Source organism: Zeugodacus cucurbitae, chromosome 5, assembly GCF_028554725.1.
Source record: "Zeugodacus cucurbitae isolate PBARC_wt_2022May chromosome 5, idZeuCucr1.2, whole genome shotgun sequence".
Lineage (NCBI taxonomy): Eukaryota > Metazoa > Arthropoda > Insecta > Diptera > Tephritidae > Zeugodacus > Zeugodacus cucurbitae.
Window position 1 is genome coordinate 61,770,764 of NC_071670.1, and position 72,089 is coordinate 61,842,852.

At 34.2% G+C, this 72,089-nt stretch overlaps 5 protein-coding genes across 5 annotated transcripts; 2 read left to right on the plus strand and 3 right to left on the minus strand.

Moving 5' to 3' along the window:
• Positions 1 to 2,590: 2,590 nt before the first annotated feature.
• LOC105208922 (succinate--CoA ligase [GDP-forming] subunit beta, mitochondrial) lies at positions 2,591 to 4,581 on the minus strand. Its single transcript, XM_011179021.3, has 4 exons — positions 4,332 to 4,581; positions 4,110 to 4,251; positions 3,940 to 4,039; positions 2,591 to 3,879 (listed from the first exon to the last, which is right to left on the minus strand). Exons 1-4 carry the CDS (start codon positions 4,389 to 4,391, stop codon positions 2,910 to 2,912), a joined length of 1,272 nt encoding a protein of 423 aa, XP_011177323.1. The 5' UTR covers positions 4,392 to 4,581; the 3' UTR covers positions 2,591 to 2,909.
• A 239-nt stretch (positions 4,582 to 4,820) lies between these two features.
• Positions 4,821 to 6,048, plus strand: LOC105208921 (CAAX prenyl protease 2). Its single transcript, XM_011179020.3, has 3 exons — positions 4,821 to 5,382; positions 5,451 to 5,687; positions 5,753 to 6,048. Exons 1-3 carry the CDS (start codon positions 4,983 to 4,985, stop codon positions 6,016 to 6,018), a joined length of 903 nt encoding a protein of 300 aa, XP_011177322.1. The 5' UTR covers positions 4,821 to 4,982; the 3' UTR covers positions 6,019 to 6,048.
• A 240-nt stretch (positions 6,049 to 6,288) lies between these two features.
• LOC105208920 (glutaredoxin 3) lies at positions 6,289 to 7,328 on the minus strand. Its single transcript, XM_011179019.3, has 4 exons — positions 7,126 to 7,328; positions 6,910 to 7,069; positions 6,595 to 6,842; positions 6,289 to 6,539 (listed from the first exon to the last, which is right to left on the minus strand). The coding sequence occupies exons 1-4, from the start codon at positions 7,185 to 7,187 to the stop codon at positions 6,362 to 6,364; spliced, it is 648 nt and encodes a 215-aa protein (XP_011177321.1). The 5' UTR covers positions 7,188 to 7,328; the 3' UTR covers positions 6,289 to 6,361.
• Positions 7,329 to 7,446: 118 nt separating this feature from the next.
• Positions 7,447 to 9,073, plus strand: LOC105208918 (glycosyltransferase-like domain-containing protein 1-like). The gene is made up of 5 exons (XM_011179018.3): positions 7,447 to 7,587; positions 7,674 to 7,761; positions 7,847 to 8,129; positions 8,199 to 8,714; positions 8,771 to 9,073. Exons 2-5 carry the CDS (start codon positions 7,683 to 7,685, stop codon positions 9,009 to 9,011), a joined length of 1,119 nt encoding a protein of 372 aa, XP_011177320.1. The 5' UTR covers positions 7,447 to 7,587; positions 7,674 to 7,682; the 3' UTR covers positions 9,012 to 9,073.
• Positions 9,074 to 9,548: 475 nt separating this feature from the next.
• Zfyve19_0 (abscission/NoCut checkpoint regulator) lies at positions 9,549 to 11,119 on the minus strand. The gene is made up of 4 exons (XM_011179016.3): positions 10,950 to 11,119; positions 10,642 to 10,880; positions 10,068 to 10,575; positions 9,549 to 10,003 (listed from the first exon to the last, which is right to left on the minus strand). The coding sequence occupies exons 1-4, from the start codon at positions 10,995 to 10,997 to the stop codon at positions 9,731 to 9,733; spliced, it is 1,068 nt and encodes a 355-aa protein (XP_011177318.1). The 5' UTR covers positions 10,998 to 11,119; the 3' UTR covers positions 9,549 to 9,730.
• Positions 11,120 to 72,089: the final 60,970 nt, after the last annotated feature.

The window sequence follows — 72,089 nt, forward strand, 5'->3', positions numbered from 1 at the left end:
GAATATTTGAAGGATTGAAGAATTTAAAGAGATGTACAACATTATATCCGGTATCTGCTCCATATGGAAACGTTTGCAGATCCGTCCTTGTTCTTGGACACCTTGATTCTTGCAACAAAGAAATATTTTACATTTTCTACTCACTTTGTGACTTTCAAAAAAATTGACCTCGATACTTGCGATAAGACCTTGTTGCTTCTGGTAATGGTTCCTTAGATTGAATGAATATCGCAGAAGTCCCATTTTTTATGGTGATTGTTGTGGGTCTTACGCACGTGCATTTTGGGTAGGGATGCAAACATCGATGATTCGATATCGATATGTCTGTTAAAGTTTTTTTTCTCAATAAATAACGGAAAGTTTTTTCACTGTCAACCCAAACTCTTTTGGCTTCTGATTGGTAGGGGTAACAGCCGAGGTACTCTTTCTCTTCAACCTTCCGTCCCTGTAATTGTAGATAAATTTGACAGTTTTCATCTCACCTTTTGGTGGACCAAATGTTTATTCTGGTTCTAAATATCAAACGAGTATTCTGTTTCTCACTCATCCGAAAATGCCGGTGTATCAGCGCGATTCTTTGAATTTTTTATGAAACAAAAAAGTATTTCTTTTAGCCATAGCATCTTTAAAATGCAGTAATTTGGACCTCTGATCTTACGCAGTAGCCTACGTCGACTTAAATTGTATAAATAAATCATAAAAGAAACCACAGTATTGTCCAAGCGCACATTCCCTTAACGAATTCTCCGCATTTTACAAAAATCGAATTCCAATGTAATAAAGCGTATCCTCCAATACCTTAACCAAAAGTAAGAAGCCACCATAAAGAAGTTGTCGCATGTTGAATCAGATCAAGAAAAAAGAAAACGTTTTAACCTTCAGAACTTTCAAAAATCCAAAGAGCATTGATGGAATGGTTTGCCCATCACGCCTGATATGTTCAAGGTAAAGGCCAAGCATTTCCATGCTTGGAATCACATACTGCCATGCTAACAATATAAGACTCATTTAGTTAACCGTTAATCTATATATTTAAATTAAAATCAAACAAAATAATTTAAGTATAAATGTAAGTTTTTTATTTTATATTTTGGTACTTGTGACATCCTAACTATTTGCACCGAGTTTGAGTTGTATATAATTCATGGTACAGAGGATTGTAAAAGCTATTACTTTTACTAATGATCCAAAGAAGCGTGCTTAGAGTTATGACCTATAAGGCCTTATGGATTGTTTGGGCTTCTTATAAATTAAGTTTGGTATACAATGGCGTCTCGTTGTTGGCGAGATCGAGACCATTCAATAAGTGTTCGTAATGTTGAGATTCCTACTCGAATCGGTCTTCCTCCTCTTCCTGTTCCAAATCTTGCCGCTTCCGTAGATTTTTTTGCTGCCAACTGAGCATGTTTTGTTACACTCTTATCTTTTCTATTCGGTTTGCAATTGCTTCTTGCTGCAGTATTAGTTCTCTTTCTTGCCACCTAAACGCTTCTTGTTTTTGCTCCACGATTGAAAGTTGTAGGCTTGTCGTCAACGGTGTTGATTCCTGATTCAAGTCAACTTCACCGGGTGTTTTTTTGGCCTGACCCTAAATCCTAAATCCTCTTCAGCTTTTTTGTAAAACTTTGCTGAATGCTTAAACATTTTTCAAGTTTTTGTATTTTTTGTGTAGCTTTTGATAGTGGATCGTTTACTTTTTCTGATGTTTTGAACTATTTATTTGCAAGAAATTGGTGGATAGCTATTTTTAGTGTTTGTAATTGTCTTTCAGTAGAATGTGTTGCGCCGAAAGTAGAAGTGATTCTGTAGTTACGAAAGGATTTTCGTACCTTTTATAGGTGATTCTCAGTCATTAGACTTACCTGGCAGGTAGCTAAAGTTTACGTAGGTGATTTCACTACGTTCGGCTTGATCGCTCGGTTCACCGCATTTGTTTTATTTTATTTCAAAATTTCCACGTGTATTTTCAACATTTTTTGTTTTTGATTTGTATTTTCAGTGTGGATTTTAGATAAAACTTGCATAAAGTATACTTTTACTGTATTTTATACTGTAAGATGATTTTAATTAAATAATTACTAAATAATTTTAATTTTAATTAATTTCAAAATTGGATGGCTGATTATGCCCTGATTCTGTTAAGTCGAAGTTAAGAAATATATAAATTTAAAATTGGAAATATACAAAAGCTCAGGACATTATGAGCTTTTCAATATGAAAAGTTTACCATAAACTTTCATTTGGGGAAATATAAAAACCAATTATTATAATCAAAGACATACGGACATGTGCCACAAACAATAAAAAATTACCCCTACTAAAAACTCTCCATTTGAGAAAAGTCCTTATAACGCAGGGAATTTTTAACAGACAGTTGTGTTAACAGTTGAAAAAATAACGCTAGATGTCGGGCAAAGCAAAAATTTCGCTATAATGCAAAAAACGGAGAAAAGGATTTTTACGAGCGTGAGCGCTTTCAGCTTTCCGAAAACCAAAGCTCCAAAAAGCTTTGTGGGATATTTCTTTAGATAAATTCAAGTTGTACTGAATAATTTTTCTCATAGATTGCACCAATAAAATAACAACAAAATTCTATTTCAGATTTTATTTGTCAGATTTCTTGTAACTACTTTTACAACAACTAAACATTTACTTTTATGTCACTTTCTATTAACAATTTGCTAAGAACATTTAATTTGAAAACTGCTATAAACATTTTATAATGTTTTGTACACCAAATCAATAAAACACTAAAATGATTTAACCATTCGACTTTGTTGTTGTTGTTGGAGAAATGCCTGCCTGTGAACTTAATTTGATTATTTTATAAATGTTATATAAAAATGCACTTTTGTGTTTGCGAATCAGTTTCCGTCCAACTAAAGCTATGGGAGCTGCTGCAGAGCGCTTTAATGCAATGCCGCCACAGCTTTGTGCGCGGCGTCATCCAAATCCACCGCTGTTTGTATAGCCAAACCAGAATCCTTTAGTATTTTTCGGGCCGCATCTACATTTGTGCCCTCCAAGCGCACAATAAGCGGTACTTTCAGATTGAGCGTTTTCGAGGCAGCAACAACACCGTTAGCAATGGTAGCACAATTGACAATACCACCAAATACATTCACCAGTATAGCTTTAACTTTCGGATCTGAAGTGACTATTTGGAAGGCTTTCAGCACTTGTTGCTCTTTAACGCCACCGCCAACATCGAGGAAATTCGCTGGCTCACCACCATTCAATTTGATGATATCCATGGTGGCCATGGCGAGCCCAGCACCATTCACCAGACAACCAATATTGCCATCCATCGCTACATAATTGAGATTATTTTTGGCTGCTTCCACTTCACGTGGATCTGTGTCCTCCTCGGCAGTGTGCAAAGCGAAAATTTCTTTTTGCCGATACTCAGCGTTATCGTCAAAGTTTAACTTGGCATCAACGGAGATAACTTCGTTGGTATCTGTTTCTGCTAGTGGATTAATCTCGATTTGTGTGGCATCGACAGCTTTGAAGAGATCGAAGAGCTTTTGTATCTCACCAGCGGCACGTTCTACGCAAGGTCCTTTAAACTCCAGGAATTTAGCTATTTCGATGAGTGTGTTCTGCGGTATTGGTTTATCCAGATCTAAAGGTACAGTCTTAATTTTCTCTGGTGTTTGTTCGGCGACCGCTTCAATGTCCATACCACCAGCAGGCGAGGCAATAAGCACTGGTCCATTGTGTTCACGATCCAATACAATTGAAAGATATGTTTCACGTGTGATATTTACGCTGCGAGCTACCATTACCTTCTTAACCAAAATACCTGATTTAGGTGTTTGTTTGGTGATTAGACGATTGCCAATCATTTGTTTGGTAAGCGAGAGCACTTCATCCTTCCTGAAGGAGTGAAACATATTATTATTTATATAACATATTGCACTAAAATAAAATACTAACTTCTTTGTCAAATGTACGCCTCCCTTGAAACCATTGTCAAAAGTACCTTTGCCGCGACCCCCCGCCAGTATTTGTGCCTTCACCACATATTCTGGGCAGTCTATAAATATACATAACAAATATGTCACGTAATGTTTTCAACAAAATTATGTAAACAATAATATGCTTACCAAACTGGTTTATTAACTGCGCATCGTCAGCGGAATTTTCCAATACTTTGAACTCCTGTATGGCGACACCATATTTCTGCAATAGCTCCTTGCTATTGCACTCCAGTAAATTCAAATGACGCACTTGCTGCAGACGTGTCGTCTAAAATATGCAATATAATGGTTCAGTTGATAAATATAAGCTTTGTCATTGATTATATGTGGCTATCAGCGCAACTTAACCTTTTGGAACACCCGCATGGCGGGAGTAAAGCCGGCAGCAGCGCGTAGAAGAGGCAGCATTTTGTTATATGAATATGTTTAGTTAAAGCAATTAAAATAGTTCAGTGAAAATGCACTGAATAACAATGTCAATAATTAAGTTTAATAGTTTTGTAAAAAGTTAGAGCAACTGCAGCACTTTGAACTTCTATTTTCAATTAATGCTTGTTTTCAAGATAGAGTGCGTATTTCTTATCAAATGTTTGTATTTTTAGTAAAATTGAGAGAAGAGAGACTCAAATCCAAACAGCTGCTGTAGAGTAGTATTTTAATGGTATTAGTTGTCAATTTTTGTCTAAATAAACTTCGTACACAATATACATTTTCTAATATAAAAATATTTAAAACTTTACGAAACATATGTTTACTACAAACAATTAATAAACAAACAGTGTTTTTTAATCTAATTGATGAAACTTAAATTTTTTTTTATCACTTAAAACTTTCTAAGAATATGGCAACTGCCAGAAGAATGTAATGCACAGCTGTTAGTTGTTTTTTTTGCAAACTTTGGACATCTATAAAAGTGATTATTTAAGTTTTATATATAATATACTGCACGTAAGACAGCTCAGGAAATATCACGGCCAATATTAAATATAAGTGTATGTCATGAATGATAGCAGCGAAAGTAATAGCAGCCAAGGGACTGCAGACACACCACTTCCCTTGCCTCATATACCGATAGTGACATCAGTCAGTTGCTGCTTCATACTTTCTATCATATATATAGCCAGTTTATATGTTTGGAATACCAAGCATAATCGGGATCACCCGTCGACGGTGAAGAGACGTTTCATCAGCGTTATCATTGTTATGCTTATAGCACCGCTTTTCGTATATAAATTTTCTTCACGCGAACTACTGGAGCGCGCTACATTTGCGGAAATTTTAGGTTTGAGATGGCAGGGACTCTTTCTGGCCATTACAATACCTTATTTGCTGACCATACTATTATTTTTGGGTCCACTGTGCGTGCAGATGCAAAATGAGTCTTTAAAAATGTTTTTGGGTAAGAATTTTGTTGTTTTTAATATTGCTGCTTCATTTAAAAAAAAATTTGTTTTTTGCTTCCAATAGATACTGATTTTTGGATTGGTTCATTCAAAAATATACTTTGGATACGCAACCATGTGATGGCGCCAATCAGTGAGGAATTCGTTTTTCGCGCCTGCATGATGCCATTGATAATGCAGAGTTTTTCACCCGTGACAGCTGTGTTCATAACACCATTATTCTTTGGCACCGCACATATACACCATATAGGCGAACGTCTTAGCTTAGGCATGGAATTGAAAACTGCCTTAGTGATATCATGTAAGTTGCATCAACATATTTATATATCTTTCATTTTTACTATAAACCACTATTGTTTTTGCCAGGCTTTCAGTTAACATACACTACAATCTTTGGTTTCTACTCGGCATTTCTCTTTGCGCGCACTGGTCATTTCGTCGCACCATTCCTTGTGCATGCATTCTGTAATCATATGGGCTTACCAGATGTCCAAGATTTGTGGCAGCAACATTTAGTGCGTCGTATTCTACTTATTATATGCTACATTGTTGGTTTAGTTGGTTGGATCATATTACTGCCAATCGCCACACAGCCTTCACTATATTCTAACAATTTATATTGGAACGTATAAAATATGGCACAAACTACCATAAATTGAAATTATATTAGTACACAAATATTGAAAGTGATCAATATTAATTATAAGCATAATGTTTTGTATGTATAACTACGAAATTAGAATGTGTACCATATACATATATACAAACCTGAATTTTATTATTAACTTTTTATTATGTATATAAAATACGTAAAGTTTTCTATGGCAGCATTTTCATAGATAAACTAGCTATTATATTTGTAAAGATATAACAATTTTTTTCTTTTCTTTTTTTTTTCAACCAAAACCGGTTGCCAATTTTATTTCATTTATAAATAAAATTTTGCATGCATATTACTGAGTCATAACATTTTCTTTAACCCTTCAATGCAGTTTCTAATTCATTATTTGCTTTCAGCTCCTTAATAATGTCCAAGCCACCGATCAGTTCACCTTTAACATATACTTGTGGATACGTAGGCCAATCTGAATATGTCTTCAGACCTTGACGCACTTCTTCGTCATTCAAAATATCGAATGTCTCATAGGGAATACTAACAAGAAACATAATTAGTATTCTAAACTTTTAAATGCAATCTTTTTACAAACCTTGTTGCATTCACGATTTCAATTATCTGTCGGGAGAAACCACAACGTGGCGCATTGCGATCGCCCTTCATGAATATCATGAGATCAGCTTTGTTGATAAGCGCCTTCAAACGATCTTCCAAAGATTCACCGGCAACAGAGCCACCAAGTTTTTTACACTTCGCTGTAATTTCTGCCACATTCACACCATCCACACGATCCACAGCCGTGCCTTTGGTGAAGAAAATGATGGTGGGAACTGCTTCAATCTAAGTTGTGCGTAAATTTAATATAAAGGATGTTTCTTATAGCAAATATTATAATACAAAAAATTACCTGGTGCTTCATGGAAATCTCGGGAAAGTTTTCGGCTACAACACTAACGAATTGCAATTTATTACTCAGAATTTTAGCGAGCTCCTCCAGCGCTTCCAGGACATGTTTACACTGTTCAGCCCAATCGGCTGTGAATAACACTACTGTAGTCTTCTCGGCACTTGAGTTGAAAGCAATTGTTAGAAGATTGCACTTGTATTGACAGACATTACTTACTTGATCAGTGTGTTGTACTCTTCCGCATCTTTCACAGAAATAACTGCGGCGCTGCTGGACATGTTTGTAGTTTTGTTAAATATGTTTGTTTATTAGATTTGTACGGTAAAACTTTTTGTGAAATTCTCGCCAGGAAGACACAAAGTTTAGCAGCGAGCGAGGTTTTTTGGTTATGGTCAAGCAAATGTCAGTATTGTCAAATCGATTTGGAGTACCTAGTGGTATTGTTGCCGTATTTTTTGTTAAATTTCACCCGAAATGTAGTTTTTTAATGTTATATTAAAATATTTTATTTATCGCAAGTTTTCGGAAACATTTTAAGCTATATTTACAATTAAAATTTTTTTTTGGAAATTTCTTTCAATTAAAATATCAATGAAAACCAGCGGTACCTATTTATGCAACCCTCCATGCCACACATACCAGCACAAGTGATTTTGTGTGCCACCGCAAACAGATGAGGTACACACAAATTTTATATCTCATCAAAATAAAACATATTTTATGTTAATGTAGGGAAAGTTTAATTAAAATCTCAACCTTTTCAGCACGCTGCCATGTCAAAGCCATCAATATTAATCATAGAACCGTTTTTTGGAGGTAGCCACAAGCAGCTGATCGATACAATCATCGAGTGTGAGTAGTGAATAGCACAGTGCCGGTTGCACTATTTCCACTTCCGCTGCACATTTTTTACATATTCATCGCAATATTTTTATAGGCTTAAACATCTGTGACTATGAAATATTTAGTCTTCCAGCGAAGAAATGGCATTGGCGTGCGCGTACCGGCGCTTTATATTTCTCACAAATCATACCGGTGGATCATGATTACAAAGTGCTTTTCACCAGCTCAGTGCTGAACTTGGCTGAGCTGTTAGGCGTACGTCCAGATTTGGTTAGCTGTAAGAAAATTGTTTATTTTCATGAAAACCAATTGGTGTATCCGGTGCGTGAGGTTAAGGAGCGTGACTGTCAATATGGTTTGAACCAGATACTAACATGGTAACTATTTATTTTATTTATTTTTGCAATTATCACACATATTTTTAATATTTTTATTACTCTGCATAGCCTTTCAGCCGACAATATTATCTTCAATTCGAATTTCAATCGCACCTCCTTTCTGGACAGCATTACACCATTTCTCAACATACAGCCCGATTTTAAATTGAAGCACATACGCGATAAAATTGAGAAAAAGTGTGAAGTGTTATACTTTCCTATCAAATTCCACGCTTTCCCAAATAAACGACTGATGATTGGTGGTGCGGAGCCATCTCTCACCTCATTAATGAGTGACAAAGACTGTTTGCATCTGATTTGGCCACATCGCTGGGAGCACGATAAGAATCCAAAGCTGTTGGTTGAGGTGCTATTGGAACTTAACAAGCGACAAGTGGACTTTAAAGTGTCAATATGTGGTGAAAATTATCAGGCAGCACCGGAGTCCTTCGATGGCTTACAAGATAAATTGGGTGCAAAATTAATAAATTTTGGTTTCTTGCCGCGTGATAAGTACATAAAAACTCTGTTGTCTGGTGATGTTGTCATCTCGACGGCGGGCCATGAGTTCTATGGTGTAGCGATGTGAGTGCAAACAATTTTTTTTAATATAAATCATTTATTTATTTTATTCATTGCAGGCTTGAAGCCACATACTGCGGCTGTATGCCGATAGCGCCTAATAAACTCGTCTACCCGGAAATCTATCCAAAAGAGAACCTCTACAATACTTCCAATCAGCTGATTAAAATGCTTTACAATTGGTGTCGCAACCCGGAATTGTTTCGGCGTCAACGGGACACATTTTTCGAATATTTTACATTCGATCGCTACTCAGCGCAACATTTAGTGCCTAAATTCCTAGAGAAATTGCGCATTTAATGACGCACCTCCTACATTATGCCAGCTTATAGGTTTTGTGCAATATCTGGCGAAGCAAGAATTATCATATACATGCAAGTTGTATAACAATGTTCGAATGAAGCGCATTCTAATATTATGTGTTGCCATGCAAACTTATCAACTAAAGAGATTGCATCTTCGTCACAGGTGACGAAAAATATAGATCAACTACACTATGTTAATAAATGTATATTAGCAGCCTGGAAAATTTACAAATTAATAGTGAAAATTAGCATACAAATTGACATACATACATACATACATATATATTTGTATCCTATTACAGGGTAGCTCATACTCGAACAATATTGAAATTTGTTACACTACTTCGATTTTGTTTTGTTGCAAATTAAAACGACTATTAATAATTTTACAGTTAAATATGAATATATGTAATTGTTTGTTGTTGTTTTTTAAGCATATACAACTGTTCACAGCATATCCTTAAAATATACATATATCTTCAATATTCTAAGCTATTATAAAGTTATGATTAGCAAAAATCATTCACTAAAGTTAAAGTTTTATACGTGGTCTTTATTTTTTCATTCCCCATTAAATTTAATACCAGCTTAATGCATAATACAAATAATTATGTGTTATATTTCTGTATCAATAAAGTGTATGAACATACAAATACAAACATAAAATGATAATTTGGTTGAGTTTTTTTTGATCTTCCATTGCACTGTTTGTTGCTAAAAGTGATTTTCTTTGAATTTTGGTGGCGCTGCAAAGGGCACCTTCTCATGCGCGCGATACTCTTCGTCATCGTCATGACACTCACGATAGCATTGCGCACAAAAGAGTTCACCATCACAACCTTTGCAGCGGAATACCGCATCCTCGTTGCAGATATTGCACCAGGGCAGCTCTTCCAAATCGGCGGGACGCGTGCCAGCCGGTGGCGGTGGCACACCAGCCGCCAACTCAGTTTCGAGTGCTGTGGGTAGGCGTGATTCAGCCAAATACTATGGCAAACAGTTCAATTAGTATAATTTAAATTAAATAATTTTTTAAATCACTTATTTATACCTTTTCCATAACGGCCTTCAAGACCGTTTCATCATCTTCATTATCACTAGGTGTGTTATTGTCTGGTGAATGTTCCTTTTGTATTGCACCGACACCATCTAGTGGCTGTTCTCTTAACGCACGCAAGCGTCTTTCAATATCCGAAATGGCATCATTGCGTTCATTGCCTACTTGACGATCGATTTGCGCTTCACCCATAAATTGTTCCAGAAGATCTTGCATTTTCTGCTGATCTGTGCGCTCATCTGTGGCGAGCAGTAAATCTTTCTTGGAGTAATCCTTTTGTGGCATGCCATTTAGCAAAGCGAGTCGTGCGCGTATCTCCTCGTCGGTAGAGGGATTATCAATCGTTTTCAGATCTTTTAGACGTTTAGAAATCACAGAGTCTAAATTTTCTTCAATTTCCGAATTTTCTACATTGGAATGTGCAGCATCTGTATCAGCAGTAGTAGCGGCAGTAGTTGAAATTGGTGCCAGCACGTCACCCAAATCAGGTGGCGGATCATCTCTGCAATAGTTACAACACACATTAGTATTAAGTATACATATATGTATATATATGTAGTTTATTTACTCCAACAACGCTGCAGCTGCTGCTACCAGCGGGTCATTGCTTCTGTTGCCCTTTGACTTTGTCACCAAAACACCAGGCAATGCATCTATGTCAATGACCTTTTCAGTCGTTTCCAACTTTGAAAGTTTATCATAACAGATTAAGCATACATCCATTACTTTACCACCGTGTCGTGGTACGGGCATGGGACGTTTGAGGCATTTAATACAATAGGAATAGCCACAACTGGGACAGCCGTGCTAGAATCGATAGTATTTAAAAACTATAGCACCAAAATTTTATTTAATTACATTATAATTCCTAAATACCTCTTTTGTGAAAAGTCCATACTTCTTACCGCAGCCAAAGCAGGACATTTTTAATGTTACAAACACATATAAAATATATTTAAATTATATTTTAATATTTTCTAAGTCGATTTAACAAATCTTTATCTCTGCGAAAATGGATTATTCATCTCCAATTAGACAACAATAGAAGTCAGCTGTTGTTTGCTAAATACAACAACTGCGACATCTGCCAGTCAGTTTGTATCTCTGCCATTTACCGGTTACGCTAAACAGCTGATCGGCGTCAGTTAGCGCGGAAATGTAATTTGCAATAGTTTCTCGTAAAAGTGACGCTTTGTGGAAAAATTCTTTAAAAAGTCTTAAGTGCGTTGTTTTCGTGAAAATTACTTAATATTTGTAATCCTTCTTGGTTCGTGCTTGCGGTAAAATGTTGTGAGATATGAGTTTCGTGCGTAAATAGTTGTGTTGCAGTGAAAATGCCAGTTGTGCCATAGCCGCTGTGTAAAATAGTGTTTTCTGCGTTTTTTGTTAAAAAGCTGAGGTTTTTGTGGCGTAAAAGTCTGCCTAAGTGCAATTAAGTGTGTTTTTGTTTGTATTATAAAGAAATTATTATGTGACGTGTTTTTAAGCATCCGGCGGATGCAAGCGCCGGCAATTTGGGGGTGCTTCCGCGAACAATTCGCCCTAACCTCACAACGGTTTGCTAATGGGTAAGTGCTTCTATGTTTTTCGTTGTATTTGTGTGTGAAATCTTTCATAGCATAGAAATGTAAGTACATATGTATGTGTGAATTAATGAATATATGTATGCAGAGTTTGTATATACATATTTGTTATTGTGACGAGCTGTTTGTATATTCTACTTATATACATATTTACTTGTTAATGCAAGTGTAAATAATATCATTGAGAAATAAGCAATATTAGTTCATTAAAATAAAACTTTATTAAAATTATTAAAGAAATTATAAAGTAAAAAAAAATGTTTACATAATATATATATTTTTTAAAATTAAATAAAAGTAAAAAATTATAATTTTCTATAAAAAAAAAATTAAATAAAAAAGTAATAATAAAAATAAAAAAAAAAAATAATTCTCAAATAAATATAATAAAATATAAAATAAATAGTTTTTCATTTTATCATATATCAAAAAGGTGTCTAAATTTGCCAAATGACTACGGATAATGATAAAAAAGTATTATTTTTTATAAAAATAAATTAATTAAATAAAATAATAATAAAATCAAAACAAAAAAATATTTAAAAAATTAATTCAATAAATAAAAGGTATATTTTTTCAAATAAATAAAAATAAAAAAATTATAATTTTCTATAAAAAAATTAAATAAAAAAATAATAATAAAAATAAATAAAATTAATTCATAAATAAATATACTAATAAAATATAAAATAAATAGTTTTTCATTTTATGATAAATCAAAAAGGTGTCTAAGTTTGCCAAATGACTACGGATAATGATAAAAAAGTATTATTTTCTATAAAAATAAATTAATTGAATAAAATAATAATAAATTAAAAACAAAAAAAAATATTTAAAAAATTAATTCAATAAATAAAAAATATATTTTTTTTTAATAAATAAAAATAAAAAAATATAATTTTCTATAAAAAAATTAAATAAAAATATAATAATAAAAAATTAATTTATAAATAAATATAATAATAAAATATAAAATAAATAATTATTCATGCCAAATGGTTATGGATAAAGATAAAAAAGTATTATTTTCTATAAAAATAAATAAATTAAATAAAAAATAATAAAATAAAAACAAAAGACTATTTATTTTTTAAAGCTATTGATATGTGTATGTTATAATTTTTTGCAAAAATATTAAATGAATTAATAATAATAAAAAAAATATTAACTTATATTATAAATAAATATATAATAATAATAAAATAAAAAAAAAAAATATTATACTAAAAATGAAAAATATTTTATTTTATAAATAAATATAACAAAATAAAAAAAAATAAGTTTTAATTTTTTCATAAATCAAAAATGTTTTTTTTTTTTTTAAATATTACAGTTTCGATTAAATATAAAATTATAAAGATTAAATTAAATTATAAATTTTAAAGATATACATTCAAGTGCACAGTTAACCTTAGAACTGAAACCTTAAAACTTCGAGATCTTTAATATTTGAAAAAAAATATATATATATATATAAATTTAATAACAATAAAATTAAATCACAAAAGCGCTTGAATACTTAACAAATTTATTTAAGTGCCACAAAAACGCTTGCAACTCAACAAGCTAAAGCAAAGATCAATTGATTAATAAAAAGATTATATCTGTGAAAAATTTGCTGAACCCAAACGTGACTACTTTCAATAATAATGCTGAATGAAAGAAGAAAAAAATTTAGCATAAGAAAATTAAAAAATATTGAATTAAATTTTAACCTTTTCACGAGCAATTTTTCGCACATTGCAAATTCAAATGGTATTTCGCTTGACCGATTCAAACCAATTCAAATCAAAAATATATATATATAAATTGTGTGCTTGTGTGTACATCAATAAATGCCGGCGCATTCTTCAATCGGCATGTGGCGCCCTCTCCTTGGCACAAATACATATTTTTAATTTTTAATAACCCAACGAGTGGGGTAGCATTTCTCATGAATAAACAAGCACGTGACCGCAATTTCAAATTTACAACAACAACAACAGTGTATGTGTATGTGTGTGAGTAGTGCGTAGGCTGTCGCTGTTGCCAAGTGATAAGTATAAATGGTTGGAGCCACTAAAAAGTGCCGTAACTGGAAAACAGTAAAATGTGTGAAAATTGCTTGCATAAATAACTGTATTTGCATATGTCTGTATGTATGTTTGGGGTTCATAAATATCATTTTTTTAGTATTTCATATAAAATTTTTGCAGTAAATTTGAAAGTGTGAAATTTCGTTTAACAAAAATACATATAATGGTACACACTTAGCATGTTCGTTAGCCCTGTGCGCTTTTGACTGCATTTGTCAGGTGTTAAAAAAGTATAATTTTTTGTTTTTTTTTCGGTTTTTTGCGCCAACTGCCTGTGGCTTTTGTTTTCCTGTGAAAATTTTCCACACTAAAATCAATTTTTCGGTTTCTCTCTCTCTATCTTTTTGTTTTTTGCGGCCGAATAAAATTTCAACAGTAACGTCTCCATGTGCCTGCCTGCCTGCCGCATGTTAGTTGCCGCTGCGGTTTGCCTTTGGGCGTAAATTTTCAGCTTGTTGCCCACTGGGCTAGTGATGAGCAAGTTAAGCTGCTCTATGTGCCCTGCTACGTGTTTTGGGAATTCTACACATACACATGCACTGGAACAGCCGTCGGTGTTTGCCGTTACATGCATACATTAAATGCCTGCCGTTTGTTGTAGAAATTTACGATTTGGCGCAGATTTCAACTACACACACACACACACACTCCTACATTTTTTATTGGTCTGCCTGCAAGCAGTCGTTTTTGTATTGCTGCCCATCCTGTGGGAATATTTAGTTTGTGGCTTTTGGGTGTTGAATTAGCATTTGCTGTTATTCTTGTAAATTTAAATCCGGTTGCTGTGATTAAAGCAATTAAATTAAGTGGCATTGATTCTTTTTGCTACAATCAATTGGTTCTCACTTCTGAGTTTAGGTGAGTTTTTAGTTAGTTAAACTAGGTTTAGTTAAATTGGTTAGAGTTTCAATGATTATTTTAAATGTTTTAACGAATTTCGAAGTGGAAAGTCAATAAAATTCTCTCTATCTCTAACTTGTTCAACGATTTGAGGTTTCAGTCGACTCTTTGTGGTAATTTGGTTTTTTGTCGATATATATTGTACTTTTAATTGGTTGTTTGATTGTTCTTCTGTTCTAGAGATGATTCGGGGTGAGAATTTTTTACTATGTTAAATTTTTCAGGATAATAGCTCCCTCTTATACGGATAGCCATACTTCGGATTCATTCTGAAAGGAGTATATATCACTCTATTCTAGAAGGAATTCCTAAACTTTGGTAAAGGAAAAGACCTATCCACCTAAGATTGGAGATTCCAGATAGGCTTCCTCTAGTCCTTCCCAGTGTAGACATCATCAGACAAAATAATTCCATCAAACAATATACTACCTTATGCGGTATTAATGAGTGGATTAGAGTTGCTACTCAATAAATGCTCCTTGCCTTGGTATACCTTCGACACAAAGACGTCTGAAGACATTGGTGTAGGTATAGTTGGCCCGCGCAGTAGATCGGTATCAGCGGCACTTAAAGCTATCTCTTTGTATGAGATAAAGTCCAGCTTTGCTTAAAGAATGCATTCACAGACTCAAGATTCTATCAGACAATAACAGCGCAGACCTAATTTGAATGGTACGACTCAAAAGCTTGTTAGGGTATAAATTAGCCGATGAATTACCCCGATCGGCAGCAGAAACACGCCTACTGGCTCCTGAACCGTTCTTACAGTTGGATCACATATCATCAATGAGATGTTCCGGGTGGTGGAGAGGTCAGGACGAGACAAACATTGGCAGGGGGTAGCCAGTTTGCAGCAGGCAAAAACTGAGAGGATGCAATATCAAAAGGCCTGGGAATCTATTAAACTTCCCAACGAGTAAACTCAGGTTATTGGTGCGACATCTCATCGGATAACTGCCGCTACTGCGACATGGATACGGGAATTCTTCTACCTCTGTAGCACTAATACATCCAATTGAGGAGCGCATTCACTTGCTTACTCCTAGCACTATACCTGATTTTGTCAGGATCCTAATGGATTCGATGTAGATTTCATGGGAGGTCACAATAGATAAAAGGTTGGTCCTAACTTATATGGTATATGTATTTTTTAATAAGCAGCGTCCGACAGTAGGCTCAAGCCACGCCAATGACAATATGTTGTAGAGAGGGCTTAACATCCCTACTCGTAAAGCTATCTCAATTTTAAAGGATGTTCTGTAGAAGGTAAATCGCATATCTTTCGAATATCTTTTCTTAAATCTATCAGTTTTTTGAACGTCCTGTCCCAGTCTATACTGAAAGTTCTGTTTAATCTAAGATCTGTTCACACCAAATCATGACCAAACTGCAGTTCGGTTTCGGTTTCGGTTTTTGGTATTCGGTGAATTTAGGAATATTTTTAGTTCTACTATCAAGGCGTTTGACATTTCTGTTTAAAACACTGATACACCTATTTTCGTTTTAGAGTATCGGTGTTGATATGTATTTCCGTGTATATTGTATCATTTTGATTTTTCAAGTATTTAAGCAATTCCTCGTAATAGTGATAAAAGGAAACATTTTCTGCTTCTTCTCTCAACTTAAGAGATCTGTAATAGACAGACAAAGCGAAGAAATCAAATGCATAACGGTTCAATAGGCAGATGAACGTTGGCTGTCGTCCATTGAAAATGCCACACACAACACTCAAAGGTTCTAAGAAATATGACAACACTTAAATACTAAACGAATTGTCAAAAAAACGAAATTATGGCGCCTGTGCATCCTTTACAACTACAACTATAGTAGCTGGACATATGTGTGTGTGTCCAAAATGCCTTTTGCTGTCCGACGCGTCCGGTGGAAGTGTGTGATTCGTGTGCAGCATTGCGTGTATTCAATTGGAAGAGTAAGAGGTGTAGCAGATAACAATAGATGCGGTAGGTTGCCACTTCATTCGCAAAGCGCTCTGTTGTTTTGCATAAAAAGTGTATTTTGCTTTGCGAAAAAGTGTACTTTGTGGACTGTTTTTGCAGTCTGAAATTTTTAGCACTGACGTTAGTGAAGCGAGAATTTTGCATGCCAATGCACATAAACTTGCCATATGATTAGTGCTCTTAAAGCCTCTTTTGGGTTTTGACTACTGACTTCGTTTTTTTCTGTCTATAAAAAAGAAAAATTCACCTGATTTTTATTTTATTTCTTTTTTTATCAAAAAGCTTTTTTTCATATCATACATAAGTCATATTTATTTATGCACGGACAGTAGCAGACAAATAGCGCAGTGGAAATTTAATTATGCTTTGTGCTCATACATAACGAGTATAGAAGTGATTGAGTTGGAAATGAGATTGCAGCTGCTCATAAGAAGCCATTTTCGCATGCAATATTATAAAGCGTTCATTAAATACAGTGGTGGCTGAAAGAATTACGACAGTTATATTATAATTATAGGTTTCATATAGTGAGAATTACATTTTATATTATTTATTTAAAGAAAAAATATATTTAGAAATAATGACCAAGGTTTTGCATTAATTCTTTTACGTAATAGTTCGGTATCGAAAAAATACTAAATAGTTTGTTGAATTCTTTTTTATAAAGGAGAACTGGAAACTTGAATTTGACTTTGAATTTCACATTTTTCGAATAGTCCTTACCTTTCAGGTTATAAAGTATGACTCACTTAAATACAAAATTTGCTAATTTGCCCAGCTTTCGAGTAGTCTTCCTGCCTTAGAATATAGAAAACCATTGATTTAAGTATATTTATGTCTTAAAGTCATAAGCGATAGCCCTAAGAACTGATTCTAGACCCTAAACTATTTCTCATCCTTTTGGATATACTTTTCACGTTGTGTTCCACAAGTTCAGTAAGTAAATTAGACTTTATTCGCGCTTAGAACTGATAATAAGACATTTTTTATAAAGAGGCGGTTAATTTAGCATGTTTTATAACAAGTACTATCATATACCGCTCTAAGAATACCTAACTCAATATTATGCCCACCACTGTGCATACCGAAGAACCTGTTTCTCACCACTTGCAGTTGCATACATTCCAACACGTTTTGCATACTCGACGCATTAGACGGCATTCACGTAACACAGGTGCGCAAATACATTTAATGGCATTTAATTTCCTTTTCACACGGTTAATTTATTAGCCAAGACGTCCTTGAAACAAAGAGCTGACAATAATTAGCACATAATAATAGTAGCTTTGCTGTGTCTGTCTCACGCATACCATAACAAAGTACACGTAGGCATATGTGTACACAGACGAGCACATATTAATAAAGCGTAGCATACTTACCGGCGCTGACGCTGGCAGGAGTGTCCTTTGTTCACTACGTGCACCAAGCCATGTGGCAGCTTTAACATATGGGCAGTCAAGCAAGAGTGAGTATACATATTTTTCACGGTGAAACGCACACACTGAGCCCCACAAAAAGGATGCGACAGCACTTATTGCAAGTGTCGCACACAAGCGTGTCTACAACTACACACCAACTAAAGTGTTGATTGAGTGACACTTTTATAACTTCATTCAAAGCGTTTACTCTGCATACGAAACAAGTTCGTAATAAGTATTGGCGAAAAACAAAATTCAATGTCAGCTCGTTTGGCAGCGACCCGATACTCCATCTACCATCCACCAAAGTTACCGAAGGTAAATTGTTTAGAAAAAGTGTGTTTTGGAAGGTGTGTGCGTGTCTGTTGGTATTTTTTGCTAATGGCCAGGTGTTTTGTTGTTGGCAGGCTTGTGATAAAATTCACCAGGTGCGTTGAAGACTTAAGCAGACACATGAAATCCACCAATAAAATGACCCATCACATACGGATATCTACAAACGGTTAAAGTGTTTTCCAACTCTCTAAACGGCTACAACAGAAAAGAGACCCAAGCGCATAACTAATGCATATACTTGCCACTTAGATATATATGTATATTGATATATTTACATATATTTATAGAGGCGCTTAGTTGGTGTCGGTGCCGGGCTTTTTTTTCATGATTAGCTTTTTAGGCTTCATGATTATCATTTGCAGCACGCACGCAGGCAAATGGCACGGATTAGGTTTTTAATATAGTATAGATCCAACGACTTTATGCCATCGGACAGTCGTCTTCTCTCCACGCACCCTTGCCCATTTACTCTAATCGCAATCCTCTATGCGCTGCCTACCCGAGCTGTCCGAAGGGAGTGATCAGGTTATCAGGTGTTTCTTTTCTGGTTTTGGTTTAGTGATTTTATGTTTTCATCATGTGACCATGTGTTGACACAGCGCTGTTGACAATTGGCACTGCAGATGGCATGGCGTTTATTTATTTACTTAACAAGTTGTATTTTGTTGTTTGTGGTAAGCTTGTTAGCGTAGAAAATTGTCCTTTTTTATTGGCTTTCACGTGAAATTTTCATTTTGCACGCAAGCAATGACGTGTTCAACAGACCGAAAGCACACTTTAGTTTCTTTTCACTTATTAACAGCACTTTGTTTTCACGTGAGAGGTCACAGGACGTGCAAATAATTCGGATCCACGGAGTCGCAGTAATAATTTAATAATCAGTAATTTATAGACAATTGTTGATGGTTCAACCTATTGTTCAGTTGACCCATAAACCGTTTTCTGTAGCCTCTCGAGGCTGTCTACCGGATCATTACGGCATCTTACGAAATAATTTCTGACTATACGGAAGATTTGAGATCTTGTTTCTTCCAAAATAATTTTATAAAAGTTAATAACGCCAAGGTTGCCTTAAAGCTTCTATTAATTGGATAATCTTCACTTCGACCCATGTATACTTGTGTTAAAGCCTGTTAGGACAGATATTAATTGATCAATTAGCCAGCTTTTGCTCGATTAAAGCGCTGTTTTGTGTCTATTTAGCATACAAAAGTACAAAAGAAAAACCTCAATTCACTACATTAATTTTTAATCGAATACAAATAGAGTCAAATCTAGTATGAAACTCTGTGGGTTCTTGTCCACACTGTAAAATTGCATGAGTTTATTGATAAAATAGCAGTAATGCAACCCTGCGAGTATTTGGCCCGAATGGAAATTTGGTTGCGGTTATTGATAAAATATAATCTTAACAATTTCTTATGAACAGCAAAAAAAGCTAGAACAGCTGATCGCTAATTGAGTAGCCGACTGTGCGAAAGGCAAAAACTGGTTTCTGAATTATAATCGTAATGGGTTTAATTAATTTGGGTGTGTGAAAAGGCATAAATATATCTGTAGAACTGACTATTTGGATCAAAACAATTTCCTAAGTGAACTGGCATTTATATGTTCGAATAAATCAAAAACTGAATTATTGAGTGAGGAGAAATACATACCTTTCTATCTATCTACCTTTTCTGAATTAAAAAAAAAAAACTATTGATTTTAATGATTTGTGCATTGAACTGATTCAGTTAATTGATTTTAGAACTCTTCAGATCCATTGATCGTGAAAAATTTCATACTTTATTGTATTATGAGGTTAATCTTATTTATGTTCCTCTCTTTCACTTATTAGAGTCTGATTAATTAATCGGCGTCAGCATCGGCATCGGTAATTTTTGGCCAATTCTTAGCCGATTCTTTATACTACTTTCGCATGCCACTTAAATCAAGTTTTTTTATTCTTTTAAACCTAAAATGGTTTTTTTAACTGGACCAATCACCTCTCGCGATAGTAATATAATGTCCAGTAAAAAGAAATCCATCGCATTAAAGTTTTATTTAGCACAGATAAAATAATTCAATTTAGGTTAATTATGCACCGTTTTATTCGACAACTTTTTCATATTTTGAGTATAATTTCATAGTACATTTTTAAATGCTTCACTTGGAGCGAATTTTTTACAAACAACTTTATTTGCCATAGACAGGAGGATATAGTAATCATTTGGTGTCAGGTCCAGACTATTAGGTGGATCAGATCCACTATCCATATGTAGGGGCAGGTGTTGTCCTTACGGAACGCATGTCTCCTAATCTTCTCATATTATCCACTCCTGGGCAGACAGTCGCATTGTTGACATTACAGGTTCGAATTTAGCAGCAGTTAGCTGGCAAAATAAATTACTCTCTACCAAATCCAACACATAGCAAAATCTTCCTGACCGTTAATTCGATTGGATCACGGATCGCTTTGACTGAATTACTTTTCATCAACAGTAACCATCCGATGTGTATCAATTTTGTTGCGATTTAGCGCTTTCTCTTTTACAGATGGATTTTCGGTAAATACGGTCAAAAATACTGATCGTTGTAATACAACGCGACATCGGCCAATCTCTTTGGAATCGTCCAATTTGAGCTGATTGTTATTTCCCATATTACTATGGTATATGTTTTTACTTAGCTTATGTCACAATCATTTCAAAAGTTTTTATTTTTAATTTTTATCCCTTTCTATATTATTTAATACTATTTTTTTAAAACGTGAATATTTTTTAGTTTATTGCAATATTCGGCCTTTTGAAACTTTTGTTTAATGATAATTTACCAACGCTCTTCTTCATTTGTACATACAAACATTCGAAGCGCCATAGGACACGTGTTGACTAGCGCCATAATTGAATTTAGTTGACACACTTACATAAATTGCATTTGGACTCGCGCTGTTTTCCGTTCAATAAATGAGCACACAGGCATGCGAATGGACACCAAATGCACGACGTCAACACTGACCCTTCACACTGACATTGTGATTGTACATTTTGGCGACTGATTGTCATCAGTGCCCGACGGCGCAGTTGTAAACCGGCACTCAGTGGTTGCCGGCACACAGTTGCATACTAGTATATATCGAGTACGTATTAACAACGTTACATGTGAGGGGCGCACCACGCCAGACTCGCAATTCGTCCGTCCGGTTTACGTGATCTGCGATTGAATGGACATTAATTCGTTGCTTTCGGCTAAACAATCGTCACGGCCTGTGTTACACGATGGCTTTACGTGTGGCTATGCCGTCCAGCGGTATTAAAGGCGATAAGTCCGGAAAATATTGCTGCGAAAAATGTGCACCGCAGGGGAGGAGTGTGTTTCGTGGCATATGAGGTGGGTCTGTGGACACAATTTTGCGTCACAAGAGGAAAATTGGCGTTAACCAACATGTGTACTCGTATCTATGGTTGAATTTGTACCTAAATATTTGTAGTTTGACAAATTTAGTACCATGTTACGTGTCGGAAGTTCTAGTTTGTAACAAAACTTCCAACATTCTATGGTATTTATGAAAGTACGAAGTTTTTAATTGATCTCCAGAGGAAAGAAAAATATTTATTCTAATAACCAGACAGACATGTAAAAAGTTTAGCCATTGTTAAGTCGTTAAGGTTAACGTGACGTCACGTTAGCGCTTGTTTGGTTGGTTTCCCTTGCTGTTTAAAGTCAAAATCAAGGGATACTTATACTATAGATACTTATATATAGATACTTATGTTTTATGATTCTCAACGTTCCAAGTGATGCCTGCAGACGAGCTTTTAAATTTTTGATTTTACTATAAATGAGGTCCAAAGTTCTCCTGTTCTATCTGTTCCTTGATAGTTCTTAACTTACTTTGCCAAAATGTTTGCCCTGCCATGTCATGGGATGAACCAAACCTATAAATGGTACTTGCAGTTCTCTTCTAATTACTCCTGGATGAAGTCAAAGAGAGTATATCCGCAAACGGCAGCATTTAGGCTACCAATGGTCACTTAAACAGCTCAGTCGATTTGACGAAACTTCTAAATTTTTCCATCCACGCTGCCAATTTTTTTTAGGTTGGAGTATTGGGAGCGGTAGAAAATATCCATTCTCAACCAACTGAAAGCTGGGCAGATAATGTTCTAGCATTTCATCATCCTCCCACATGCCCTACATTCTGCTGAATCTATTATACCAAGTCTCTGCAGATGGCCTCTTTGAGATACATAAATACACTGTGATGACCTCTGCGATTACGCTTAGTTGTCTCTTACTCCAAAGTTTTTTGATGTCATAGTAATTTTGTGAGACGTCCTGAGGTGTTACTCTAGAACCCATTGCTTTAGACAGTGTTTGAAGGAACTGAAAGGTTTAAGGGAACATGAGGGGTTCCACAGATGATCTGGCGGGAGATTTTTCCTTCCTTCCCCATTGTATATGGCTTGTCTATTGCTTAGCATAAGACTCAACCAAACCAATATGTGCTGGTTGATTTCGAATGAAGCAATAGACGAAATCGGTATAGCCGTTTTGGGTCTATTGAAGGCACCTTCTACGTCTATAAAAGCCACGAGGGTGAAATATTGCTTGTCTAAAGCTCTTTTGATCGTCCCGACTACTTCGTGTAGAGCGATATTAACCGTCTCGTAATGTCTCCAACTCTCTATGCTTAAGGCTTTTGCTTGGTATTTGTCAGTCGAGTTGAGTGAATAGAAAAAGAAAGAGACACAAGAACATCTTCGGAGAAAACTCATGCGGCTATAACACAGTCCATTTACGATCCACTAATAGTGTTATTGGAATTTTAACCCACAGAGTATACGTTCTCTAACTACTTGATTAATTTCGAAAAGGTACTGGAAATATATCCCCTATCTCCTTTCAGAGTATATGATTATGAAATAAACTTCTTCAATAGCACACCACCAGCGTTCTTAGTACCGTAAAAGTCATAACCAACACAATATCGCAGCCATCAACAGTTACATTGTAACTCGTAATTAAATATTTATGGGAATAATATTAAATGAAAAAAATTTAAAAGCTACCTCTGCGTTTACATTGAAGCCCCTCTTGTATGGAAATACTTATATTAACTGGTTCACATAGTTTTCCATAAATGCAAAGTGCGCCACTCGCTTCTGGGTATTGTCTGCATCAATTAGTGTCGACATTGTTGAATATTTCCCCATTAACCATTTGTTTTGCTGACATATTGCTGACAACAGTTTCAATTGAAATATACTCACACTCACGCACTTTCAATATAAATATTGTTATAATATTTACAATGAAAAAATTATTTAAAAAATTGCTGCGTTGCTCATCATCATCAAGAACAGCAACGGCACTCAGCAGCTCAATATGCCCGTCATAGGTAATCATGAATAATCAAAAGCTTTGCGGTTCTTCACCGCCTGACACAACAAAACGCCTGCCGCCGCACTGCTTGTCCATTTCGCCATAAAATGCAACCCTGCAGTCATTTGCACATGCAACAAAAAGAAAATTATATCCCCATTTCAGGCTTGGCTCGCATCTGTTAGCGATTGCGGCGAGTTCATTTAATTATTAAATTTTTTTTCTCTCTCCTCTGCTCTCAGCTTTCACATGAATGGTGGTTTTAATTCATGAATTTAATGAATTTTTTCTCATAATTTGTTTTTTTTTGGTTTTCGACTTGAGTTTTATGCCATCTGCAGCAATTTTTGTCAGCGCACCATCAAGTGGACAAAAACTGGTGAATGGCGATAGTCAAAGCAGTGAAGACAATGGAAATTAATGTTGCGCGTTAATTTGGTTTAAATATTTTTCATGTTTTTAGAGCAGCAATAATTTTTTATATTTTTTTTTTAAGTAAATAAGTGATAAAAATACTCTGGTTTTAGTAGCTTTTATTGGCGGGCTAATTTGATTTGCCAGAGATCAAAAGCGATTCTTGTTTTTAGTAATATCGTTTTAATAATCTTCTACTTCTAAACCCTTACTTTAAAGATATTTTTGTACTTAGAGAACTCCCAAACAAATCAGGAATATATGCTCTCATTTCACTTATTATTCCATTATTCAGTATTAAGCGGTCAGAAAATGAGATGAACTTGAATTCACGTTGAATACTACCTTTTGGGTCAGTTAAATGTCATCAGCTATGACGGCGAATATAACTTAAAAGTAGGCTCTTTCATTATAAGGCTACTGGGGCTTAAATATTTAGTTTCATAAAAGTTCAGTCAGTTATAAGCTAAAATACGTTTTATGAAAATAACTAGAATTTAATCGGTTTAATAGTTACCGCACTCTATTTCAGTTCTCCGTAGCCGTTATAGGTTCACTGTAGTTTATTTTTTGATGAAATAAATATATTGATTACAACCTTTATGATTCTACTGAATTTCAGTTTTGGAAAAATATTTATGTACCAATAAATCTAGAATGCAAATCAATCAGTTTTTACTACTACTAAATTGCTATTTACTTAGAAAATGCTTATGATTACTTTATTGCTCTATCAGTTAAAGCTAAAATAACAGTTTAATTCTTAGAATAATTGTTGTGGAATGATATATTATTTTACTTCTAAGTATTTTGATTCAATATACTCGTACAATTATACCCAGCATACAATAACTAAATATATAAATGCCCTGAATTTATACGTTTATTTAAAAAATTCAACTAAGGCCAAAATTAAAATTATTTTTCGTAGTTCGTCTAATTTGTTGAATAAACTCTTATAAACTGAGAGCAAATGGAGAACACTTGGCGAACCTAAAGTGAAACGGATTGATTTCCTCTGCTCTATTCGACGTATTGTATATAGTATTAGAGATGAAAGTGAGTTCAAACATTTCAGGATTTTCAAGCAATTCCTAATTATTATCAATTTAAAATATAATAGCGTAATTAACTATTTATTCAATGAGTATTTAGTTGAGAATCAATTTAAAGGAATTCAAGCAATTCTACTCATAACTATTCTCAATTTAAGATACAATAGAGCCATTAATTAATTGTTCAATTAGTTTTTAATTGACAATCAATTTATGAAACTCTTCCTCATCTATACAGTGTGTTCAAACACTAACACTAACTGTCATTACGAAGTAAATTTGAAGTAATATTGTACGAGTTCCAAGCGAAAATCATCAATTAAACGTATTTTGTTGTTGGTCCCTCAGTAAGTCTTTAATAATAATCAAGCTATTTTTATGAACTAGATTAAGAAATTGAATTTTATTCTAACTCGAAACTATATTAAAACACGTTTCAGACCGCTACCAAACCCTAATTTTTTAAAGCAAATTGGCTCAATTTGAACAAACAGTTAATTGAGTCAATTAACAACTTAATTGTCTCAACTAATTGGCCATAATCAATTAATGATTTGTTTGCTGGGTATGTAGAATTCTTAGAAATTAGTCTTAAACTGCATCCATATAAATTTATATTTCTACAAATGTTTGTACATATGTATCTCCCTCTTCACTATGCAAATTGAATTGACACTTGAGTATAGACTGCCACAATGCTACCTCGAAATATCAAAAGTGAATTCCTTTAATTGCGAGCATTTCATTACACAATTCCGTACAAATTAAAAGGTAAATATGTCAGTGTGAACAAGAGTATAAACAAGAGAATATGCCATATTTACACATAAAACACAAGCTTCGGGGCAAGAATTTGTACGATATTAATTTATGTAAAGTTGTTTTATTTTTATTGAATTCCAGGCAAAAGACTATAATTGGCAATTATGTGCATGTATACGCACATATGTACATATGCTTATTCCCTTATATATATAAATGGGTATATGTAAATAAATACCGTTAGCTAATAGCCTGTGGATATAAATACGAATAAGTGCAGACTCTTCACTGTAGTTTGACATACTTACAAACTTACCTATACATATGTACTGTTATCCTATGAATAGCAACTTAAGCAAAACAATATCAATGCAAAGTAAATAAACACGCTGCCCACAAGAGAAGAAGAGAAAAATAAAAATAAAGTAAAACATTGTAAGCTTTTTGTCTACATTGTGCACTTCTGGTAGTACCTTTTTTGCTGTCCTCCTTTGTATATATGCATGTGTTGTGTGGTGTTATTTTGACTGCTCTACAGACTGCGTTATTGTATATGTATGTGTATGTGTGAGTAAAGGTGTGTATGCGTATATTGATCTGCATATTGACCCTTTGTGCACTTAATTGTTGTTTGGTATACAAAGCAGTGGGTAAATAAAACCAACCAGACATGCAAGTAAACATGCGAGTATATAAATGCATACATTTATTTTAAATATATAGATATATGCACAAATACATATATATCCAATAAAACTGGAGCGCCCGAAAGTATGCCACGTGCATATATAAGTAACACATTCATATATGTTAGTGTGTATGTGAGATTTGTTTGTGTAAATTTGCTGATGCTCCATGGTCCATATTACTTTATGAATTTATAAAATTTCCCACGAAATTCTGCTCGTTAAATTTTATATCGACAGAATACACTTGTCGAATATTTGTGTTGCCTGGGCAATTGGACGTCAGAGATAGTGTTGGCAGAATACTTCTGTAAAATTATAAGTTTTAAATTGCATAAGAGTATTAATTGGGTTTTCAGGTCAGGTGTCTTGAAATTTCCGTGCTATTTTCACTTATTGGAGGATAATGGAAGTTAAAAAAAAGTAATTTCACAGATTTTTATAGCTTTGAGTAGTTGTTGGTATGACTTACTTAATTTTTAGCATTTTTGGTGACAATACTGATTAACTTCTTCACAGCCAGTCTTGTTCTATTGCAAAGTCGAGGTTGAATTATGTTACGCAGCATGATGACAACTCGAACTACTTTTAATTGCAAGTGAGTGGGGATAGTCCAGCAATTTAAAATAGTCTGTGGGATAATTAAATACGTCATCCTGGTTTGTAGCTGTGTCAACTCTCCTTTAACGAAATTCTAAATGGTCGCATTTAGATCAAAGAGATCCTTGTTTTTTACCAACAATATAGGTCATTCAATCAGCCATTTATGTTTATTATATTATGGTTTCATGTCAGGAAAAACACGATGAATAAACTTCTCTTTCGAGGCCATGAAGTGACAGAAACCCGTTAAAAATGTTATTAATCCATCGAGGCTGCGTCGCTACCATTTTCAACTATTTCTATAATCGCTGTATGATATTGTTGGAAAAACACTCGTATGTTATTTGTTAATTGGCGATTCTTTATGTGTCGCCACAAATTAGATGATTTTAGGAATGTGATTAGTTCGCCAGCAACAGTTGATCCAGGAATGGTCTGGCGAAAATCACCTGCCAACAGAATCATGGCTTCACCAAAAATATTTTCGTTATCACGTAAATCTTTTAAAGTCCTGTGCAGTACCTCCAGCGACTTGAATATCTGGAAAATCTTCTTCATAGCTCTTTTTTGGCGATTTTGCAGACTGGTGTTTTGTTGATTTTCAATTTAGGAGTAATTTGGCCAAATGTGCCGTTTGTTTGCCTATTAACAGGTGCCAAGTTGCCCCTATTCCTATTATAACTGGGCGTTGAAAATGAGTGCAATCGGTTCAGGAATTACCTCAACCCTCATGTACTATATATGCTGAGTTTCGTTATTCTATTGGACTTTATTTCAAATTGTGTGTAATAAAATTACATCAATAAATTGCGAGAGTATAAAATGTTCGTTTGCCTTTCTCTACTTGTTACAAATTGTTTTGGGCTATCGACACAGCCTTATACAATTGAACAATGATAAAAAATATTTTAACAAAGCAACAATGACAACTTTCTTTTTTGTTTTGTCTTTTTTTTATAATTTTGTTGTCAATTCAAATAAAATCATCTTCTTGTCATCTTCCTCACAATTTTTCGATATATATTTACTTTCTAATTCTTCCCTGGCCTTCCATAAATATTTCAAAACTAAAATTAGCCAGATCGGTTTGGCTCTTCTTGACTTTTTTCGAGACTAACGACACAAATTGTTTGTATGGGTGATTAGAAAATTGTGGATTTAAGACTTTTTCAGGCAATTTTTCTAATTTTCTCTCCGTAAGAACCATCCCGGTACCTTTAAAAACATTCTAAACAAAGAATTTGCGAAATCGGTTCAGCGGTTCTTGAGTTATGCGCTTAGCAACACATTTTGCGATTCATTTTTATATTATAGATTGTTTTTGCACCTAAATAAAATGTTTGAATGAAATAAATTTTAAATTATTTTATTTTTTTTATGAAATGGTGGCAACTTCATCAAATATATAATATGTAAAATTTTATATTTACTTATTTTTTATTATATGAATAAATGATGCACTTAATTGTTGCTATTTAAAATTCAAAATTACTTCGATATTAAAAAAAAGGTGGTAGCGCAGTATCAGTATACTTGTACATGTCAGTAAAAGTCTTAAAAAATAATTAAAAACTATTTTAACTTCACTATATGATTTTTAAATTAAATAAATTTTAGCTAATAAATTATTTTTAAATATTTTTTTTATGAAAAGGTGGCAACATCATAAAGTATGTATTCATTAATACATACAATTTTGTATTCACTTTTTTATCATATTAAACATTAATGCAGTTAATTTATGCATCTATGAAATACAATATTATATATAATATACTTAAAAAGGGAAAAATGTGGCAACTCTACGTCAGTTTATAGTTTAGTTCAATTCTAAATTTAAAAAATTTTGAACATTATTTATTGTAACTTCGATTTTATTATAAATTATTTTTTCTTTCAAAATAATAATTTTTTATGAACAGGTGGCAACTTCCCTTATATTAATGCCTTTAAAACATTTGCATAAATATTTTTACTTCCAAAGCCATATTTTGAAATTTAATTTGAATTTTTTAAATTATTTACAATTAATTATTCACAAACAGGTGGCAATATTGTTTTAGAAAAAAATTAGTTTTCAATAATATAATATGTTTTTTGTAAAAATATAACAAATCTTACTAAATACGAAATTTATAAGTCTTCTACATGAAGTACTATGTTCTCTTAAAAGTGTGAGGAGTGAGTTGCTTTCAGAAGCTTTCAGCTTTAGAGTGAGTTAGCTAAAGAATATCTTTAATTAATTTCGTTGCTACCTTTATTATACATCTGCTTAATTACGTAAATTTTGTTTTTCGCATACGCCATTATTCATTATTCACCTTTAGCTTATCAAATACGCCACACATCATCGCATTCAAAAGCAAATCGGACAAAAGGAACAGACGACAACAGACAAACAAAAGAGAGAGGAAATGAACAAATGAAATTGGTCACGTGAGTGTCGCTTATCTCGAAATAAATGCGTAAACACGCGAATTGAAATATATGCGCACGATATAAATATTTAAACTTTAACACTTGCATATAAATATTGCCAAATCGCATTTGTGGCTGTAGACACTTAAGCATTGCCGCCCGCATAATTAATATTGCGTATACGCCATGGCGGTGCGCCAATTTTATATAAACATCTACTTCTGTGGCATGATTTGTAATTTTTTGCACTCCTTCTTTCTCTTTAAACCTTTTATTTTAACGTTTTCGCTGATAAATTGCAAGCGTCTGTGGTTGGTTATGCGATTTGTTATCGCTCGCAGTTGTGTGTGTGAAAATCCGCTGAGAGTTTCGAATAGCGTTAAGAGCATTGACATTCAACAATTGAAGGATGAAATTTTTATATATAGATAGAGCACAGCAAAGGTGCAATAAACCAAAAAAAAACAAAAGAAAGCAAAGCACAAAAAAGCATTTCATTCATTAATCTTGCGGCCGCACCATCACCACCAACCAAACAGCTAATTATTCATTGACGCATAATATAATCTTAGCAAATTGCATTAATTATCTGTAATAAGGATTTGTTAGTGGAATGGCCGTGGTGTGGCAGCCTGACTGGGATGCTGAAAACGCTCGTAATTGCTTAATGAATGATAATGAAATTAGGCGGAAAATTCAGGTGAAAAATAATGAATATTTCGTGTTAAAGTCGAAGCGCATTCCCAAGTAAGTGAAAATAGTCATTAAAAGCTTTCAGTGAAAGCATAAATATTTTCGTTAATAAGCGCAATTAGTTTGAAGTTTTTCTATATTATAATTAAGTGTAAATTATATGCCATTCACACACATATTGCTCATCAAACTTCAATCAGCGCAATTAAAATGTAAGTGCGAGAAGAAGAAGCAGCAGAAGAAGCTTTCACTTGATCCGAAATCGCTGCCGGCGCATATTACGAGCACAATAAATGTCAAAGCACAGTGTAATATCTGTTTGCTCTATTGTTTATTCAACTGTTTGTCAGCGCCTAAAGCCTTGTTGAATTGTTGACAGTTGCTCGCTTTATAAGCTTTGATGTGCGTATAAAAGCGCTTTATTGCTAACTTTGACATATTATTTTTGAAGTTAGTAATGTTGAGTGTAAAGAAGAATCTTTTATTATTTGAAGAAGCGTATTTTATTTTCAATCAATACTGTTAGTTGAGTTAAGAGAGACTTTTATAACGAAAATATATATAAATGCAGACTGAAAGAGTTCATGGATCGATGGAAAATAAAGGAGACGATTTCATTAATTGTTTATTATTTTTTTACGCCATCACACTATAAACTATTCACTACTGAACGAGTTTTAAAATTAAACCAAATAATAATGATTTTAATTACCAATATGCCAGTATATATGAGCGCATAAATTTATGTTAATATAAACACATCAAACTATCTTTTAACCCCGTACTTTCTCTCCATGAATATTAAAATTTATAAATTTGCGTCACCTGCAGCAAGGAAGCTCATAAATCAGCAGCAGATTGCATGGCTGAAGATACATTATTTTTGCTAACATTATGCACTTGTTATATGTATATTAATTATGTAGTAGCTTGGCTGCAAAATATAATAACATTTAAGTGATTAAGTACTTAAAAGTTGGCTCTTCATCCATAACGTCAAAATTTTCTTAATACAATTACTCAAGTTAAAAGAGCACAGTCACTTCTAAATACACTAACCAACACTACCCTACAACTAACTATATAATATGAAGTGTTTGGTCTACCATTTTACTCTGAGCAGTTCAAAATTTGATGTGTGTAAAATATGCAATTCATGCAACTCAATCAATTTGGCCTGCTTGTAATGTAACTCAATTAAGTTGAATTTTGCTTACAACTTTAAAGCTGTTGGTTTCAATGCTTCGAAAAAATGTTAAAACCTTAAATCTCTAAAATTGTATTGTCTTTAGTACTAAGAAGATGCGATATCTGTAAAATATATTGAAGTGTCAAGCTCAGTTGAGGCCAGATACAAAATATAACAGCTGTACTTCTTCTTTTGAACTTTTTGTTGTTGGAAAAACCACAACAACTTTCACTCGTTTCCATGAATTGAATAGGAGCAAAAACTTTCCTCTATAACGAAGAGAAACAAGCGCTGTAACAGTTATACAGCATATTTAATGTAGGGTTCGATATTGTCATATTCCTACTATATAAATCGTTGATCTAAGTAATATTAGTTTTTCGGGATCTTCGGAGTAATATTTGACCATTCTGGAAAATATCTCACATCAAAAAATTAAGCTCATATCTCAAAAAAAAATTTTTTTTTACATAAATTGCTTCCTTAACATGTGTAGAATGTCAGCAGCTAGAATAAGGAGCTGTTCGAAGCGCTGAGTTGGCAGCTGGAAACTTTGAACGCGTTTTTTACCAAACTGTGTTTTTCAAACTTTCCTACACTGTATCTAAAAAACGGCACATATAAACGCATGAAATGGAAAATTCCCAAAATTTCGATAATTATTTTTGTAAAAAATTCGCAATTTTTTTCAAATATCTATCCGAATTTTGATATATTCATTTGGCAATATTAATATCAAAACGCTGCTGATTTGTGTATGTTTTTGATAAGCCAATCAGTCAGAACCGTGGAGCATTTATGAGCCTATTTTTCGAGGCGAGTGTTTTCAGAACTCCGTAACTCATGTTCTACACTTACAATTTTTACTTTACAATTTATATTTATACTGTCGAAAAATATGTTAATAAGTGATAAGTTTGCTTTACCTATTTACTGGTCGTAGACAAAAAATTCTAGAAAATCTCTAAAAAACAGGCTGTCAGAAGGGATGACTCCCTTAAGCTTAATAATTAGCATTCTTTCATTAATTCTCTATTATGATCTCTCTAAGCGATCTATATACTCTCCGAAAAACTGATTTTTGCCTTCAATCTTCAAGAAAATTTTCATATCCTTTCCTTCCTTATATCCTTTAAAAAAACTTTGATTTTGAAAATGAAATAAAGGTTAAGATCATTTCTTACTTATATAATGTTAAAATTTATTAACAAAAACTTCAAAAACTTCAAAAATTTATGAAATTATTGAATATTTTATAGTGTTTCTCTTAAAATTCAGCATGCCATAAAATGTTGCATACATTTCGGAGCATTGTTAATAAATTATTGGTTGTGATGAAGATAAGCGAGTGTCTGTGAATTGAGCATAGGATTTATAAGATTAAATGGATACAAATATTTATGCAATTAAGAAATTAATGGAATAAATAAAAAAAATACAAAAAATCTGAACTGAAAAACTGATAAATCTTTACCAAGACTTCTATAAAAAGAAAAAAAAAATTTAAATAATAATTTAAAATTTTCAAAATTAAAACTTTTTTATTATTACGATTTATAATTAAAGAATAAACCTTCTAATAAATACGTTTACTATTTAAAATCATGTTTTTATTAAATCATTGTTTCATTATAGAAATTCACAAGAATCTTGCACCTCTCAACTAGGTAATTTAGTATGCCCACGCACTATAGTTTATTACTTGCAATTTTATTGCAGTTTCTTTCCCCCTGCATCCGCGCGTTGTCTCACACAACCATTATTGCTGTTGCAATATTTTACCATGGCTTTTGATTTACTTTATTCGGTACTCACTTGCATTGAACACTGCGCTACGCTATTCCCCCCAGTCATTTATTTAACCATCAATTGAGCGACCTCTTTGTTGTTGCACTGCGCTGATTTTGTGGAAATAAGTGGAGCAGAGCACACAACTTGAGGCGTTAGCACGCTGGAGGGGGGGGAGCGATATTAGATAGCTTGGCGGTTTTGTGCAACTGAAACTCACTTAAGGATAAGGAGTAACAGTTTCCAAAACTAAACACTCGAAAAATGAAATAAAAGACGATACAACAGAGTCACTTTCAAGTGGTGTATTTTGCTTTGAACTTCTTCTCTGCTCCAACGGTATCGCATTCGCTTTGTTTCGGTAAAGACTATGAAAGGAGTGTTATGTCATATGAGTAAGGAAAAAAGTGCTTCAAAAAAGTTAAGACTAAGTGCTGTATTTAGTGGGAACTCTGAACAGAGGCGGCGCAGTGAGGGAGTACGGGCTTTATGGGTTCGAAAACCCTAAAATCTATCTCTACTATACTCTAGTAATACATTTGTTTACCAAATTTCGGTAAGATATCTCAAAAACTCAGAAAAAAGTATTGGCCTGCTAATTCCACTCCTCTACTTCCTCAAATCAATTTAATACCTCCTGCATCTGCACATTCCTTTCTCACCTTCTTTCCGCCAACGTGAACTAAAATCCCTCCTCATAACTAAATCCCACCCACACCCCTTTCTTCCAGCTATTACCTTCCATTCATTGTCCCCCATGAAATATTAAGAGTTCTGTTGCGGTTCTGGCTTGTGAAAAGTTGCTTCAAATAGCAACCAACAAACGGTACAACATTAATAGATAACAACACCAGCCAACTCGTTGTCACTTTCATGAGCTTGAACACATGGTGTCAGGCTATTCGAAAGTGAAATAGTGAAGCATGTGTTTGCGATTGTTCTTGCTGTGTGTGCGCAAACCCCATTGTGTCCTATCTAGAAGTTATACAGTTGCTGCTGGTCTGGTGCTGCGTTGTAGCAATTTACTAAGTGGAATTTCATGTTGCAACTCGCTTCCTTCGGTATGTCGCTGCAGTTTGGAGGGGTTCGTCGAATTTTAATTCTTGTAATTTGATTCACAAATAGTTTCAATCACATTCTGAATGAAGCATTATTATTAGACACATGAAGACAAAGGAAATTGCTTGCAGTGACAGCGTGAGGGTGTCTCATTTGTCGCTGTTTGATTTAATCGAATAGCGAGAGTAAAATACTCGTACTCTAACTTTAGATAAATCGCTTGAAACGCTGTTTGTGCTCCCTGAAGGCTATTTTCGTAGCAAAAATACTGTGGAAGGTTCCAACAGTATTCAAGCCTTTCGAATTGTGGACGCAGGAAACAACTTTTGTCTTCAGAAATTATTAGAATAACTCATTAACCGACTACCACCAAGCCTTAACATTACATGACGTGATCCCTGGATAAAATATTCGTACTCCTTAAAATGCAAACACGTGAACCCATAAGTAAACCTAATCTCATATAGTCCCTTCATATATACTTCACATCAAAAAGTAAGCATACCTCATCTCATATAAACCTCTTCAATGTAGACAATCCTGACCTCACGTGACCCTTCAAAATATAAACAAACCGGACTTCACTTAAAATCATATATTGTAACCAAACCCGATCTCATGAAACTTCTCTGAATACAAAAAAATGGCATAAAGAATTCTGACATTATTATTAATTCAATAAATATAAGTAATCTACACCTCACTTGGCCTCTTTAAATGTAAATTGTATCCAAAGCAAAGCAAACCTTTCACAAATCTGACCACTTATTATCTTTAAAATATATAAAAACCTGACTTAATGACTCCAAATAAATTTCAGTAAACCTGACATCGCATCTCCTGACCGCTTAAAATTTCACACACTTGATTTTACGTGACCCCTTAAACAAACCCCGGCCAAAGTTTACTGATCTCCATTAAAATGTAAACAAACCCCGCTAAAGGTCATTGACCTCGACCAAAATGTAAACAAACTCCAGCCAAAGGTCACTGACCTCGGCCAAAAGGTAAAAAAACCCCATACAAAGGTCATTGACCTCAGCCAAATATCTTATGTTCCAGCTATTATAAAATGTAAATATAAAAAACTTTAGCTTAAAATTTAAAAATCTGGCAACATTCAATTAGCAAAATTTTAAGAGAAAAAATAAAATTTTTATGGTAATTTTTTTCCCTAAGTTTATTTTTATCATGTTAAAACTGTCTATTAAATATTATTTAGTCTGCTCACATTCAGTTTGACATTCAGTATCGGCAAACTGATGGAATTCCAATTTATCTCTGTTTTTCTACTGAACTATTTTGCATAAATGCAAAGTGGCAGCACATCACCGAGCGCTCATAACTGCACACGCTTGTATTTTTTTTCACCAGACGGAGTTTTTAGCATTTTTATGGCTTTCCACAATTTATATTTGTATTCTTCGAAATAGTTTTTCGTTTTAAATGCCAGTTGACATTTCAATTAATGTGACAAAAAGTGACAAGTGCCAAAAGGTAAACAAACCCCAGCAAAAGGTCATTGACCTCGACCAAATTGTAAACAAAGCCCAGCCATAGGTCATTGACCCCCGGACAAAATGTAAACAAACCTCTGCCAAAGGTCATTGATCTCGACCAAAATGTAAGCAAACCCCAACCAAAGGTCAATGACCTCGAACAGGTTTGTTTACATTTTATGGGTTCAGTGAGATCAAATTTATTTACTAATCTTAAGATTTTCTTTATTCTGAACATTTATTTGCCGAATGTATCGATTATTGCGTGGGATATCTTAATAAAATTGAGTAAAACATTTGTAATTTTTTTTAACTAAAATGTATGGTGTCTGTCTAGGCCCTCTTCTAGCTCCAATGTATTCTATTCGATTATATAGTAAATGAAACATTTTATATTCTTTGAGGGAACATATTGTTTCAAAAATAAAGTGGTTTGGTGATAGAAATTCATGGAATCCCTTAAATATTTGATTGATTGTAATATTTTTGCAATTATTTTAAATTAAATGTTAGCCCTTTCTTATTTGTTGTGCTTTTCTCAAAAATTGACTATTACTGTTATTTCTATATTCCAAATTCACTTCAATTATCATCAAATGCACAGAAATACGCCTGGCATATTCGGCCTCCTGTTTTCTGGAAATTTTTGAATGATTACAACGTCTGTCAAATGTAGTTAAGACTTTTCAACATCATTTGTCTGCCAGTTGATTGATGTGTGCAGCACAGGTGTTAATAATTTGGTAGGCAGACAGGCACAAAGCAGCACAAGCGATTAACAAAAGTGCTATGTTAAAATCATAAGTCCAACAACAAACACAGCACAGTTAATGTGCGAATTTAAATTAATTTGTTTAAAAGATTTTTCTTTTCGAAAAAACTTTGTAATAAATTTTAAACTTTTATTAAATAACTGCAATATTACAAAGGTCAGTTGGTAAGTTAAATATTTTGACTCACTTCGCTTTGCGGTTAGTATTTTCATTTTTGAGCAATTTCATCTCTTCGTGGAATTCGCGCGGTCACAAAAATTTCCACGCGCAAGTATTGTTGTTAGTTTTGCTCTACAACCAGTTAGTTGAATGCAGTACAACTATTTTAATTAAAAGTGCACCTTGTCGTATGAGTAACATTTTTGCTACATGTACTTGAACTCACTTTGAGGGGAATTTTTTTACTCAGTGCTAAATTGATATTAAGAGTGTATAGAAGTAAATACAATTACTGCAAACTGCAAACATTGGGGTGGTTCATGAAATATGAAACCATTGGTATATTAGTTGAAATATTGTAGAAAGGTGGCAGCACTATTTTTTTATTAAATTTAAATGTATATTAAAAACTTTTTAATTTGTCATATCTTATGTTCCAGCTATTATAAAATGTAAATATAAAAAACTTTAGCTTAAAATTTAAAAATCTGGCAACATTCAATTAGCAAAATTTTAAGAGAAAAAATAAAATTTTTATGGTAATTTTTTTCCCTAAGTTTATTTTTATCATGTTAAAACTGTCTATTAAATATTATTTAGTCTGCTCACATTCAGTTTGACATTCAGTATCGGCAAACTGATGGAATTCCAATTTATCTCTGTTTTTCTACTGAACTATTTTGCATAAATGCAAAGTGGCAGCACATCACCGAGCGCTCATAACTGTACACGCTTGTATATAAATACATTTTTTCACCAGACGGAGTTTTTAGCATTTTTATGGCTTTTCACAATTTATATTTGTATTCTTCGAAATAGTTTTTCGTTTTAAATGCCAGTTGACATTTCAATTAATGTGACAAAAAGTGACATTTTTTATGAATTAATTTTCAATATACACACTCAATAAATATAAACAGTGTCATTTGTATATTAATAAATTTTTTTTTTATCGTTAATTTAAAGACCATTTGTCTATTAATCAGTACATTTATTTATAATAATATTTTTTTTATTTATTTATTGAGTTTATTTATTGAGTCTACTGTTTATAACAACACTAAAAACTGTGGAATAAAGAGTTTATTTACAACTTATGATGGTAGTTGCTTCAATGTTACCCAAAAGCTCGGCACACATTTTGGAGAATTATTTTAGATTATAATTTTTTAGACAGGTGGCAACTTTGTGCAAAAAATATTTTTAAATTTAAGGATTTGCAACAATTTCGGTATATTTTTTTTTAAATTTTTGGTCGAATTTCTAATTTTTTTGCTTAGGTTAAATTTTTTAACAAGTGGCAACTCTACTCCAAAATATGTTTAATAAAAATCTCTATTATTTGCTGAAAGCTTCTTTTATACGCCTTGCATTTACCACATATTTTTCTTATGTTAAATTTTTAACAAGTGGCAACTCTTTTATACGATTTCAACAATCTATTCCAAAATTCCTTTACTAGTCTCTATTGTGTGATGAAAAATTATTTTCTACGTCTTATATTTACCGCATACACTATTTATCATAATAAGTTTAAAATTTTGTATACGTGGCAACTCTATTCAAAATAATATTTAAATTAAAATTTACAAAAATTTGGTTAATTATTGATTTTGCACATATTTTATAAAAATTTGTGCCACTTTAAATTTTTTAGTTGTTGGCAACTCTATTCACTCAAAAATATAATATTATACCAGCAGACCTTCGAATAAATGCTGTCCTTGCTGCTTAAAACAAAAATCTGCCTTCATGTGCTTAACATAAGTAGTACCTTTCATGTGTTGGCTGGTAGAACTGGTACAGCTCATTTTATTTATTATTAAAATTCATATTGGAATACGTAATATTGTTGTTGTAACCAAGTTGCAACCATAACACTCACCAGGCGGTAAATTGAATTTCACTTAGCTTTGTGTGCACACACGGAATAAAAAAACCGAGCAAAATCAAGTAATTTCAGTTCCAGTAATTTCTGAGTTTTCTGAATTTTAAATTCATACTCATGCAAAGTGGAAAGTGCAAAGAAGCGCGCTGCTGAGGGGGTTTATTTGCTTTATTTCGAAATGAGCGTGGTGACATTTCTACTCCCATAATATTGCATGTGTTCTCCCACATATTACTCTCTCCCGCCAGCTGGTTTTCTATGTAAAGCTGGAGTGAGTCCATGTAGCCGCCTGTGCAACGACTCGTAAGAGGATGTCGCCTCGCCGCACGCTGCGGGTGTCAAATTATTCCATGTCGATCAACTATCAACGCCAACCATGGCTGAATGTCTATCCAACTCGGGTATAACTGTCTGTGCTCTTAGTGGAGGTGTTGCAAGGTGCTTGACATGTTAGAAATTCGGTTTGCTTTATTCTTGTATTCTCTGTAAATTTCGTACTTTTCGTTTGCAATTTTAAGTTGCATTTTTATTTTGATTTAAGCAGCTTAAGTTGTGTAGAGTTTATTCAGTGAAAAGACTAATACTAGCTAGTATTAAGGAAAAATAGCAGTCCTACACTTTGAAAAGCATTGCATGGGTTCAAGCATAGTAAATACTCAAATATTTTAGTCCATATTTGACTAAATAATAATATGAATTTGTTGTAAAGTCAAATGCCATTTAAAATGTATATAAAATAAAATGTTGCCTACATTTGGGAGCGAAGATTTCCGAAAATAGCTATTTCACTCAAGAAAGCATTTAAATTGTTTACTTATACTCTCTTAATTTCCAATCATTCACATTCATGGACTTTATTATGTTATTACTTAAAATCCTAAATATTCTGTTTGCGAGTTGTGTTAAAAAAATAACGGGAATTTTCGATTTTTGAAAAAAAAATTCATTCGTCTGTGGTATATGTATCTCTAAAATTTAGAATTCTTAGTTTATAGAGTGATATACACATATACTCGATTTATTCCACCAAATATATTCAACATTGATCAGAAAATACTTCAGTAAAATTAAGCATCCACCATTGAAATCCATTAACCAGTCGATTGACCAAAGTGCTGACTCAGTGAATTTGAAGTAGTTAATATTTTAGCTACCATAACTGTACTACACTGCATCCGACAGAGCTGCAAATCCGCACACAGAGAACATTGCTGTTCATTGAAGTAAATAACGGTATTATATTAGCGATATGTTGGAACATGTGATGGAACAGTAGAGCGCAATTGGCTGGAGCTATTGCATTGAAAGCGCTTGTGAATGATAGATGTACTCGTATACAGTGGGGAGTGTGGAAGTGGTATTAACTCGAGTTATAATTTAGTTATGTTTTCAGAAAGATTTAATATGGAGTATTTAGTACAAAATTGGATGCAAGAATGTCTCTGGTGAGATACTAGTGATAGAGCTTGGTATAAGCTACATAGGTCTAACATTGAATTATTCTTTTATGCCTGACAAAATCAGATAAAGTTAGGTCGGTTATTACTCTAGATACCTCTTCTCTCAGTATATTTGCGCAAATTTTCTTAAATTTTTCATAGGGTTTAGCAAATATATTTTATTAAAGGTCAATCTTATGTTGGCTTCAAGGTCGACAGATAAACAGATATATACACTAGATGTGTCTAGAAATTATGAATATAGCCTTGTTCTTAGGCAATATTTGGGTATAGACTTCTATGGTTAGCATCTCAGTATTGTCTCTAGCCAATTGTAATCTTATTGAGCGTTTGGAGAATATTTAAACTTAAGAGGAATGGAGAAATCATACTCGTGTTGGCCAAAAATAATACTGTAACAGTGCTCCAGTCTCCGTATTCGCCAGAATAACAGCACCTTAAAGGGCCGTCGTTTTACAAGAATACGAGAAATTGCTGACAGAGCCAAAGTCTTATTTCAAAAAATTTTAGAACTGTTTCGACGATTGGTATAAGTGCATAACATCAAATGGAAACTATTTTGGAGGCGATAACTTTAATCTAGACGAATTATTATTTTTATACCCTGAACAGACAGGGTATATTAAGTTTGTCACGATGTTTGTAACACCCAGAAGGAAGCGTCGGAGACACTATAAAGTATATATATAAATGATCAGTATATTGAGCTGAATCGATTTAGCCATGTCCGTCTGTATATCTACGAACTAGTCCTTCAGTTTTTAAGATATCGTTTTGAAATTTTGCAGATGTTATTTTCACTTCAAGAAGCTGCTCATCGGACTACTATATCATATAGCTGCCATACAAACTGAACGATCGGAATCAAGGGCTTGTATGGAAAACTTCCGCATTTTACTACGTATCTTCACGAAATTTGGTGTGAGTTATTGTTCATAAAAATAATTTAATCTCCGAAAAAATTGTTCAGATCGGTTCACTATAGCATATAGCTGCCATACAAACTGAACGATCGGAATCAATGGCTTGTATGGAAAATTTTCGCATTTGACGTGGTATCTTCACGAAATTTGGTGTAAGTTATTGTTCATAAAAATAATTTAATCTCCGAAAAAATTGTTGAGATCGGTTCACTATAGCATATAGCTGCCATACAAACCGAACGATCGGAATCAATGGCTTGTATGGAAAATGTTCGCATTTTACTACGTATCTTCACGAAATTTGGTGTGAGTTATTGTTCATAAAAATAATTTAATCTCCGAAAAAATTGTTGAGATCGGTTCACTATAGCATATAGCTGCCATACAAACTGAACGATCGGAATCAAGGGCTTGTATGGAAAACTTCCGCATTTTACTACGTATCTTCACGAAATTTGGTGTGAGTTATTGTTCATAAAAATAATTTAATCTCCGAAAAAATTGTTGAGATCGGTTCACTATAGCATATAGCTGCCATACAAACTGAACGATCGGAATCAATGGCTTGTATGGAAAACTTCCGCATTTGACGTGGTATCTTCACGAAATTTGGTGTGAGTTATTGTTCATAAAAATAATTTAATCTCCGTAAAAATTGTTGAGATCGGTTCACTATAGCATATAGCTGCTATACAAACCGAACGATCGGAATCAATGGCTTGTATGGAAAATGATCGCATTTGACGTGGTATCTTCACGAAATTTGACATGGATTACTGCTTTAGGTAATAATATAATCTCCGAAGAAATTGTTCAGATCGGTTAACTATATAACCTTAATGTTTCTAGCAAACAACCCGCCTAAAAAGAATTAGTAAAATGTTTTCTTTTTTTTCTTACTTTTTCTTACGTCTTTAGATTTGCTTAAATACATAGTTTCTAAAAGAAATGCACCTGTGAAGGGTATATTAGCTTCGGTACAGCCGAAGTTAACGTTTTTTCTTGTTTTTTTTTTATTAAAATAACGAAAATTCCCGTTATTTTTAGAACACATCTCGTGGTAATTAATCGTATTCAGTTTCAATCAACTTTGCTGGATGCGCTGATCAGCCCATTAAGTAACTCCACAGTTATTACTGTTAATTATCGAATTACTATGTGTTATCGAAGCCATATTTTGGAGAGGTTATTGAAAATTGAGAGGAATGATGATTAAATGAATTTCGAACTCAAATGTTCTTGACTAGATGACAGTATATCTTAATGTGTTCTTCATAACTTTGTTATGAAGATTTCATCGCTCCAGGTTCGATATTCATATGAAAATTTTTAAAATATTTTTCTTAAAAAATGCTAACCGTCAACAATGTGAGGCTCATACTCATCAAACTGAACAACATAAATAACAAAAATGCAAAATTTTTTTTTCCGAATTTCTTCAAGCGTGTACATTGCAGACGGAGAAATTTAACAAAATTAAAAGAATGCAAAGCAAAGAGAACGCAACAAATAATTTGCTTGCTAAAAATGTAAATGAAAACCAGCGCTGTCTAGACTTGGCAAATACTTACGTACATATATGTCAGTATGTATATGTATATGTGGGAGTGTATAAAGAACAGTTATATTTGAAAGTGAAAAAAAAATTGTTCGCTAGGCTTGCAATTGTTTACTAAGCAACAGCACCAATTACTTGCAGCGAATGCAAAAGGAATTGAGCGAGTGATTACTGTATCAATGATGCTGTTGTATGTAGTTGTTGTTGCTTTTTGTCAATACTGACAATGAGATCAAAGAGAAATTGTTGTTTGGCAGCAGACTTCTAGCTGCAGAAGCGTTTATTTATTAGTGAATAAATACTTGTTGTGAGCAAGATAAAACCAAAACGGTGTGAGTGTGTGTTTGTATTTATGTTTGTAAATATTAATGATAAAATAATAACTTTGCCTGCATTTGAAAGCGCAAATGATGCATACATTTAGCTTCTATAATAATATGTAGGTAGATATGTGCTCGTGTCTTAATTTATATAATTGCCTCACACACAGTTTCATATGTACATACATACATACATAAATACATATTTTATGCAATTACATTTCTAATAAGAATTTCACAAATTTTTACAGCCGTTGACAGTTAACTGTCTGTCAGTTGGCGAAACCGCAGACATGCATTTACTTGTCTACACAATTTTGATATGTGATTATAAAACTCATTCATGTCATTTTCGATGACAGCGCATTGAAAATGCAATTTTTTTATTTTTGATACTCAGCGTAATATTATGCATGGCAGATATTTAATAATCATAATATTTGCTGTGCGGTTATGGCTTTATTAAAGCTGTTTCAGTAGTGGCTTATATATTGTATAGTTGGTTTGAGCTTTATTCATATGTATATTGTTTGGATTCAGTGGAAGCTTAGTGATCGGTATGAAAGTTTAAAAGTTGAGCTCTACCAAAGCTTTATTTGTCAATTATGGAATATAAATTCTTAGTTTGCTCAACTTATTTAAAGCTTTCGGTCTTTCTCGGGTCATACTGAATCAGAGTTCATTTAAGTCAATATAAGATTCCATGATTGTCTTAAAAGCTTTTTAAGTATTTAGACAAATTTTGTATACTAGCATTGGATAAACTGTTAAAAAAGAATTATGAAATGAAAAGTTGTATTACACTTAAACAAAGTAAATTCACCTTCTGAAGTGATGCCTTTCACCAAGAAAAAACAACACTTTGGTGTGGTTTATGAGCCGGTTGGGTCATAGGTCCATATTTCTTCATAAATGATGCCGGTGAGAACGCAATGGCGACCCTTATCGCGATATGAAAGCCTACTATTTGACGCCCGAAATTGAATCTGGTGATCTTGGCGACATTTGGTTTCAACAATACGGCAGCACTTTTCACACATAGCACCAATCAATGGATTTATTGAGAGAACACTTCGGTGAGCAGACAATTTTACGTTTTGGGCCGGTCGATTGGCCACCAAGATCGTGTGATATCGCACCGTTAGACTTTTTCCTGTGGTGATATGTAAAGTCTAAAGTCTATGCAGACAATCTCGCTTCAATTTTGGCCTTGGAACAAAACATCACCCGTGTCATTCGCCAGTTACCAGACGAAATGCTCGAACAAGTAATCCAAAATTGAATTTTCTGAGTTTTTTTTCTTTGAAAAAGTAGGAAACCTCGCAAAGGATCACCCTTTATATTTTCCTATTCAATGTTATGAGAAAGAATTCTTGTTGTTGAATATTAGATGTATTGTATGATCTAATACTTATGAGCATAGAGACTTTTATGATTGCGGTATCAAAGGGATCACTTAGTATAAGGTCCTAACTTGTACACTTCAAACGATAACCCAGGCGTAGAACATTTTTTAGGGGATTTAATAGTGTATAATATATTTTTCGGCTTAAAATACAATATGGTTAGGTTAGGTTAGGTACGAAGGCTGTTGCCCTATAAAGGGGGAAACCCACTTAGACTATCGAGAGCAGTCCTTTGTAATGCCGTAAAAATTCAATCCCCTCACTTATCTATGAATCGACAAAGCGCTTGGAACCTACCACAAATCTGCAGAGGTTTTTAACTTCTGTGTCCGATAATTCGCGGGGGTGCCCAAAAAAGTGACATCCAAGGATTTTTTGTCTAGATCTCGCAAAGGCGGGACATTCCAAAAGGAAATGCTGGGAGGATTCTACCTCACCTTTTTCTAGGCAGCTTTTGCAGCTAGCATCCGATAAAATTCTTAATTTGACCGCGTGAGTCCCAATGGGACAATGGCCAGTTAGAACACCTATAACTTGGGAAAGATTAATCTTGTTTAGGGCAAAGAGTTCCCTTGAAATCTTGCGATTTACTTTGGGCCAGAATGATATTGCGATAGAACAGGTGCCAGTGACTGTCCAACGCCTGCTCAGTTCGACTGAGACCCATTCATCCAGAAGCAAGAAATAACTGGAATCTACATTACATTTTTTTTCACAGTTGGAAATGTTAATAAACGCGTTATTTTTTGAATACACCTCGTTTGTATCAATGAATTCACCGTTTAGGATCTTAAATTGCTAGTCTCTTTTTGACCCATAATTTGAAGTCGAAAAGAAGGATGAAGGAATGTTTGCTGGAACTTCAGCATTCACATTCACCATATTTGAATTTTTTCTGTTGTGTTCGTATTTTCTTTAAGAATAAAGAAATGGGAAATTTTCATCTGATGCTGCCATTAGTATTCTCTTTTTCTTTTTGATAACAAAAATATTATTCCTTTAGCTTAGTTTGAGTGAATTTCTTCATTAAACAAATTCTAAAAATATCTTTTCAAACTAACTTTTTCTAAATATTTGCATTAACACTTCACTTTTACTTCAGTAGTCCTCACACTTACCGCACTTTAGCAAAGCATTACGTGCCGAAGCAATTCCTTTCAACTACTTTCAATTAACTTTCAGCGAGTTACAGCTGAGGACAGTAAGAACGTGCTGGCAATAAAATAGATGTGAAGTCTCGGTCGTTAGAAAATATGCAGCGAAAGCAAATGCAGAAATATCTACTTATATACTCGTAAGTAATTTACGTTAACTTTCAGTGCTGTATGAGGGTGTAAATGTGCCTTAAGAAATAAAGTGCTTTGGCATTTTCCAATTTTTAATTATCTTAGAAAGTGCATAGGCACATCAACACACACACACACACACGAGCGCTCACGAGTGTAGTCTGCAAAAGACATAGACGTAGACGTAGTAGATGTTGGAAATGCAATAAAATAATGCTGATGTCGGCTTGCAGGTTTGTGTATTGTCAGCAATTCCTTTGCAATGTAATGTAATGGTAATGGCGCGTTTGAAATTCAATTACCTCTGAAAAACGTTAATTGCATTTCCATTGCCGCCTGTGGAGTTGCCAGTTTTCTCTTTCGATTTTTTGTGTTTTTTTTTTAATGAGTACCGTTGTAACGGTAAATGCTTGCCTTTAATGTTGGCTTTCGAGTTATATGTTCACTGGAAGCACTTACCTACACGCACATACCATTCAAGTATGTCAGTATGTATAATATATTGATTTCAATTAGCCGGCAAGCCTTTGCTGGCACGTGTGGCTTTGAGCGTGAACATTTTCCACTTCCTGGTAGTACCTGCAGATAGCTGCGTAAGTAATTTCATGCATATTTGAGTTTCGTAAGAATTTGTACTGAAATAATGCTGTATGTACTGATATCCGGTTGGCTTAGATATGCAACGGAAATGGTTTAATTTCATTTTTCATTGGTAAAAACTCTGGATTACAAGCCGCATGTTTGTATATGAAATGATTGATTTAATGGTTGATAGATTTGTAAATTAACTGTCATTTTGATTGAAATTTCCTTTTGAGAATTTCAGAATTTCATAGCTTACATATGTAAGCTTAGCATAGCTTTCTAGCTGCTTGAGAGTTTCTTTGAATGAATTTCAAAGGAATTTGGGGAAGTCAAGACTTTAATTATTTATTTTATTTATTATTTTATTTTATTTATTTAAACCGCTTAGTTCAAAAACTTAGCTATATGAGTGATATCACCAACTCTGGAATGACGATTCATATTCCTCAATTTATTTTCCAGAATTTAATTATTATACTCTCGCAATAAAGTTGTGTAAACGAGTTAGATTTAGGGTAATATATACCAAAGTGATCAGGGTGAGGAGTGGAGTTCAAATCCGGATGTCTGTCTGTCCCTCCGTCCGTCCGTCTGTCTGTGCAAGCTGTAATTTGTGTAAAAATTAAGATATCTTGATAAAACATGGAACACTTGTTTCTTGACACCATAGGAAGGGTGCTTTCGAAAATGCAAAATTGCAAAATCGGACCACTGTCACGCCCACAAAATGGCGAAAACCGAAAACACATAAAGTGCCATAACTAAGCCATAAATAAAGCTATGGAAATAAAATTTGGTACAAAGGATTGTACTCGGAAGGGGCATATTTGGATGTAATTTATTGGGGAAAGTGCATGAGGGCATGGCCCTCTCTCCTAAACTACTCGACCGATATCAATGAAATTGTGTTTGTAACATTTTCCTTGCATCCTAATGATATGTTGTGGAAATAGGACAAATCGGTTCACAACCTACTACCTCACCTACTTCCTATATACCAGATAGTGTGGCATCCCCTTTCTAAAAATCGCCCAAATCGGACCATAGGTTGTCAAGGCTCCATATATCGAACATGAGGACCTCGGTATTTCTAACCTAATATTAGGGTTTCCAACTTTCAATGGACTTTATACAATATAAATGACGAATATGTGGGTCAAATTGTGTATTATATAATATTAATAAAATTAAATAAAGAAATTGCGAGAGTATAAAATGTTCGGTCACAACCGAACTTTGCCCTTCCTTACTTGTTTTTTATTTATTTTATTTTGGAGAATATTTTAAACATATTGTACTATTTAATAAGACAAAATTTTTTTTTTTAATTTTGAAGCCCACCTAATCTCTTCAATTGAGCTTAGTATAATATCGAAATTGAAAATGTTGGTATACATCTTCTTCCAACCCCTATATAAAACATAAAGCAAACATCAAGATTTAAAAAATTTTCCAATTTCTGGGTAATTTCATTCCAAAGTTTTCATAAAACAAGTTCACTGCGAAATATATGAAAAGTTTAGGAATTGTGTAATTTTTCCATTAATGTTCTTCCGAGAAATTTTTGTTTTCTCATATCGTACAACTGGTTGAAGAGAAGAAAATTTCAATCGAATCAGTTCTGATTTATCATGCCGATATTTCTTAATAAGCATGTGAAGCGGTTGTTTATGTCCGACTAGAATATTGGGTTATGCAGAAATCCTGCTTTAGAGGCACGCACTTTAAAGTAGAATCCTTGCTTCGGCAGGTAGTTTCTATGAAATTTTAGAAAGTTTAACAAATTTTAAAAAGTGGAAAGGAAATCAATTGTCTCAGTTATTTCGCTAGGAAATATTTTGAATTTTTAAAATTTTTATGATATTTTGCCTAAATGTAGGCACGTTGGTTATATTTCTGCTATATCTAGCATATGGCCGACATTTAGGTGGAATTGGAAAAGTTCTAGGTACTTGTACAAGAAGGATGAGAAAAAAGGCTGAAAAGAGTAATGGTGCTGTATTTCACACATAATTAAATTTTTATTAAAATTATAACAATTTCTGAGCTCACCAAATAAGATTATTTTATTGAGGGTTAATTGTATATTTTTTATTTTCTGCACTGAAAGGTGTTATTGTCTATTAAAGAATTATTGCACTGCCAACATATGTGCGTAATTGTCCGATTTTACAGGATATGCATTTAATTATAGCAGCTGAAAGTTTTTATTACGAATAAAGTACACAAAATCAAAATAGCCTGCTGCTGCAATACACCAAGCAGCGTAGCTAAGCTGCCCGCCGTGAAGTGTAAATAAAAATGCGCTGAAGATGCACTGACCCGTGAATATACGACTTACCATGAAGAAGAGTAAGGAAAATTAAAATTAGAAGAAATTAGGCCGTCTTTTAAAAGATTTTTGTGAAAATAAGCCGCCGCGATAGAAAAATTTATATTTTTTAGACAAATTAGTTAAAATATTATTAAAAAATTTGTGAAAAAATTCTATAATTTATAAAAAACTTTTCTATTTTATGTCATAACTAATTTTCATTTTATGTTATGTCTATTGAATTGCTATGAACTTCGCAACAGCAGCCGAGTTGTCACACACAAACCCACTCTCCTCAGACTGTCATCAATACTGCTGCTGCAATAAACTCTCATGTCGCATGCTCGCCAGCCGGGGCTGAAAAAAAAGTTATGAATAATTGCTATACACGCGCCTATATTGCGCTCTCTACGAATTATAGCAGCGACTTGCAGCGCTGAAGTCACTGCAGCCTCAGCTCAGCTCACTTATTATGCTGACACTTTCGGCTTCTACTGGCCACACTATATCTCATATGAGCAAGCATCTCTGTATCATCTGTATGTAGGCGGCAAATAACATTTTAATGTACGTTGTAAATTATCTCAGCAACAGCAATAACAACAGACACACTGCCTCAGTTGAATTTATGAAATATGTGTCACTCATACGCCCTGTTGGGCAAACAGCATATTGTGCGCACTATACTACCCAGAGATTTGTGGGGCAATGTACGTTTCACAGCAGTTTTTATTGTTGCTGTTAGCTGTTGTCGGCTGTGTGTGTAGTAGATATGGCTGCTCAACGTATGGCATAAAATAACAATTAAATTTTGATTTAATCTTCCCACAAGTGTCAACAACTTGGCAAAAGCATTAATTTATTCATTATGCAGACGCACATATGCAAGACAGTTGGGATTTTAAAATTTACAAAAAAGAACAGCAATAAAAGCAATGAAATAAAATAAAAAAGTCAAAACAAGTTGCAAAGTTGAAAGACATATAAAACACTCGCGTGTTTATTTAAGTGCTTGATATGAGTTATGCGCAAGATAATATGAATTTTATGCATTAAATTGCTTTTATGCGAAATTAGGCAGCAAACAAAGTACTCAGAAGAGTAATTATGATATGTTTTAATATTTGTTGGAGATAATATTATATTTTAAAGGCTAGAGGCGTGCTCATAAGCTACTAGTAACTCATATTAGCTACAGTTCCACTACTAAAACTAAATTTTTTCTTCAACAAAAATAAATTTTTTGCTTAAAAATAAGTTTGTATTTATAATAACTGCACTTTTTTGGCTAAAAATAATTTTCTAAGCTTGCAAAATTTATTAAAAAAATAATTATTTCAACGACTTCTATTAGCATTTTCAACAACCATCGCTATTTCAAGCTCGAAATTCGTTTGTCGCGCAAAGAAATTACAAATTTCATTACTCAAACACCAATTTCGCGCATTGCTCACCACAAATTTAGCCAATTTGACTATTTGTCCAACTTATTTCCAACACAAAATCGTTTTACTAATTAAGTTGTTAGCTAAAAATAATGAAACAAACCGCAAAACAATTGCCGCTAAACGTCTACATGTGCAACATTTCAAGTAGCAATCAATTACGCAGTTAGCTTAAAGTTTTCTGATTTCTTTGAAGTTTCCATCGTCAAGCGAACAAACCTATCAAAGGTTTCCACGTGCCACTTCAGTTCGCAGTACACATTTAGATTTGTTTGTTGCGCTAATATAGACGAGTATTTATTAATTTGCCGTTTCTTTTTATTTACGTTTTCGCACAGACATTCGTGGCGCACCTTATGCGACCCCACTGTAGTGGGGATGCGCTGGCGTATACGTAACTTTTGTGTTGAGTGCGCAGATTGAGAGTGGCGCTTGTTGTTATTGGTTACCTCGCAACTATAGTTGGTGTAAAAAGTAAAAATTTTGCGTAAAAATAGTGAAAATATTTTTGGAAATTTTTATGAAGATTTTTAAACGGGTGTTTAAAGTACGATTTTGTCCATTTAAAATATGCATATATATTTATAACATTTTATTGACGAATTAGTTATTAACAAATTTTATTTTTTTTACGTACGGAATTTTATTATTTAAAAAATTTTTCTTAAATTTTATTTTATTTAAATATTTTTTTATTAGTGACAACCAACTGTATACATATATTTGCACATCCATTTATATTCACATTTCTCCGAATTCACACAAGCAAAATTAAGTTTTAATAAATTTGTTTTTCTACACATTCATATATTATACATATGCAAACTTAGCATTAAGTTAGTTTTCTAATTTACACTTGCCAAATGAGTTTTCCAACTACAAGTCATTTCTACATTAATTTTCTTAGAATCCACACCCACATAAAAGTATTTTCTGTTAGTATAACTTGTTTTAATTGCCACATGCGTAAATGTGTTGAGCAGATATTTAATTTGTGGCTTAGACACATTAACGAAGTCAAATATTTGAAGACACATACTATTACATATAGGTTTGTATACAAAAAAGTTTAAATAATTAAAAAAATTTATTAGTAACGGTAAAGGTGTGCGAATTGTCTGAAATAATTTTTTCTGTGGTTGCTCATTAGAAATGCGCCAAGATGTAGGCAAAGTTCGCAATTAAATAAAGCAAACAATTTTTTACACGAAAAAAATCGTATATATTTTAACGGTATAATAGTATAGTCTTCGAAAAATCGTTTTCGAAAAGTTCAGCTTATTGAAAACAACAAGTACTTTCAATCTCATTATGTGACTGATTTTGCTGACTTCGCATCCAATTTAGGCAGTAGTCTGCTTTACAGGCTTCAGAAAATCGACTTTTTTGTTTTGTTTTAAATCTCTTCCAAAACTATCCAAGAATATGTCTTTAAAATTCCAGAGGCCAATTCGACCTATTTTCGAAGCTAAAGCAGTTTTAGTGGCCGAGCGTCGAGTAGGTGCGAATGCTCAGGCAGACCTTTAAAGTGCGTTTTCTCGAGTTTTCATTTTCACAAGTGTTAGAAAACGGTGCCGGCGATAGCAAAAAGAATATATGTCCGATCGAAAAAAACCATAGTGATCTAGCTTCAGTATTAAATTATATTCTATTTGAACTAAAAAAGTTGGACAAAAATATTATTTAAACCACTTATTTTGCAACTTAAAGTAAATTTTTTTCTTAAAAAAGTGAATTTTATTTTTTCAAACTTCGAAAAAATTTGGAATTTTATAACTTCTTCGGTATTTTTTTAGTTCATAAAGAAAAGAAACTTATAAAGATTAAAAAAAAATTTAGTTCGACTGTTTCAGATGCATCGCACGACCTCCATCACCGGCACCGATTTACAAGTGCAGACTCCAGGCGCTTCAGAAAAATACTTACAACTTTGAAAAAATTTCAATATTTTTTAATAATAAATATTGTTTTTTAAGCCTTAAATATAGTACACTATCGTCTTAAAATTCCGTTTACTGCAATCATTTCCTTCCCTTTCAAAAAAAAAATTGCTAAAACAAACACTTTTTTCGGCTTCTAAAGCAGACTACTACCTTAACTCAGTATTCGAAGATCGCACTGATTGCTTACATGTATTTTAAAATCTCTTTTCATTTCTCTTTTTAATAAGTTTAAAATAAACCATTCGCTAGAAATTTTTCTCTTACAAAAATTTTAGTTTCAAGTTCATAATTGAATTTTCATATAATTGATCATATTATTTGAGTATAAAAAGTACTCAGTTTGATATCCATATTTGAATTTTCATATAATTGATCGATTTATTTGAGATTAAAATTTTTTACAGATGGCAACTATCCAAAAAAATATTATTTGGTTTGTGCCCAGAAACATTCCTCTGCTTAGTTTGAGGTCAATATCTGAATTTGTGTACAATTAATCAATTTATTTCAGTACAATTATTTAACAGGTGGCAACTCTCCAATTATTTTCAGTTTAAACACATGTTTTATAATCAAAATTCAAATATTTTTTTTTTACCAACAGTCTGTTATGTTTTAAACTGTCCAAGTATTGTGACGAAAAATTACTTGTTCGATTCTGAAACCATCTTCAATATTTTCTTATAATATTTAATGCAAAATTTATATTTTTGCAATATTTTATTTAAGGTGGCAACTCTGCTTAAATATATTTCAATCCAATTATTTTCAAAAATATCTTGAAAATACTTTTTTTTTAATATTTTTCGATTACATATTGAAATAAATATTTTTTTCAGGCAGGTGACAACTCTTTTAGATTTATATAGACTTCTGAACAAAGCTCTCACGGCTGAGATGACAATACATTTACGATAAAACACTTCCATTAGGGATTGCCAACCGCTTATACGGAAAACCAGTTAAAATGTGTGCCACACCAACTACCAACTCAAACACAACTGACATAAAGATTACTATCAACATTAGTAGTAAATGTTGTATTAGTAGTTACTGTCATATTAGTTGTATTTGTATGCGTGTAATCCAACTTTTCTGTGTTTGTTCAAGCATATTTGTATAGATGTCTGTAAAATTACAAGCAATTATGTTGAATCAATCATGTCAAACGCTGGCGGCTGGCATGGCAATCAATGTCGAGATCAACACTTGCATACGAACATACAGACATATGTATGTACATTAGTACAGTTATTAAACAAGTAAACATAGACGAGTTGATTTGTTGATTATTCGGGAATAAATTAATTGCTAAAGGATGCAGACACTTACATACATGTAGACTCAACTCTAGCTTTGCATCTGTATGTGAGTTCGTGTGTCTAGTGCGCACTTAAAACTTTGGCGACACAAGTGTAGAAACAAAACTAAAACAAAATGCAACGCAAATGCTCTAATACCTCTTTCTGCACGCTACCACTCTCTCTTTCTTATATACTCTTCCTCTCACTCCCCGCTCAAGCACGCATTTACGCTTACTAAAGCGCGAATGCCTCTTCAAGTCTATTAGTTAACTTTGCAAATTGACATACCGACAAAGTACCGTTAGACTCTATGCTCATAAAGTCTGAAGCGTTTAAGTTGCTAATTCGCTTAAGTTGGGCGCAAAGTATGCGACTTGCATACTCGTCAGCGGCTAAAGCAAATTAGTATAGTGGCTGTCATGGCAGGATGACATTAGTTTGTGTGTGTGTGTGTGTGTGTGTGTGTGTGTGTGTGTGTGTGTGTGTGTGTGTGAGCGCGGGTAACCGCTTATCACTATGGCACTCTTATTGAACGTCAATTTGTCTCTTGACTGCTCTTCGTGTCAAAAGTCTCAAAAGTTTCAGTTAATCATATGAAATGCATATTTTTACTTATGCCATGCACGAATTCGCCTCGCCATGACTAATCTTTAAGTTCAGTTAATTTGCCTAGTTTTTGGCAACTCGCACCACACGGACTTTAGGATAATCTCAAGTCAACCATTGCGTAGCAAATGGCATGTCAACTGTTTGTGTCCTTTCAATGACCGAGAAAAAGGTGGTATTTTTGAAGGTTCATAGTGTCTAACGAGGTTGGTTCTAAAGTGCAGAATTATTTTTTTTTTCTTAGATTTTTGTCGTTTATAATCATATTCTGACTTCACTTGACCTTAGTTAATCCCAAGGTCCCTAACTTGAGACCTGCTTAAGCTCGAGCTCGACCTCACGTGACCTCTTGCGTGTTTTCTAGCTTAAATTAGCGTGAGACCTTACTTGAACTCTCTTTCAGTCCTAGCTCAACCTCGCGTGACCTCCATTCTGATCTTTATCTTGTCTACAACCAACTACTTCCCATATGTCACCACTATAAACCAGTTCTGATTATTTCCATTTACAATAGGTCATTCAAAAATCAGTGAAGATATCGGAAGCAGAAATAGTCCCTCCCGGACAACACCCTTTCAAGACCTCAGATACAGAATTTGAGAACGTCAGGTACTAACGGGTGATTTTTTTGAGGTTAGGATTTTCATGCATTAGTATTTGACAGATCACGTGGGATTTCAGACATGGTGTCAAAGAGAAAGATGCTCAGTATGCTTTGACATTTCATCATGAATAGACTTACTAACGAGCAACGCTTGCAAATCATTGAATTTTATTACCAAAATCAGTGTTCGGTTCGAAATGTGTTTCGCGCTTTACGTCCGATTTATGGTCTACATAATCGACCAAGTGAGCAAACAATTAATGCGATTGTGACCAAGTTTCGCACTCAGTTTACTTTATTGGACATTAAACCAACCACACGAATGCGTACAGTGCGTACAGAAGAGAATATTGCGTCTGTTTCTGAGAGTGTGGCTGAAGACCGTGAAATGTCGATTCGTCGCCGTTCGCAGCAATTGGGTTTGTGTTATTCGACCACATGGAAGATTTTACGCAAAGATCTTGGTGTAAAACCGTATAAAATACAGCTCGTGCAAGAACTGAAGCCGAACGATCTGCCACAACGTCGAATTTTCAGTGAATGGGCCCTAGAAAAGTTGGCAGAAAATCCGCTTTTTTATCGACAAATTTTGTTCAGCGATGAGGCTCATTTCTGGTTGAATGGCTACGTAAATAAGCAAAATTGCCGCATTTGGGGTGAAGAGCAACCAGAAGCCGTTCAAGAACTGCCCATGCATCCCGAAAAATGCACTGTTTGGTGTGGTTTGTACGCTGGTGGAATCATTGGACCGTATTTTTTCAAAGATGCTGTTGGACGCAACGTTACGGTGAATGGCGATCGCTATCGTTCGATGCTAACAAACTTTTTGTTGCCAAAAATGGAAGAACTGAACTTAGTTGACATGTGGTTTCAACAAGATGGCGCTACATGCCACACAGCTCGCGATTCTATGGCCATTTTGAGGGAAAACTTCGGAGAACAATTCATCTCAAGAAATGGACCCGTAAGTTGGCCACCAAGATCATGCGATTTAACGCCTTTAGACTATTTTTTGTGGGGCTACGTCAAGTCTAAAGTCTACAGAAATAAGCCAGCAACTATTCCAGCTTTGGAAGACAACATTTCCGAAGAAATTCGGGCTATTCCGGCCGAAATGCTCGAAAAAGTTGCCCAAAATTGGACTTTCCGAATGGACCACCTAAGACGCAGCCGCGGTCAACATTTAAATGAAATTATCTTCAAAAAGTAAATGTCATGAACCAATCTAACGTTTCAAATAAAGAACCGATGAGATTTTGCAAATTTTATGCGTTTTTTTTTTTAAAAAAGTTATCAAGCTCTTAAAAAATCACCCTTTATATACCGAATATAACGATTTCGTTCCGATTACATAGCCCTGTTTGTCGTGGGAACGATAACGACTGCTATCCTTTAGATTAGGTAGGTAAGATAGGTTCTAAGTCTTCATACGTATTTTATTTACATATCTATTATACCCCATGTGATGACTTCGACTTACCAAACTACCCTTGTAATATCAGCTAACTATCACTATCAGTCCATATCTTTCGAAACAAGCGCATAATTATATCGAATTTCATTTCATTTCAATGGTCATGCAGCTCTACGTGTGCTCACATTAATTTCAGTTGGTGAGTGAGAAGTTCAAAGTTTTCGTTTCGGTCCAAATGACTTCCATGCGATGCAACATTAATTATAAATATTTACGCTCATCAGCATCAACATATACGAACTTCTGTACATCTGTATGTAAATCTACGATACACCAATGAAAATGAAATAATTTTTGTTTATTTGCCTCAGAAATGTATATTGCGTAATTGCTATCCTTTTGGGAGAAAGTTTATATTTCATTTTCTGTAATTGCATCTCGAATTTGTTTGGAATCAAGTTTCCAATAGTTTTGTTTTTATTTTTTGTTACCAAAATTTAATTAACATTTCTCAGTGTGCCAATAAATTCTTAGTGACCAAAAGCCATTGAATATTGGCAATATTCGAGTATAGTATTTTAATATTTTTATAGCATGCAATGAGAATTTGCTTCACATCTATCAAAAAATGATGGACAATAACTTTGCTAGTAGTTTTCGAATTTATAGCATACCTGCTTTCTTATTGTTTTCAAATGTCAAAGTTCTGGTATGTTCATATCGAAAATTTGGTTTTATCATCTCGACACATTCTTGTGGATGGTCCATTATCCACTAGATTGGGGCTAAAACTTTTTGGGTTTCATACGTTCACTTATTCAGATGAACTAAATGGAAATGAAATATGTGCTCTCAGAAGATTTGTGATATGCTCAAAACCTCTTGTCTATTATAAGAACAGAGTTTGGCAGAGAACAAAAGTAATCAAGACAAATATTGCACTAGAGATCTTCTGAATCAAAAATTATTAACAGTGTTTATTAGTATAGGTCTACAACTTTGCTTCCGCCGTTTTTGTTTTTTGTAAATTTAAGGTTTTTTTTGTATACAAACGGTTACAAAAATGTTGTTCAAAATATTGGCCGTCGTTAGCTACAACTTTTGACCATCTTTCTGGCAGCATGCGTATTCCGTGCAAATCTCTACAAATATTTTGTTGGGTTAATGTTGACACAAATGTTCAAGATCGATATAAAACGATTTAATCGACCAGTGCTTGACCCTAGATACATCTATTGCAAAACGGCGGAAGCAAAGTTGCAGACCTAATATATTGATAGAATTCTATATTGTTTCTAAGGATTATGTGAACTTAATTCGACATTTAAAGGAAAGGTCACACATTACTTAGTAAAAGTTGGAGGTCTCAAATTGATCTTCAGACTTTTTAATAATTTTTGAGTGTAGAGTTTGGATGTTTGATTAATGCTTTTAAGAGTATAAGAAGAAATTGAAACACTGATTCAATATTTTTTTAATTAAATTCAGCGACTACAAGAACCCACGAGTAACGGATTTGAAGCGATTCCGACGCATTTTTCAAAAAGCGTCCGCCATATTAGATATGCCATATTGAATTTTGAAAAACCGACACCGGATTCATAATCAGTGATCCCAAATAACGACTTTCAAGCGAATCCGATGAATTCTAAAAATCGCTGTTGGTTTTCTGATGTTATCTCAAAACCCTCATCTGATGGGGTTAAATGGACCACGGATTCGTAATCAGCGACCCCACGTATAGGACATAGTAAGACAGCTAGGTCATAAGAATTTTTTTTTGTGTGACAGTGTTATTACTCAAATGGTATACTTCTAGCCTTAAATGAGCAGTGAGTGAGAGAGGTCTTAGTTGTAATTCAAAACTGAATTGAAAATTGAGAGACAGTATATACTAGTTAGTATAGTGCTTGGACCACAACCAGTACTGTATTAGTAGAAATAATACAGTTTACTGTTAAGTTAAACAGCTAAACGCACCGGTTAATGGTGATTACCAAAAAGATTCATATGTATGAATCGCAAATTTTTATGAGGCGGCTATTGATCATTCCAGTCAGTATGCTTGATTCGCTTAAAATAAAGTTACCGAGGTTTTTCAATCTCAGGCTTGCGAAACCTGGACAGTAGAGAAGGAAATAACTTGATGTTTCCAACTCAACTTCCTCCATACAGCTCTGGCACCTTGCGTCGAAATAATACAAATTCCATTTTTTTTTTAATTTATTTTCAAAAACTCCGTAAAAACTAAACCAAAAAGTCTGCAAAACGAATAAACAAGTGCGTTTTGTGAATCAGTAGTTTCCAGTTACCGTTAGTCGTAACAGTTGCTTAATTAGATTTGTAGCTTCGAATGGCCAAGCCAAGTGCATGCATACGTGTACGGGCGTGTATTAGTCCATTGTGATAAAGCAAAGTTACTACAATTATGTGTCGCAATGGACTGCGCATAACTCAGCCGAGGTGCAGACATGAACGTTGGTGCTTGCTGTGCCGTGCGGTTTAGGATTGTGTTGGCAATACATTTCAGTTTATGGCAGCAGCTCTATGGTTGCATGGATGTATGTGTGGATGTAAGGATGTAAGGATGTGTGTGCAGTAGTGGGCGGTGGGCGGTGGGCGTGTGTCGTGTACACAACTAAAACACTGGCAAGTGAACTTGTGGCCACAACAAAACTCAGACGCAGACGCTCTGCGTTGTTTTATTACTTTTTACGCACACACGCAGCCTCAGAAATACAGTTATACAGTTATATGTTTCAGTAGAAGCATTTCGTACTGCAAGTTTATGGCAGTTAATTTTAGAACTTTAAGAGCTTTGTAAATGATTTTGCATTGGTGAAACGGACACACACACACACATAAATGTAATTGCTCCCTGCGGCACTAATACTAGTTTTGCTGTGTGCGTGTGTGCTTGTGTATGTGTATGTGTTTGGTATGCATGCTCTACTTTATCTTCGCCTAAGCCGTTGCTCACCAAACACCATGTTGTGGCTTTTAAAACGTGTTGCTTTGCGGCCAATGCGACTGCTGCGGCTTGTGGCATTTACTATATGTATTTATGTGGTTTGTTTAATCATGCCTGCAATGAGTATGAATTTCCTTTTCGCATCGCCTGACACGCACAGCCGTATTTGCGTCTATTGTGCGTGTGAATGCATTTGCATTAGTGGTTTTCTGTTGTTGTTGTGTGGTGTGTTTTAATGGCCAAGTTTGCACTTTGTTTTGCTCTGGTCACTGGTGGTAAATATATAAAGGCGTAGTTACTTGTAAACATGTGTCTGAAATGCTGTGAAACTTAAATGGGTTTTGCGACGAGCAAAGGCGACGAGCTGGAAAATAAGTGCCTCAGCCTCAACCAAGTGCTGTGGTTGTTGTTAACATTTTTTCATCAAATAATTTTTTCTATAAATTTATTCTTCGTGTGTATTATACGCAAATATGAATCGCTACGAAAATTCCGAAATCACGTGGTGAATAATTTATAATCCCGATTTGTAAATTTTGTAAATATGTGTGCAAAATATTGGAAAACATTTATAGAGTTTCCAAAAAAAAGTGCTGTGACGAATCCAGAAAAATTTGGGGAATCTGTGCTAATAGTCTATAATCTTGAAATTCGGGATTCAAAAACTGAGTAAGTTATTTTACTTCTAAAGTTTTTTTTGGCTTGAAAGGTGACTTAGTAGTCATCTAATCTAAGTAATTAGACCTTTTTGAAGGATTTTCGGGTTCTCCGATTTCTTTACGCTAGGAACAATCGAAGAAAAATTGCGCTTTGGTACAAAAGATATATAAAATTCCAAATTTAACAAGTAAGTAAAGGCTAAGTTCGGGTGCAACCGAAACTTTTATACTCTCGCAATTTATTGATGTAATTTTATAAAGATAACACAATTCGGCCCATATATTCGGCATAAAGTTCAATAGAATAACGAATAAAATTTCACTCGTTTTCACCACCAAGATATAATATATCGAAGACATACGCTCACTTAATTTTAGGTATATGGGATCGGGGGGAAGTTATGACCCGATTTTTACCATTTTTGGTACAGAGACAAACTATTATAAGAAAACAATTCAGAGGTAATGAATTACATTAAAATATCTGAGAGATTTTCATATATTTTCGGTGAAAAATTACCCTTAGGCACTGAGTCCTGCATGTTCGATATCAGTGAACTTAAAAAGTCATAGTCCGTTTTTGACAATTTTTCCACAAGTGATGTCACAGCTCAAATACAGTATTTGTGTAAAGTTTTATTCCGCTATCTTCATTGGTTCCTAATGTATATATGTATTATAAAGTAAACGAATCAGATGGAATTCAAAATTGAGTTATATGGAAAGTAGGCGTGGTTGTGAACCAATTTCGATATTCCACCCGTCATCAGGGTGTCTAGAAAGTGTTATTTACCGAATTTCATTGAAATCGGTCGAGTAGTTCCTGAGATATGGTTTTTGACCCATACGTTGGCGACGCCACGTCCATTTTTCATATTGTAAAAAAAATCCCAGTTCAGCTTCCATCTGTCATTTCTTATGTGAAATTTAGTGTTTCTAACGTTTTTCGTTAGTGAGTTAACGCACTATTAGTCATTTTCCACATATCCTTTGTATGGGAGGTGGGCGTGGTTATTATCCGATTTCTTTCACTTTTGGACTGTATGAGGAAATGGCTAAAAGAAGCGGCTGCAGAAAATTTGTTTTATACAGTTTTTTTTTTGGTTTGCAAGATATATACATATGAAACCTGTTTGGGGGCGGGGTCACGCCCACTTAAAAAAATGCATCCAAATGTGATTCTCCCTAATGCGATCTTATGTTCCAAATTTCATAACTTTATTTATGGCTTAGTTATGACACTGTATAGGTTTTCGGTTTTCGCCATTTTGTGGGCGTGGCAGTGACCGATTTTGCCCATCAGCAGCCTCCTCAGGGTGCCAAGGAATATGTGTTCCAAGTTAAAGATTAAGATATCTTAATTTTTACTCAAGTTATCGCTTGCACGGACAGACGGACAGACGGACGGACAGACATCCGGATTTCAACTTCACTCGTCACCCTGATCATTTATGTATATAACCCCATATCTAACTCTTTTATTTCTTGGTGACACAAACAACCGTTATGTGAACACAACTTAATACTCTCTTTAGCAACTTTGTTGCGAGAGTATAAATATGAATTGCTGCAAAATCCCGAGATTTTTCGGTAGCCTGTGGTCTATAATTTATAATGCCGAAATTTTTAAATTTTAGAAATCAGTAGTCTGGCTTGAAAGGTGTCTTAGTAGTCATCTAATCTAAGTAAGTAGACCTTTTTGAAGGATTTTCGGGTTCTACGATTTCTTTATGCTAGAAACAATCAAAAGAAGCGGTTGCTTTGGTTCAAAAAAATTCCAAATTTCAAATCTCAACATTTAATAACAATATCTCATTTTCAATTATCTAACTGTTTATTATCAGCATTTCTGTGTGCCGTCCATTCTTCTATTGATTTTTATTTGCCAATTATAATTACGCTTGACCTCAGCTATTCTCTAGTAAATGTTGTGTGTTTTTGTTTTGTTTTGTTTGTTTCATGCACGCTTGAATTAATTTCGATATTTCGAGCTAAAAGTCATATTACAATCAACAATGCAACACAACACCAACACAACAATGTCATATTCATTTATGAGTTCATTGTAAAATTAATTGCGCACATGTGTGAGTGCGTGTGTGTGAAAGAAGCTGCACATTTGTTTAGCTGCAAAATGCAACAGAGCAGCAAATAATAAGAATAAATACACAAAATACAAAATTAATTAAGCTGCTGTTTGCGATTGTTGCATTTGTGAATCTATTAAAACTGCCACAGTTCGTATGCATGCATTGTTGATCATGTGCATTACTATCTTTATATATATAATATGTTTGTGGTTATTCACAAAAGTTTTACTCATTTTGCTTTTGGAGTTTAACTAATGTAGAATTAAGCCAAATTTTTACTTATTTACTAATTATATATCTTTCTAAATATATGTATATATTTTACTGAAATTATATTTTCACAATTTTTCTACTTTCAGCACATCAAATTCGAAGAAACGACAACAGACATCATCATGAAAGGTAAAAGGTAGGAAAGAACTTATAAATATCCATACATACATGTATGAAATTTTTTCTCTCCAGGGAAGTATGAGAATTTTTTTTTAATTATTCTGAAAACCCTAAAACAAAGATAAAAAGATTAAAAATAATAGGTTACGATCAATCAACCCCAATTCTGATTCCTAAGCGTACTTATTATAATCTCTTCAATAAGTAATTATAAAGTTGCTTGAACAAGATAATCGTTAGTCATAAAAAAATATTAGAACTTTTTATATTATACGAGGGCTGCTATATATACATATTTCTGGCCTAATAATGAAAATAGGAATATTTATCAACGAAAATGGTTTTATTGTTTTTCAAAATATTCTCCAACAAGATTTATACACTTTTGCATGCGCTCAAACCAATTTTCGAAGCACTTTTTTGAGCCTTTTTTTTGAGCGATTGTCAAATTGTGCGGGATCCAACGAGAACAAACCTCTTTTACGGCCAGGTGTTCATGCAATGTCGAATGTATGCTGGTGGAGAAATGCATAGGCATGCCTCTATCTGAAGTTATGTTACATGACGGTCTTGCATTATCAGTTCACGTACGGCATCGATGTTTTCTGGCACAACGGCTGTTTTTGGACGACCTTCACGGAATTCGTCTTTGAGCGAGCGTCGGCCACGATTGAATTCGTTGTACCAGTTTTTCTCAGTGCTATAGTATGGTGCTTCATAGCCATACAAAGATTTTAGTTCATCGATGCACTCTTGTCGCGATAATCCACGTCGAAAGTTGTGAAAAATGATCGCATGAAAATGTTCACGAGTTAATTCCATTTTTTGGCCGAGATGAATTTTTTAATTCCCTGTAAATAAAACAATTCACGATTAGATGACAAAACGTTCTGAGTGATGTTATACTAAAAAATGTCAAACTTTCCAATGGAAATGTCAGATTGCACGATTGCACCTGGCAACACTTAGTGTTGCCTAGGCCAGAAATATATATAGCAGCCCTCGTACTTACGCGATATGCTGCACAGAATTTTGTTCATTTAACGGTTGTTTATAACACTTAAAGCTAGATGATAGAGATTTCGTGTATACGGGGTGTGTTAAAAAAATAACGGGAATTTATGTTTTTTGTAAAAAAAATATTTCTTTATTAGTCTACATTTATATTGTCATATTTAAAATAGTCCCCATTCGTTATTATGCACTTATGCCAGCGCTTATTCCAATTGTTGAAACACTTCTCGATCTCGATTTCTGGGACAGCCCTTTCAGCGATTTCTCCTAAAACAACGGACCTTCAAAGTTCTCTTTAATTTTGGAAAAAGGAAAAAGTCAGATCGAGTCATGTGTCAAGTCGAATATAGAGACTAAGGCATCGTTACAGTATTGTTTTTGGCCAAGAGTTTACAAAAAGTTTGACAATTGGACTTTTGGACTTTTTGACATTGAAATTTTAAAATGTCCGATATTTTTCGAACATACCTCGTATGTCTGTTCTTACAAATTATAGGTTATGAAGGATGATTCTACTTTTAGAGGACAATTTCATATTTTCGTAACTACATCCAATCCTTAACAAAATTAGTACTATAACATACTATACCACGCCAGCTTTCTATATGAATCGATTTTAAATTATACCAGAAAATATCTTAACGAAAACCAGTGAATATTGTTTCTTGGTGAAATCAAGTCCGGTGCTATAAATGGTTGAAATCCTAGCGTCCATGTCCCCATATATCTACTATAATGATGTTGCTTTCTTGATCATATGTTAGTTCTTCTAGTTATACCTTCTTCTGCCGAACCGTGGGTCGGTCTGGATCTAGAAAACTAAACTTCGCCAATTGCTTATATTCCTTTGTTAAGTCAGTTGTACAACCCAAGTGCAAACAGGTCTCGCAGGAGCTCTTAGTATCGCCTTCCATGCGACATGGCCCAATTCGTTGGATATTTTACGTTGGATTTAACTACACCCATGTCACTGTAGAGCTCATACAGTTCATGATTCCATCTTCTTCGGTACTTCTCGCTTGTGCGGTAGGGTTCCAAAGAATTTGCGAAAAACACTTTCTCGAATGCGCCATTTAATTCCATACAAAAATATATGGGTCTCGACCTTCTCTTAGTTCTATCTGCATAATATTTCAATGGTATAATATGAATAGTTTAACGAAATGGAATTTACATATTTTCTTCACCACAATGTTGCCTGGGGCTGAAAAGGAGTAAACTTGGTTTTGACCTTCATGTAGATGATACAAAGTTTCGCTGTTACCAGGAAATATTTACTTGCCATTAATTCGAAGAAATTTCGAGATTATATTTTACTTCACCAGAGCATAGCTACTCTTTACCTGCTTTAAATAAGGTTACCAGGAGTTAGGAACTGCGGCGAATCTTAGCCTTCCTTTGAAAAGGCTTGTGTTCAGCGAAAAAATATTTGCGCAACTTGTTTAACGCGTCCATTTAATGCCGCCAATTATTTTGCATTGTACAACAAACTGATATGCACTTCAACAACTCACTCAAGGCAAGTGTCAGTACAAAGAAAAATGTTTCGAAGCACTTCAGCGCATATTTCTGCGTACAACAATTTCGAATTCTTATCTTTCATGAAATTGCAACGTTCACCTGTGGCTATAAATCACTAACAAAAAAAGAAATGCGCTCAAATTCATTTGATTTCGCCGCCAGGAAATTGAATTTCTGCACTGCCTGTCTATTGAAGAAAACAAAAAGAAAAGATAACAGAAATATGCAAATAATATATTTTTTCTTAAGCAAATTGCAATGAAAAGCGAGGAATTTTTTGTATCCCAGCACAGCTTGGACCTGCATGCGGCAGTAACAGGAGAGCGGAATGTTTTTTTTCGCGTTTTCTTGTTATTGATATTGTTGTGCGCTTATTGCACAAAAGCAAAAGAAAGAAAGAAATAATAATAGATTTAAAATAAAACAAGAAAAAACGTTAACTTCGGCTGTACCGAAGCTAATATACCCTTCACAGGTGCATTTCTTTTAGTAACTATGTATGTGTTTAAGCAAATCTAAAGACGTAAGAAAAAGTAAGTAAAACAAGTAAGGAAAGGCTAAGTTCGGGTGCAACCGAACATTTTATACTCTCGCAATTTATTGAAGAAATTTTATTAAGATAACATACAAATTTACCCATAAATTCGGCATAAAGTTTAATAGAATAACGAAAATCGTCATATATAGTATATGAGGGCTGAGGTAATTCCTGGACCGATTTCATTCATTTTCACCAGCTAGGTACACTATATCCAAAACTATACACGCACTTAATTTCGCAAAGATATAGTATCTCACATATTAACCAATACATATATGTAGATTAAAGATTAATTAGGTACATGGGAGCTAGGAGATGTTATTAACCGATTTTAATAATTTTTGGAACAGAGACACACTATTAGAATAAAACAATTTCCTCTGAATTACATTAAATTATCTAAGAGATTTACCAATATTTTCGGTTAAAATTTACCCTTAGGCGCTGAGTTCAACATGTCCGATATCTAGGGTCTTGAAAAGTTATAGTCCGTTTTCGACAATTTTTTCTCAAGTGAAGCCAGAGATGATATGTACTATTTGTGTAAAGTTTTATTCCGCTATCTTCATTGGTTCCTTATGTATATCTTATAAAGTGAAGGAATCAGATAGAATTCAAAATTGAGTTATATGGGAAGTTGTCGTCGTTATGAACCGATTTCATCCATTTTTCACATGTGTCATCAGGGTGTCAGGAAAGTATTATATACCGAAATTCATTGAAATCGGTCGAGTAGTTCCTGAGATATGGTTTTTGACCCATAAGTGGGCGACGCCACGCCCATTTTCCATTTTGTAAAAAAATCTGAGTGCAGCTTCTTTCTGCTATTTCTTATGTAAAATTTAGTGTTTCTTACGTTTTCGTTAGTGAGTTAACTCACTTTTAGTCATTTTCAACCTAACTTTTGGTTTGAAAGTTTAGTTTATATAGCTTTATTGGTTTGCGAGTTATATACAAAAAACCTATTTGAGGGCGGGGTCACGCCCACTTTTCCAAAAAAATTACATCCAAATGTGCCCCTCCCTAATACGATCCTATGCTCCAAATTTTATTTTCATAACTTTATTTATGGCTTAGTTATGACACTTTATAAGTTTTTGGTTTTCGCCATTTTGTGGGCGTGGGAATGGTCCGATCTTGCCCATTTTCGAAAGCAACCTCCTCAGGGTGCCAAGGAATACGTGTTCCAAGTTTCGTTAAGATATCTCAATTTTTACTCAAGTTATCCGTTGCACGGACAGACGGACGAACGGACGGACGGACAGACAGACATTCGGATTTTGACTCGTCTCGTCACCCTGATCATTTTTATATATATAACCCTATATCTAACTCGTTTAGTTTTATGACTTACAAACAACCGTTAGGCGAACAAAACTATAATACTCTCTTTTGCAACTTTTGTTGCGAGAGTATAAAAAGAAAAGTTTTCCATACAAGCCATTAATTCCGATCGTTCAGTTTGTATGGCAGCTATATGATATAGTGGTCCGATATCGGCAGTTCCGACAAATGAGCAGCTTCTTGAAGAGAAAATAGCATCTGCAAAATTTCAAAACGATATCTTAAAAACTGAAGGACTAGTTCGTATATATACAGACCGACAGACAGACGGACGTGGCTAAATCGACTTAGCTCAACATACTGATCATTTATATATATACTTTATAGGGTCTCCGACGCTTCCTTCTGGGTGTTACAAATATCGTGACAAACTTAATAGACCCTGTCTGTTCAGGGTATAAAAACTGAAAGAGAAAAACGGTGCGGGTAAACTGTAAACTTTTCGTCTATTTTGCGCATAATTTGTGAAGCATTGCACTGCAGAAGACGCAGCATAACAAACAAAGAACACATTATCTGAAGTTAAGAAATTTCTTCAACATTTTATTTTCATATTTTTTCTGCTTTGGTCTGCTGGTTACTTTTATTTGCATTTTCTTGGCCCTGTGGCAGCATTTAATCGCTGCCACGCACATACAAACATTCAAACTTGCACTGTTATATTTATGCAAAATAGCGTTATTTCTTTGAAGACCACAAGCACACAAAAAGAAAAGAAACAAAAAAACAAAAACAACAATAATAATGTAAAATAAAAATTTGCGAAGAATTGCAGAAGAAACTTTAACTGAATTACGGCTCGTTAAGGACATACCAAGAGACATGTTTCCAACAGCACCACACCCCTCTCCGCTTTCGGCTCACCACTTGCTTCATGCTATTATACTACAACTACTGTCCGCCGAACTACAACGATCAACTGCCATAAAATGTAAATGCAAATGCAGAAAAGTTTCTTTCAAGTTGAAGCACTGGGACAGACACGCTTGCCGCACAAAGCGACAGATCTGGGGAAGGGGAAAAAAGTAAAATAAGAAACCGAAACTTCAATTGAATGGAGCAGATACAGCTGAATAGATGAAGGTACGCACAGTCTTTGTAGCGTCTCCTCGGCAGTGTGGTGAATTGCATGCTCAATTAGAGTAAGAAGTCTGCGGAATTCTCGGAATCTTAATGGTGCATTTAATATTCACTAATGCAATTTGACACTGATTTTGAAAGTCACACAGATAAGCTCAAGCTCGAAGGGGTTAATAATATGGCGGTCAAATGGAACTTTGCGTCAAATGGGTGTCAAATGTCAAATTGCAGTTCATTTTACGCAAATTTATGTCTTGATATGTCTTGATATTGCATGAAAATACTATATTAAATAGTTTTTTATTCATATGGCCACCAATGAAATATAAAAATTGCATTTGCATTCATCCTTCTCCATTGAGTATTTTTATTTGTCTTCCAAATAAGGAAAGGGTTCCGCAAACTATATGATTATATTTTTTCTTCAAATTTAATTCATTTAAAGCAACTCCATGGATAAGTAAACCAGATCATGTTCAGAATGAGGGAAGAAAGGCTTGAGCGCCCTAACCTCAAATATACTGGAGTAGGAAGGAATGAAATTCCTATAAAAGTTTCGTATATTATTTGGACTAAACTAGTAACGAAAATTTTACCTCAGAAAATGGCTAAATCCTTTGCGTTTATCCTGGAGAGGAAATTGATATAAGAATCCCTCAAAGATTATCGAGTTTATAACCACTCAATGGTGCAATTTGGTAACCTCAACTCTGACTTTGAACCATTAATGCTAATTATGCATTGTAACTAAAGTGATTGTAACCAAGAAATCTAAAACGACCTAGATCGTATAGGTCTTTACCGTTCACGAAACACAGAGATCCATCTGTAACTTTAAAGCAAGCCCAGAAGGACTCTACTTTGGAAAATATTTCGGCATGAAAGATAGCTTTCGTGCAGAGATCGTTGAATTAAAAGTTATATTGCTCACATAAGTGGAGTCGATTTCTACTCTACAATTTTATATTCAACTCGATATTTCTAGATTGTCTATCTATACTACTATTATAAAGAGGGAAGATTTGTATGTATGTTTGTAATGAATAAACTCACAAACTACTGTGCCGTTTTCAAAAATTCTTTCACCATTGGAAAGCTATTCATTCTCTTCACATCTCAATTGCGTGCCAAAGAGCAAAGAGCGCTCGCAGCTGCTGAATTAACAAAATTTCAAAACCTCACAAGCATTGTAGAAACCTACCTGCTTATACAATGCTCCCAAGTACGTGCTTGAAATTCGAGTACAAGGCGTGTGCAGCGGCTTAAAGATCAAAATATACAAGCTCGCACTAGGGCGTCGAACTCTGAGCTTTCATAATCAGAGAGAAATACAACGGACACCAAAGGCTAGCTCATTGCAAATAAAATATAATTTCATGTTAGAATTTTCCTAATTTTACTTTTTTAAAATGAACCCACGCAAGAACATATGGATATAAGTATGGAAAAACTTATAACTTTTGAATTGTCTGCTAGCAGATTAATTGAATCTCTCAGTATTTCCATTCTCTTGCTCACTTACTCCCCCCTATAATTTGAATTAGGATTTTTTATTTCATTGTATCAGAATAATTATACTAGAAGATGAAATCTGGGCTTGGTGAACTCTTGTTATGGTGAACCCAATGTCACAGAGACACAAATGGGCGTATGGTCTTAAAAGTTTTCGTTGAGATTAGTTCGAAATCCTGCCTCGATTGGAATTTATTTATAACTAAAGAGTTGATTCATAAAGAAAAATTTTGCTGCGACATTTTTTTTGGGTAATTTCCATCCGGTTGCTCTCATAGTTCCTAAAGATATGTATATCGCATTTCTCGATCGTCCGCTCGATATAAGTATTTCATTGACCGGTAAATACAAAATACGATTTGACTTGGCTTAGTATTTAGTACATCACCTTACCTGAAAATAATAATAAATTCGTTTTGTTTTAAAGAGCCTTCTGCTATCTACCATTAACTGTGACGACATAATCCAACCGGACGGAGCATAATCCAACCAGTTTTTTTCAAAAAAAGTCACGAAACACCATCAACTAATTTGTAGTCTCATGAGTCTTTGCCACAATGCTAACTGAATACGGTTTAATTTCTTCAAAATTGTGTCTTCATTATTTTCGTTTTCTCACCTTTCATCCACGAATTCTCTGAAACATGAAATCAGGCAGACATCCTTGAGGATTTATGTCACTTCCAAGTAAATTGTCGCGTTATATTTACACACATTACCTACTCTAAATGCTACAGTTTCACCTTACTGCTAATTGAAACTCTTTTAAAGCTCTTTATTTACCAATATACCAGCATTGTTTAGAAGTGGTGATTGTCTGCCGACATGCATCAATCATAAGCGCTTTCAATTTGCAACCGGTCTACGTTGGAATAACTTATATGGGTTATTGTGTCACTTAGACGGAGGGATGGTTCAGAATAGAAGCACTAAGCTCATCCGTTTGCTCGGCATTGGCTAGAAAAGCAAGAACAACTATCGATAAATGAAACGCATTTCACTGCTAAAAGCTTTTCTACTTCTCACTTCTTCTCAGTTGAGGATCCCGATGCACAATGGAGCTACACTTGCTTGCTACTGTAGCGTGAAACCTAATCCAAACCACTTATGAGAGGGCACAACTTGAGTACTCACAACCTGTGCTGCCTGCCAGTCTTGCCAGTGTTCAATGAAACGCCAGTAATTTGGATTAATACGCCGTGTGTGATCTCGGGGCGGCGTCGTCAGTGTGCATGTGGCAGCCACCAAATGAATGTGCTGATGAATGGTCGGTGCTTGGGTTTGAGACTGCAGCACTTATACGTTGCCAAAGTTTGCAAGCCGAGCCGTTGTTTATCTGACACACGAGTGTACTCCACATACGAAATCCAATTAACTGCTTACGCTCCCCGCTGCTTGTTTACATTTACATTGCCGTTGTATACTCGGCAAGGAAGAGTTTGCTGCTGTTTTACGCCTTCTTCTCCACTCTTTTTGCTCATCTCCTTTCGGTCTGTTTTGCTTGTGCAAATATTTACTTATTCTCAGTCACATCATGTACATTCTTAATACTTTCCACACTTCGCTTCGTTGCTTCGTTCGCTTCTGTTGTGCTTACATTTTTTGCTACGCTCTGTCAGCATATTGGGCATTGCCATGTGCGTGGAGCATGAGAAAACAATAAACCAGTAATGGGTGGTTTATTGTTGGCTTTGAGCGGTGGTGTAGATAACCCATTTCAAAAGAAAAGCGGCTGAGTTGTGCGCAATTTTAAATTTGCTCTCCATAAGTGGTGATATGTAAATCAGTGATGCACAGCGTACATTACGACAACACACTTCATTAAGAGCCTACTTAATTTAATGAGTCCGTAGTACACTATATATTTATTAATTAATTATTTCGTAAAGTGTAAACAACATTTTTTTGCTTAACCTCAAAATGCAATTTCAATTAAGTTCAGCTCATTTGAGTTGAAATATTTCAAAAGCATGTAAGGAAGCTGGGACGCGAACGAATTTAAGGAACTCATGACAGAAGTGCCGGTTTATACACTTCTTCCTGTATTTTCTCATCTATTTACTCTTATTTCAAGAGAATACAATTTATCTCGGATTTCCTATAGTTTTCCATAATTAGTTAGATAGAGATCTAGTTTTTTTTAATTTTACAAAATAACTTCGAAAACAATGCCAACAAGTCCATGGATAAGTAAACAAAATCATTAACACAACGATGAAAGAAAGATTTGAATGACCTCACCTCGTAGAGAATGGAGCAGACTTATGTATGACCTCAACTCGAACTTGGAACTATTTTGAATACCTGCTGAATGAGAATTATTACTACAATGAATGTAACCAAGAAAACTAGATTTGAAGACTGAAGACCGAATAGGCCTTTACCGTTCATTAAACACACAGACCAAATTTTACTTTAAAGCATGCGCAGAAGAAGTACCTTTGGAGAATATTCCGGGTTGTAGGACAAATACTAATGAGCCGAAAGAGGCTCCTAACTAGCTCCTACCTCCTTCTCAACCTACTTAAAGAAGTCGTCTCTATGTACAAAACCTAACGATACCTGGAGGTCTTGTAGCGTTAGTGGAACCCCTACTCCGAATTGATGAGCGCGTCTAATAATTAGTATGATATTAAGTTTGATTAAGGACATTAAAGTAGTACTAAAACAATCCCAAAAGTTCGGATCTTAGAGCTTTTATCAATTATTTTCAAGAGCCATACATCTCAGTCGACCATAGAGCTTTGATAAAGCTTTGTCATTTTAGTAAAAGCTTGTAAATCTGGGTAAAGGGTAGTGGGTAAATAATTAGCTCGTCCATCGTTTAAAATTTCTCATCACATTTTGAGATTCTTTAAGATTTGTTTACAATTTTACCACCAAAGCATTGAAGTTCAGACAGTAAAGCGATTCGTTATAAAATTTTAAAATATTCTAAAGTACCGTTATTTGCTTAATCGTTTAAACTTTAAATTGTGAGTTTAAATAATTCCTTTTGTAAACTCTCATCGTTCTAACCACTAAACATAACCTAAAATACCACAAAAAAGTAATATATAATATTTGATCTGCTGATTTCGTTTGGGTGAAATGTGAATGA

Excerpts from the sequence above, each read along its gene's own strand:
- LOC105208920 (XM_011179019.3), bottom strand. The coding sequence starts at position 7,187 with ATGTCCAGCAGCGCCGCAGTTATTTCTGTGAAAGATGCGGAAGAGTAC. Across the intron at positions 7,070-7,125 it reads GAGTACAACACACTGATCAA|TGCCGAGAAGACTACAGTAG; the intron begins GTAAGTAATGTC and ends TTTCAACTCAAG. Across the intron at positions 6,843-6,909 it reads AGATTTCCATGAAGCACCAG|ATTGAAGCAGTTCCCACCAT; the intron begins GTAATTTTTTGT and ends CGCACAACTTAG.
- LOC105208922 (XM_011179021.3), bottom strand. The coding sequence starts at position 4,391 with ATGCTGCCTCTTCTACGCGCTGCTGCCGGCTTTACTCCCGCCATGCGG. Across the intron at positions 4,040-4,109 it reads GCAGTTAATAAACCAGTTTG|ACTGCCCAGAATATGTGGTG; the intron begins GTAAGCATATTA and ends GTATATTTATAG. Across the intron at positions 3,880-3,939 it reads GGCGTACATTTGACAAAGAA|GAAGGATGAAGTGCTCTCGC; the intron begins GTTAGTATTTTA and ends TCACTCCTTCAG.
- LOC105208918 (XM_011179018.3), top strand. The coding sequence starts at position 7,683 with ATGTCAAAGCCATCAATATTAATCATAGAACCGTTTTTTGGAGGTAGC. Across the intron at positions 8,130-8,198 it reads TTGAACCAGATACTAACATG|CCTTTCAGCCGACAATATTA; the intron begins GTAACTATTTAT and ends TACTCTGCATAG. Across the intron at positions 8,715-8,770 it reads GAGTTCTATGGTGTAGCGAT|GCTTGAAGCCACATACTGCG; the intron begins GTGAGTGCAAAC and ends TATTCATTGCAG.
- Zfyve19_0 (XM_011179016.3), bottom strand. The coding sequence starts at position 10,997 with ATGTCCTGCTTTGGCTGCGGTAAGAAGTATGGACTTTTCACAAAAGAG. Across the intron at positions 10,881-10,949 it reads ATGGACTTTTCACAAAAGAG|CACGGCTGTCCCAGTTGTGG; the intron begins GTATTTAGGAAT and ends TATCGATTCTAG. Across the intron at positions 10,576-10,641 it reads GCAGCTGCAGCGTTGTTGGA|AGATGATCCGCCACCTGATT; the intron begins GTAAATAAACTA and ends TAACTATTGCAG.
- LOC105208921 (XM_011179020.3), top strand. The coding sequence starts at position 4,983 with ATGAATGATAGCAGCGAAAGTAATAGCAGCCAAGGGACTGCAGACACA. Across the intron at positions 5,383-5,450 it reads GTCTTTAAAAATGTTTTTGG|ATACTGATTTTTGGATTGGT; the intron begins GTAAGAATTTTG and ends TGCTTCCAATAG. Across the intron at positions 5,688-5,752 it reads AACTGCCTTAGTGATATCAT|GCTTTCAGTTAACATACACT; the intron begins GTAAGTTGCATC and ends TGTTTTTGCCAG.